The sequence below is a fragment of the Silene latifolia genome, chromosome 5, assembly GCF_048544455.1.
Source record: "Silene latifolia isolate original U9 population chromosome 5, ASM4854445v1, whole genome shotgun sequence".
NCBI classification, from domain to species: domain Eukaryota; kingdom Viridiplantae; phylum Streptophyta; class Magnoliopsida; order Caryophyllales; family Caryophyllaceae; genus Silene; species Silene latifolia.
Window position 1 is genome coordinate 86,200,274 of NC_133530.1, and position 72,089 is coordinate 86,272,362.

A 72,089-nucleotide genomic window follows, 5' to 3' on the forward strand; every position below is an offset into this window, starting at 1 on the left:
ATGACACAATTTGTGCCTTCATCTGCAATCCAAAAGCTAAATGGGCATGAAATACATAACATGACTACGATAAACTTCCATTTTTATTCATCTCGTTCGTTTTCTTTTTTGAGTTTTCGGTTATAAACACATTATGAGATTCAGAAGGGAGGAAAATCACAGGGAGTTCAAAATTTCTTGTTCTGTTAGCAAATTAGTTCGAAAAAGAGAAGGGAACGGAAATTCTCTCTCTCGTCCCAATTATTGTTAACCCATTGACGAAAATATTTCTCACAAAGAAAATAAAAAAAAAGTAAACAAATGATATAGACGGAGTGAGTATATGTTACTCCCTCTCTTTAGAGCTAGGTTACATATTCAGAGTATGCATCAGGCATCAGCTAATCTTCACGTCCCCTACAGAATTTGCGTAGAAGATTAGTTTCAGATTTTTAAGAATAATCTGAAAGTTAATCGCAGTTGCTCCGTTTCCTATCAATTAAAACACCAATGAAACTTGAAACGAATATGTTTTGTGATGAGGGTATGACATTCCTCAGGAAAAGCCGCTAAGTTCTTCTTTGTAACCGGAACATTTAACGGGCACTCAACATGGAAATATGCTTGGTTGTTCTGATGTTGTCTCTAAATTTATGATGATGAATTGATTGCTACGACCATCGCAAAGCAATTTCCCAATTTCGTAGAGCATTCAACATAAAAGAGCTACAGTTTTATCATTTCATGGTCAATGTGTCATCCCTCTGCAGTTGGCAAATTTTTAGTGTATACCTTTCGTTCTATCAGCTGTCATTAAATTGTTTACTATGAAGTGTAGAAAGTCGCAGACCGTCTCGTCGAGTCCCTTCCCCCAACAATAAAACAATAGCAAGAAAGCAGAACAAATCAGGAATCAAAACTTAATGAACTAATTTGAATCATGAAAATTACAAAAATTGAGGAAAAAGAAATAAAAGGGGGAAATTGAGAAATCTACGGAACTTGGTTCAGCATCCAAATAACCCAAAATGAAATTGCTAGTTGTGCAAGCAGTACTACTAGAAAAAAAAGAAACAAACGACGGAGCGAAAGAAAAGCTTGAAAATGAAGTAAACCTGAAAAGCAGAAGCCTTAGTAGTACTCCCCATACGAAACTCATCCAAATTAGTCTTCCCAACCACAATTAATTACCTTAAATAGAAAAACTACTAGAAATTAGGGTTAATAGCAAAGACACAAATTGATGAATATGAGGAAAAATTACATGTATGAACAAATTAGGGAAAATATGGAGTAGAATTGCAATTAATTAGAGCAGCATAGTACCTTAATTTGAAGTAATGAACCTCGTTGATGGCGGTTGAAACGGATTAGAGGTCAGAAAATCCTGGTGATGAATAAGTTGAAGCTAATTTGAGAAGTTTGATGATCAGAGATGATGATCGAAAAGAATGATTGTCGAAAAGAGAAGAAAAAAGATGAGTGAGAATAAGGATTTGTGTAAATCAATTGCAGTGAAGAATTTGGGAGGGGGATGTCGGTTGTTTTTAATTTTGTTAATCAGCACTGTTTATCTCACCGTCAAACTTTAGGTTGATCTAAGGGCTCTAAGTGGTTCTCATGGTTCTCATTATCTCCATGGTTCTCATAGGATCCCAAATCTATATATATATATATATATATATATATATATATATATATGGGATCATGTAAGTCCAACCTTTTAGGTTGAGTCCATAAGTCCTATTTTAAGCCCTTAGATCAAAATGATGAATGACTGAGATTTAAACAAAATAAAAGGCTGAGATATAAAAGGCAAACAAACCCTAATCACACACTACCTCCCATTTTCATCTCTCTATCTCTCTCCCTCTCTCTCTAAATACTCTTCATCCCTCTCTCTACATTTATTTTCCTCCGACCACCACCATGGTTCGCCGGCAACGACCCACCAACAGCCACCACCAGCAGCGCACATCCCTCCTGTCTTTACTCCGTCCACCCGTCAATACCACCGCGACAACTCCCTCCACCCGACAACACCCAGATTCGCCTCTTCCTCTCCACCACTCGTCGCCCTCAGCCCACACACCACGCTGCCCACCGTCGCCACCTGCTGCCCACACGCCGCCGCCATCCCACTCACTTCTTTTCAGATCTCGTTTTTTGGTGTGTGTTTTTTCAGTTCTCGATTTTTTTCCCGGTGGTGTCGTGATGGGTTTTACGGTGGCTAGTGTTGTTTTCGATCCACGTACATACCGCCGTTAGATCTACTTCCTCTCTCGTTTCTTTTTTCATTTATTTTTTGGTTAGCTGATGGTGGCTGGCGTAGGTAGGCACTGATGTCGTTGGCGGCGTTGGTGTTGGTGATGGTTGGTGTTAATGTCGATTGTGTTGGTGGTGGCGCAGATCTAAGCTTTTTTGTTTTTGTTTTTTCAATTGAATTTTTTGTGACGACTCAATTGAAATTGTTGTGGTTGGCGATCTGAAGGCGACAAGGGTGGTGGTGGTGGTCATGGTTGTATTGCACTCTTGTCGGACTAAAGTTACACACTTAACGAACTAAAGTTACAAGCTTATCGCACTAAAGTTACAGCCTTATCATACTAAAGTTACAGTCGTATCGGACTACAATTACACTCGTATTAGACTAAGTTACACTCTTGAAGGACAAAAGTTACACTTGAAATGACTAAAGTTACAATAGAAAAGTATATTAATTCAAATTTTTACATCAAACTACTATACGACTAAAGTTACGACTTCGACGACTAAAGTTACCCTTGAAAGGGGTAAAGTATACTCGTAAAAGTATATAAATTCAAATTTATACATAAAAACCACCACATGACTAAAGTTACATTTTCCACGGCTAAAATTACACCTTCAATGACTAAAATTACACTCATAAAAGTATATAAATTCAAATTTATACATAAAAACCACCACATGACTAAAGTTACATTTTCCACGGTTAAAATTACACCTCCAATGACTAAAATTACACTCATAAAAGTATATAAACTCAAAATTTTACATACAAACCACCATATTACTAAAGTTATAACTCCGACGACTAAAATTACACCCCCAACGACTAAAGTTACATTCGTAAGACACTAAAGTTACATAGATTTTTGTTAAAATTACATAAATTTTAATTTATAAATTCAAATTTGTATATATAAGTTGACCTTAAAAGGTAAGATACACGTATAAATCATTAAATAGCTAAAGTTACACTCATAAATCAGTAAAGTTACACTGAAAAATGATTTGTAACACCCCCATACTCCGAGTGCCTTACCAGGACCACTCAGGTATGAAGACGCCACCATCTCGGTCGCCCGAGGTATGATAATCAAATAGACAAAACAGAAACAACGTTTATTATAAATAGTTTAATGAATAAATACAATCCTCGAAACCAAATTGAAAGTACGATACATTATTCCAAACTGTCTATTCTAACTGAAATGTAAATAACTAAGGCTACAGCGGAAGACTCTATCATCATGTCGTGGCTCCCCAGCTATCCCAGTACTCATCTCAATACCTGCTCAATATCTGCTCACCATCCCCGAATGGATCACCGCAGGTTTACAAAACAACACCGGGGTCAGTACTAATCACACAATCAATATAGATAACAATAATAAGGTAAACAGACAATGAATCGCCACACACACACACACACACACACACACACACCACCAACTCCTATCATCTCAATCGACGCCCACTGGACCAGCCACGCGCGGGGGGACCGCAGCCGTTCCCACCTAAGCCCCGCTCATCGTACGAGCGATAACCCTGTCCATTAATGTGCACATCCCCTCCCGTGGCGGGTTCCACGGAGGGCGAAACTAGGGCGTGAAGTCACTCCCGCAAGTGACCCCACTCAGCCAAGAACGCATCTCGAGAACCATAGACAACCAATCACAATCACAATCACAATCACAATCATCATATCAACAACTAACTACAAAGACATCACCAATATCCCATTATGGGACTAATACCGAGTAGAAAATCCTACCTGGAAAGCACAACAAGCAGACGGTATCTACAGCTGTCTCAAAACGCCTCTTCTACGAATCCTCCTCCTATCATATAGCACATAAAGACTACACATCACAAACTACTCATAAAAACCCCCAAACCCTAAATTAGGCTTTAACCAATCTTAGCAAAACATTATAAAAATTATGTTAAAAGCTTACCCTTGACGCAAGGAACTCAACGATACGAACTATGACCCAAACTGACCGTCTGAACTCCGGGAATTGCTAAGGATGCGATTAGGAAGATGGACTGACTGCTTTCTCTCTTAAACAGGTTTTAGGTTTTGGTAAAAGTGAATTAAAACAACGACGATTATGTTTAAATACCCTAATCGCATAATTAACAAAACCCGAGAAAAACCCCCCGTAAAACCGGACACTCGATCGAGTACCCAAGGCACTCGATCGAGTACCCCCTTACTCGATCGAGTACCCCAGCTACTCGATCGAGTACCCAACAGGTCAGAAACTATTTTATTTCGCCACTTGCCCTTGTAAGGGCTACCCGATAGAGTACCCCAAGACATATAAATACGGAGTATTACATGATTGGCTAAGAATAGGACTTAGGGACTCAACCAAAATTAGGGACTCAATTTGATTAGACATATTAATAGAATACTAATTTAGATCTTGTGTAATACATGCACGGTACTTAAAATTTAATATTTTTATAAAGTTACTTATATAATATTGGTACCTTTTAGAGTCGTTTGGTTCGAAGTATTGGAATGGTATGGAATGGATTGTGATACCATAGTGGTATAGAGTTAGAATCCCATACTTGCCCATGAGTGTTTGGTTCGACCCTGCAATGGATGTAGAGATAGTAATAATATGGAATGTAGTTAGAAACTTGAGTGGAAACATGGGTATGATATTCCAAGGGGTTCGAATGGAGTTAGAATCCATTGGATATCTAACTCCATTCCAAAACCTCCAACCAAACACTAGAATGGATTGAATCTATTCCAATCCATTTCAAAAACTCCAACCAAAGAGAATGGATTGTTTATATTTATCATCAATGTATTTTGTTTTGATAAATAAAATCTGGAACTGAAAATTAGTTATAAGAGAATAATTAAGTTATGAGTCGAAATATATTTTTAACGAAAAAATGTTTATAGCATAAAGCTAATGAGTTTCCATTTATATATATATATATTTTTAATTTTTCTTTGTTCACAAAACTAATAACAACGATTTACAATTTTGTTTTTATACGGAGTATGAGTCAACTCATCATCTAATAATAACGTCAGTAAAAGATTTAACATTTTATAGTTTTGTTGATAAAGCTAATCTTTCGATGTGGGAGAATTTTATTATTTATATATGTTCAATGTAGAACATATAAAATACTAAGAAGTATATCATCTTTAATATGTGCAAATAATATGAAATATGTAATCTTATGATAGCATTTTTTACCGCGAATCTAATAATACTATTTTCATAATTTTTTAACGATACTTTTTTCTTCAAATGAAATGTAAAAAAGTTTTTATATAAAATTTAGAAAAATCACTTGAATATAATTTAGGAAATATATATTATAATAATTAAAAGATTTTTTATAAAAAAGTGGAGTATTATTTATGATACTTTCCTAAATTAATTTTTGATGATGTGAACAGCTTAGAATCGCTCGAAAAAAGCCGCTTTTATAAATATATATAGATAGATATAGATTTGTGTTAACCAAAATAATACGAGTATGATTATAGTTTATGATTAAAATCAACTCATTGGCGTGCTTTATCCTATTCACATAATTAGAGAGTTTGAATACTGCACCTCCTTAGATATTAAGGGTCTAATTTTCTTATGACTATAAAAAAATACGAGATAATCATCAAACGAGCCTCCGAATAATATTTGAAACAGGGCCTCAACATTCAATTGGCCGCCCCTGGTTGAGTCATGAATAAAGGCGTATCATTGGTGACAAAAGAGAGTGTTGTGAAGATAATGATGAGAAGAAATCATAATTAGCTATAAAGCTTTTAACTAAGTTATGAGTCTACGTGTAGATACCTCATTTCTGCACCTCAAGCAAATCACTCGGTGATGATTGGGTCGCATGCTTGGTACGCGGAACGATTTGTGATATTTCGTAAGTTTATCGTCAAGTGATCGCTCAAACACTTATGTCTACCTCTTAATTGTCATCTACACGCCGATACGATTGTTTTGGCAGTAATTAGAGTACATTTGGAGTTCGGGTCAAAAAACCGTCTTCATTTTCTAAAACCGAGTCAGAATGTTCATAAATATTCCGGATATTTCTATTCTATATTTTCGCAATCTTTTAATCGTTGGCAAATAATTTCCCGTAATATTCACACAAAATATTAAGGAAAACAAGATTAATCCGTTATTCCATAACCAAAACACGGAAATCTTTCTTCCGCAGGAGGAAACCACTTGGGAAAGGACGCAGCAAGTGTTGCGCCTCTTCCAAGAGACGCAGTGCCTGCTGCGCCTCTTCCCAAGTCCTTTTCTGCGTATTTTTTCGTATCTTTTCATATCTTTTCGAGATTCACTTCCAAAGTTTCTCCGAAAACCCTAATTTCCTCCGTGTGATTAGTATAAATAGAGACCTTCGGTCTCACATATTTCTCACGCGAGTGTCCGCCGTTTTCTTCTCCCTTTGCATTCTAGACCACGTTCTTACTTTTTGGCGTCTACGTGCTTGAACTTTCGACCACGTAAGCTCGGATCTTTCTGAGTACCAGTCTCGTTTTGCATGACCGACCAATTTGACCAACTCCACATTAATCAACTTTAATCAATCTATTTAATTTTCTCTTACGAGGGCACTTTCGTCTACATTCGAGTCGAGCATCACTAAACGTATACTTAGTTCATCTCTTTTCGTCAAACATGTAGCTCTGAGGGTGTATAATCCCTATTTTATTTATAGTTCTTTATTATTGTAATCATATTGTAAGGTTTATGTCGAAAGTATTCTTAAAACCGATTTCTAAAACCGTGTTTAAAACCCTTTTTACGGATTTATCAGAGGACAACCGTCGAGAAAGGACGCAGCAACTGCTGCGCCTCTTCGAAGGGACGCAGTACCTGCTGCCCCACTTCGTGAGGCTGCCGCAGTTCCTGCTTCCTTTCTTCTTCCTTCGTCTTTTGTCAATTCGTCTCTTTTATTTCGTTTGTTCTTTGATTCTTTAAGCATAATAATCTGACATATCATTAATCATCATTAATATTTAATTCATCTTTTAAATCCCGACTTAAATCCCAAGTAATTCATATTTGCGGGTTTTCGTCATTAAAATCAAATTCGGGTTTTAGAGGTTTGATTCATCAATATTGGGTCTCTGAGATTCGTCGATGATATATTTTTCACCTTTTGTTTATTGTTGCCATCATTAATTCATCATTAATAACCTGTTTAGTCTAATTAATTTGTTTTGTTTGTTAATTTGTTAATTAACCTTATTAATCTCGTATATAATTCGTTCTAATTAGTTCCTTCCATGTTTTATTGCTTTTTTGACCCTTGATCATATGTAAATAACCTGCTAATCACTTCCATCCGAGTCAATTATTCATAATCAACCATTAAAATCAGCAACGAATTTTAACAATTTGCAATTCTGGCTTCACAGCCAGAACTGAGCCAAGGAACAGACGCAGCAAGTGCTGCGCCTTTTCCAAGGGACGCAGCTCTGCTGCGCCTGTTCCTGGTTGATTTCTGTCTCTGAACTCCCGTGTTGTCTTGACCTAGTTTAGTTTACGTATTTAGTTTAACTATTAATCGTATTATCACCCTAATTTCTGTTCGTTTACTTATTTATTTATTCTTTCTCAAACCATCTGTTTTAAATGTATTTTCGACATAAATCAGTAAATCCGATGTAATTATTGTAATTTTCTTTATTGTATTTATTATTGTATTCCTTTTTGTATCACTTGTATGCCTTCACATTTAATCAACCTAATTCCTACTTCGACCCAATTGCATGTTAAATTATGTGATAACCGACTTAGTCTAATTCTTCACATGTTAGGATTAAAACGTTGGATGTTGCATTGCATGCATATAACCGTCAATATATCGAGTATAGATAATTTCCCTAATCATTAGTAGAGGCCGCTATCGAGGCGGGCGGGATTAGGTGTTCGATCAAAAGAGCTTCCTAATATGTACCCTCACCCCTTACTTCAGATCTCTGTGAACATCCGTTTTCATTGGCATCCACGAGAGTCATTCTAGACATAGAATGCTAAGGGTAACGAGTTCTTGGTGTTCATGTCACTACTTTGTGTCTTTACATGGCACGAGGTATTTGAACGGTTTCCAATTTTCCACAATAAATTGGTGGCGACTCCACAAATGCAAAAGCTTGTTTCCCAAGCGCCCCCGTGGGCCCGCGTCCACATTACGACAGTAATTTTTGATATTTAATCGTTAAATAATGGACAATTTTAACACATGTTCCATATATCCGATGTCTATCTTGACCACTTGAATTTATACGACAATGACAGATTTCAGTATTAAGTTTCATTTCCAAGTTTTTTATTTCGATATGCTGATAAGCTTAATAAGTTATCGATAAAATATAGTCGTTTAAATGCCATTATAGCTATTAAAATTTGTTCATCTGACTAGTATCATAAAGTAAGAGTGGTTAAGTAACACAATAAGAAGTTTACTTAAAACTAAGCCATTAACTGGTTAAAACTCACTAATATACAGTTATATGGGACAAAGATACTATAATATAAGAATGGTTTATAATAATAAACGATCAAAAGTTTACTCAAGATACTATAATCCGCTAATATATAGTTGTTTGGCCTTTTTTAGGTAGAAAGTTTAATAGAGTTGCTCATGGACTCGCTCATGTTCGTCCATGGCGCTTAGATTATCGTAAATGGGGATACAAGGATCCCGGAATACATCTTGAAATTTGTCGATTCCGATTTTATTAATAGTATGTAACCCCTTTGGGTTTTCCTTCAAAAAAAAAAAGTTTACTCTAGACCGATCCACCAACCCGTTCAAAACCAATCAATATACTTATACGATTGGAAGTTTACTGAAAACAGATCCATTAACCCGTTTCAAACCCGCTAAAGTACTTGTGTGGGCCAAAATTAAAATGTTGATCTAGGGTTTTTCATCACCCATCAACGCCAACCTCACACAACTACAAATACTTTTCATCCGCCGGAAAAATAGAGGCTAGTGAATCTGCAAAACTAGAAGGGTAAATCTCTCTACTGAAGAAAAATGGTAAAGTTATTTCCTTTTTAATTCAAACCCTAATAATATTGTACTAATTTTTCCTAAGTTATCAGTTAATTTATTGCTTACATACAAAATTGATGATGGGTATTGCTTAAAATTCGAAGGAAGTTTCATGGGGTTTTGATATCGATTTTTGAATTTGCATTAGAAAGCGAAAAGTTTAAATCTTGCTGTGTTTTATGATGTGTAAAATATGAAATTAAAGTTAGATTTTAGGGGTTGAATTGTTGTATAATCAAATCAATGATTTATGTGTACATTTGGATTTTGGTTTGGTGGATTTTAGTTGTTTTGGCTTATTATTTTACTCATTGTTAAGCTGTAATTTCAGGAAATGTGTGTGATTTAGCTGGGTTTTGAATGCTTAATTAGATGGAGATTAGTTTGAGTGTTGGGTAATGATTATTAGGGGTTATTGTTAAGCCTGGGGTTGTAGCAAATGATACTTTCTTTATACGGAACAGTTCGCATTTGATTTGTGCGGGAAGAAAGGTGTTATAGGATGTGTTTGGCAATTAGCGGATTATTGAAAGTAGAGGCATATCATTGAAGATGATTCAAATTAACAAATTTGTTGAAGCAAATGAATTATCTATAGTAGACGTAGATTGCGAGCATTACGTTCTTAATGCTTCACATTTTTGCGATGGAAAAGTGTTGTTGGCGATTAGCTGCCACTGTAATTTTTACACTTACTCGAGGGGATAGCTTTGTTATTTAACGTCTCTTTTTAGTCGTGTCTGCTTGGTACATTATAATTTTGGATTAGGTAGTACCGGAGTAGCCTTTGATTGTTGATGCTGTAGAGATATTTTGCCTTTGTGTGCAGTTTTTAACAGAGAATTTCTTTTGATTAATATTTTGGTTTGTTCTTGGCTATTACACAAGTTACATACTTGAATGAAAAGGTGACCAGATTTTATGCTTTACACTCATTTCGCTAACAAAACAAAGGAAATTACATACCTCATTCTCCCTTCCCTCAGTTTCTCTCCAGAGTCCTCTATCCAAACACACCCATGATGTATATTGATGATGTTTTTAGCTTGCTAATCGGTTCTTGTCTGCCAAAATATTAGTCCTGTAAAGGAGCGCTAGCTTATTTAGAATCGAGATTTGTTTGGGTTGAGGCTGAATGTGACTAATTTTCATATGTCAGACTTACTGGGTCACAGCAGTGAACACTAATGGTCAGTGTGTATGACCTGTGCAGTATTAGAATCTGAATTTTAGTTTGTTTGGGGAGACTCTTTGGTCTTTACTCGTCAGATAGATTGGTCTTATATATGTGATATGAGGCAAGTCTTGCATACGAGCCCTAGTCACAAATATTTGTGCATTTGTGCTTCCACTTGCGTAGCTGTCACTAAGTTTCATGAATTTTGATTTTAATTTTTTCTAAGCCTTTGTTTTCTCTATCACAGTTTTGATTGGTTGGCATTATGTCAGGCTATCTGTTCCTAATGTTTACTGAGTAAGTTATTGTCATGATATTGCAGCCGAAGCAGATTCATGAAATTAAGGACTTCCTTCTGACTGCAAGAAGGAAGGATGCACGATCAGTCAAGATTAAGAGAAGCAAGAATGTGGTCAAGTTCAAGGTTCGCTGCTCAAAGTACCTCTACACGCTTTGTGTCCTTGACACTGAGAAGGCTGACAAGTTGAAGCAATCCCTTCCTCCTGGTACTTTCTCATCTTTTATTAAATGCTTGCTAATTCATTATTTTGCCCTATCTTTGCCTTGCTATCCTCTTATATATATTAGCCAACAAGGCCAAATACTCACTATTTTTGAGCTCATTAAATATGATAGAATAAACCCGAGTGGCTTTCTAACAACATAAGCTTCTTGTATTGTCAAGAAGTGAGTATGTGAAAATATTCTTTGTGTGTATTGAACACTTTTGACCACCTTATCCGGCTGGCAATGGCGGGATGAGAAAATAAAATGCAAAAAAAAAGGATTGTTCTACAGTGTTCTTGTATAGTTGTACCCCATGTTCTGACTTCCGACTTCCGACTTCCGACACATGAATCCGCCTCTGCTAGCCATTAGCGAACACTTTGAGACACTAGGCTAATGTGGTCGTTTTGCCCATGTTGCCTTAGAAGTTGCCTATCCAATCAGGTCTTCTGTTTTATGTTGTTCCGGTAACCCCTTGCTCTGACAAATGAACCCACCTCTGCTTGCCACTGGCGAAGCCTTTGAGAGTTTGAGGCACTAGGCTAAGGCGCTAATGTCGTTCGCCCTGTTTTGCCTTGGAAGTTGCGTATCTAATCAGGTTCTCCTGTCTTCTTTTTCAGGTTTGACTGTGGAGGATGTGTAGAGGCCATGAGTGGATCTTCATTTTTTTGATTTTGATTTGGTAAAACTTGCCTTGTAAGTTTAGAAGATTATGTGTTGGATTCCTGTAGCGTCGTAGACATCGTAGAGAAGTTTTCTATCAGTGTGCTTTGAAATTGTGACGAATGACCTTTCCGAAAGAAGGATGACATTTTGGCCTTACATTGCCCCTCTCTTCATAGCATGCTTTTCATTAGCTAGTGAGTCTTTTATGAGATGCTGATATGCTTACACGCCCATCTCTCCATGGCGTGCTTTTCATTGATTATTGAGTCTTGTCTGAGACGATAATTGTGTATAATAACCATGTCCTTAGCGGTACACACATAATCGTATGATACAGTTTCATGCATATAATAACCATGTCCATAGCGGTACACGCATAATCGTCTCATACAAGTTTCTTTATACAAATATGGGTAGACGTTAATTGTCGACACTTTATGAATGTTGTTTGTATTGTGTTATACGATCAGCTCCTTGGGAGGTGAGGTAGCAAGGTGAGATTCATCTCTCGCTGTATTGATTGCGCTTCATATTATGTGTTAACAGAGAATAAACCCGCGCTTCATATTATGTGTTAAACAGAGGATAAATGATCTTGTAACAGAAGGTGTAAAACTGCATTAGATTTTGAAAAATGTGAGAATATGGAGTATAAAAACGAAAGCGCCTGCATTAATGTTTGATCGTAGTAATAGGATGCATCCAGATTCTGTTAGTTATAGTTAACGAAGCTCTGTTATAATGCCTTGGATTTAAAATCTCAACACTTGAGTAATTATATCCTCATTAAATTACCGCGCAATAAGTTCATACCAGAAGATTGTTGTAGCATGCAAGTCTGTGATGAGATCGACTGCAGCTGAAGAATTGCATTTGGAGTAGTCGAGCCTTGTCTTAGGAAGTCACACCCGCAATCTACGAAGTATTTGGTTAATTACAAATCACATCCATGTCGATCTTATTACTTCCAACACGAAGGGAAGCCCGTGGGCTCTAGAATGCGTTTTGTACAAATTCTCCTGTGAATGCTCCGGTAACCAATTTTTTTTTTTTTGTGAAATTCGACCCCATATTTGCTATGCCAATAATTGTCAGCAAACTCAAATTGATGAATTTTAATGTGGCTAGAGATGAGATAGATGTCCTATAGATAGACAATAAGGCTCTCTTCTTTTCGGCTGATAGAAGCTTAACTGAACTCAACTGAATTGAATGAAGCGGAGTTGAACTAAGCTGAACTGAACTGAGATGAAATTAAGCCAGAAAGAACAAGGCAGTCGCAGATTTGAATAATCCGACCATTACTTTCAAATTTGTACTCGTACTAGTTTTTACTCCTCGCACCTTAAGTTAAATGACCTACTTATCCTTCCTCAGTATGAGTAGGGACTGTCTCACAGTATACACAATAACTATTGTGACTAGAAACTATTTAGGTTGGTCCAATGTCAAAAACTAGGGAAGTTTGAATCCCAAAAACAGGTTTCCCCATTGAACTGCGGAGTATGTCGAGGTAGATAACATTATTAGACGAGTAATTAATTTGTAGGGCTAATTAATGTTAAAGCTACTTACAGAAGAATTCTACTAGTATTGAGACAATTGAGACAAGCATGAGATAAAGTGCATTTAATTGATTTTACCAATGAATTTGTTAAATTAATAAAAGCTCTAATCCCATCCTATAAGCTCTCCAAAGAGACACAAGACCTATTATCTAACTAGCTAATCAGATAGGCACTTGAAGATGACAGACTCGAAATTTAGAAGACATAGTCGTCTCTAAGACAATAACCACCACAAGATTGCTTTTGTAAAAGACATAGCCGCCTAATTGTGCCAAACGAACGAGCGTACACGTCCTATTTGGATGTGTCTTTAATTTCCTTGCCTTGTACATGCAACTTCCTTTATCGATTTTTATTAAGATCTGAGAACATAAGAAACAAAGCAAATATAAATCAGGTTATAATGTCTCAAGCATTATACGATCTTTTATAATTATAAATACGCCCCCCCCCCCCCTCCTAAAAAAAAAAAAAAAAAAGTAAATCCTAGTTCCGCCACTGCACACAAGTGATGAATGAAATTCAAGAGTTTAACCGTATTTTTCTTCGTTTGTATGGCATTGTCTGCATCCGTCAATGCAAATGAATTAACGTATGGTACAACCGTACAATTAGGAAGATAGGAAGTTCGGGTTCGAGGGGGAGCCGGCGGTATGTTGGTAAGCATATTCACATGGCACAATGCGTGGAATCAGAGTAAACTGGAGCCCTCAATTTTGTATTGTGCATAACACAGTTTTCTTGTTCCGAGTACCTTCACAGTTCACATTTGATTTGACATTCCTTATCCAATATATATGCAATATGGGCTGCATGCTACGGAGTATATTGCAATTCATTTATCGCACGTTATTTTCCGGAAAATAAAGTATGAAATATAAAAATGGGACATATATAGGAGCTTAACTCCCGTAACACCATGTGTACAAAATGACACAAGGTCGAAAAATACATGTGTAATTCTTAAGTTTTGGTATTATTTTGTACTATACTAAAATTTGAGAGAGCCGGTTTTTCAATAAGTTATTGAGAGACCAGTCTTCCGTACCCTTTTATTTGTATTTCGTGACCCTTTTATTGTTGATCGTGACATAGTAATTTCGTACCTATTTACATAATAAATGTACCCATTTTATCTTTAATCATGATTTTTACTTGTTTTATTTACTTTAGTACCAGTTTTTCTTAAAATTTTAAAATAGTCTCTTAATAAGCTTATTGAGAGACCGTCTCTCAGGAGACCTACTCGTTGTACTATGTATAATATATTACGGAGTAGTACTCAGATTAACTTGGTACTAAATAAATATTTCGTATATGATTTTTAAGTTGGCACTAGTAAAGACTCGACTTGAGTAAAAATATAGAATGAAGTTGATTATCTTGAAACAAGTAATTGTACAAATTTATGTAGAAAAGTTTTACTATCCTCATGGTCTTATATGATCGAATTTCAATCAAACCAATTAAAACTAGAAAATTAGAAATAAACAAAAAAAAATGTATGTATTTAGTGGTAATAAAGGTAAGGACAATGATAGAGCGTTATTGAATTGAATAACAACTTAACAAATATATACAAATTAGACCCACACAATTGGATAACAAATCCTCATGGTCTTCCGATTATTGGTCATCTTGCAGGGATTGAACAAGCTCACCACTCGGCTTCCGGAACCCTTGATGATATTCGCTCTCTTTGCTCTTTTTTCCATTGTTTATCATTTAGTTTTATTCCTAAATCTTTTAATTTGCTTGCTCATGGCCTTGCTTATAAGGCTATGATTAGATAGGGTACCTTTCTTTACAGTTGTCAAAAAAAAAAAAAAAAATTGGATATATGAAGTATAGGGTTCATAATTCATATGTAAGACTGTAAATGGGTGTTATTGAAGTTTAGTATCACCTAATAACGATATTTCATTTTCAGATAATAAAGGGAGTTAAAAGCTATGTTACTCTGACTCTTTTAATTCCCTTGCGTACCCGTGTCCGACACTCGACCTTCGGATATGGGTATTACACTTGGACACCTCATTTTCAACCAAAATATGCATATTTTTCATAAAATAGCCGAGTCAGATACTTCTAAACGAATCTGAGTAACATAGGTTAAAAGGGGTAAAAGATGAGGAAACTACCTAAACACATGCCGTCAAAAAGATAAAAAAACTACTAGTGAAGGTGGGAAAACCCTAGAAAGTTGGTCAAAAGTGGATGTAACTCATTGTAAGTTGTAACTATTCTTTTGCCTTATAATAGCCACAGCTGCATCCCCCCTTTGTCCCTCCCCAATAGCTAGGCTTGTATTTTGGACATTTTGAGGGCATGGTTACCATGAATATACACTTTTTTCTTCTTATTTTGGTAGACACGAAATAAATTAAAGAAGAATATTAATATTACATTTTTCTATATAGTGTAAAGAAAATTATAAAGCGATTTTGATGTTGATAGAATTTAAACTTTAAACCAAGGTTTTGGATATCACCTCTCATGACTTTAACTAGCCATTGACTATTGCTACTTTTGACATTTGCAGAAAAATTAGTACATTACGGACAAGATTTCAAGAAAAGGGTTTAGGTGACACTTCGACAAATATAGCCAAGTCAATAATACAACGATTAGAAACAAAAGTAAAAACATCCCAATAAAATCAAATTGAGTTTTTTTTTTCTAGAATAACTAGCAAGAGCATCCTCAATAGTATTAGAATAATTGGCTTAAATGATTTTTAAACATGGTGAACCTCTTGATAGTTTCCTACATTCACATAAATTTCCTTTAAATTATCGACCTAATATGACAAAACTTAATAACAACCAATAATATACACATTTTCCATAATTTAAGTAAATTACTCATAAATACCTCCCCACGTTAAAAATAAATTAAATAATTAAAACTTCAAAAGTATAATAAATAAAACTTCAAAATAAATAAATAAATAAATAAGACCTTATTTGGCTGTCTCTTTAAATTGTGGGAGTTGCAAAATCCCATCAATTACAAAATTGGGACTTGTTTGGTTGCCTACTTTTTGCTATAATGTAGGAATTAATTTTTTCAAGGAATTTCCAACTCCTCCACAATGGAGGAGTTGAATTACCTAGCTAGGTCCTCCTAGTTAATTGCAAACTTCGGTATAATTGAACTCCTACATCGGCAACCAAGCGAATTTAGCTAATTCACATGAATTTCATGTGGAAGATTAATTCCCATAAATTCAATATTCCGATTGAGTTGCATCCTAACGGGCAACCAAACAAGACCAAAAACTTCAAAAATTTGAGTATAGGAAGTCTAGTAATAATCCCCCAAAGAAGTAATAATTAGTGAAACCCGAAAAACAAGGGTTTAGTGTCCCAATATAATGATGCAACTCCCTTATTGTACTCCATGTTTTATTACGAAATTTTTAGATAATAGGGGTTATTTAGCAAATTTATTGGAGATTTAGGGTCCGTTTCAAACAATTTTGCTTCAATGGGTTCATGTCATCGCTTATATTTTAACCATTGTAATTACTCGCCTTCAAATTTTCGTTTGTCTATTTTCTTCATCAATTCAATTGCGTTTCTGCTCAAAATGAACCTTATATGATCAAATCATCAAAACTATATGTAGACAATAGTTATTTTCTTCATACGAATTTATCTGTTGAAAAATGATTAAACAGTCGTTAAAGAATACTCCCTTAATCCCCCAATCACTATGAAAATATTCTTTTATGGTTAAGTTAATCAGTAGTTATTATTTGCGATTGCGACCGTTGAATAGTGAGACTACGAAAATGATCATTTTATTTTATACTCCCTCCACACACCTAATTTCAACTCATTTGCTCCAAGACAGCACTTTGACCGTATTTTTCGACCTCTATATGTTACTTTTTTTTCTTGGAATTTTTGTCGTGAAAGATGTCGTGAAAATAAGTATAAATGTTTTTGTTTTATACGAGTAATCTAATAATTTTTATTCTCCAACTTATTTACGGTCAAAGTTCGAAAACTTTGACCTCCTAAAAGCGAATGAGGTTGAAAATAGGTGTGTGAAAGGAGTATTAAAAAAGCGGGTCACTTTGACACTTTTTAACATAAAATGATCATTACCAATGACAGTCGCATGGTATAATTTGTGTAAATATAATTGATATAGAAATCTTTGTAATTATTACGTGAGACAGTGTTACGCGGTGAAACAGTCTAGTTGTATAAAAAGACAATTATTTATAAGTAATAAATGAATGATTTTTTTTTACTGAAATTACCCTTATCACAAATAAAACGGTCTTATTCAATAATTTATGTACCAAAACTAGAATGGACGGAGGAAGAGATAAAACAAAAGAAAAGGAGAAAAAAGTGGAAGTCATGCATGCAATATAGAAATGTGTGCAAGTGCAACACATGAAAGAGGAAAGAGAGCAACCCCCGTTAGAAGCGGGGGAGTCCTGCAGAGTGCAGCAGGTTGGTTGATGATTAGAAGAGAGGGATATATGGTAGTCAAATTTATACAAATTATATTAAAGAAAACACAAAATCTCATTTGTGACGGCACGTATTCGTGTCTTTGGAGTGACGGATACCATTTTCCCTCACAAATGACCCAAATAAAGGAGAGAGGGAAGCGCATGGGGGTGCCCCACCTTGTTCCCCCTATTCGTTTTGTGAGTGGCATTATCCGTCACTTACTCCGACCCGTCTTCAGCAAGACTAATTCTAAAGAAAAATGGTAATTCATGTATTCATATCATCATCATTTTGTTCATATGGCAGAGAATAATGTGATAAAGTTATGGGGGTTTTTTCTAGGGCAGTTTCTATCATTTTTTTTTTAGAATTGAAGACTTCAAATAATATAGTGAAGGAAATAAATGTACTTGGGTCAAGGCAGGGTTGGTGAATGTGAAGTATAATGATTAATTTGCCTTACGACTATTCGTAAAACCGTCTAATAGCAAGTTTCAAATGTTGTGAAAACTGAAACCTTAAACTTTTTGGAGTCTAATATACTGGCTAAATGTCAATATTCGAATACCATTTACAGAGTACTAAAAAAATTAGTTTTTATTTATTACATGAGGCTGTAAACCATAAAAATTGAACCTGTAATTATGGGGACGTTTTGTGACTTATTCTATCCTACCTACAAATTGGTAGTAAGAAGACGGGATCTTTTATTTGAGTTAATCCATCTACTCTCCTTCTAAAATATCTAAGATATTATAACAATATTTATTGATAATTATCTCTAAACACTAAAGATTTTATTAAATTAAATAGATACCAAAATATAAAATTTTGGTGTTTATAAAGGCCTCAAACAATCTTTTACTTATTTGACACTAGTAAAGATTTTCGAGTCAAAACATCTTCATCGTTTAATTTGTGACTACGTTCTGCTTGGGAGGTGAAAACGGGTCAAGGTTAATAAGGTGAGATTAAGAGTAAAATCGGGTCGCGATCTAATTAGCGCGACCACTGCTTGGGGATGGTCTAAGGTTATCGTTCATGGTTAGTCAAGTAGATCAGGTCGTGTTTAACCCTTCTTCAATTTGTTTTGTAGTCTAAATCGGATATCAAATCAAGTTATTCAGATTATAATTGGTCGGGTCATTGACAGGAAACGGTGTATAAGTGCATCAAATCATCAATGCATGCCATGCAATTTTTCAGAGGATGTGTCATGTGTGTAGTTGTCTTGTCCTATGGTTTATGTACTGACTGTTTAAGAGAATTTGGTACTATTAAGTTTGGATCCTTTAGTTTTGATACGTGCATGAAAATTGATTGGGTGTATGACAATGGATGTTTTAGATTTAATTTTAACCAAATCCATAGGGTTTAGAGTTGATTAAGGTAGAAATATTATTAAACTTGAGTAAAAAATCGTATCAATAAGAGGTAGTTCAAGGACTAAGAGCAACTATATATAATGATGGTTTTTATTTGAAATACGGAGTATATTTTCTGTATTACGTCTTTAAGTTGTGTACTTGTACGATAATATTTATTTACCTATCAATAATTTAACAAATAATCAATTTTTGTCGACATTGATCGATCTTCAAATTTTTCAAAATGTCGAATAAGCAACTTCGTAACTTCTTGCAACTGAAATCGCCAAAAAATTAGTTGTGCAAATAAATTAACTATGATCTTATGCATAACTTTCTACCTTTTTGTCAGATTTATATAAAAATAAAATGTCTCTTTACTTGGTTAATGATAGATGAACCATCTCAACCAAAACCTTAAGGTGATGATTGAGGCCCAACTATTATAAATATTTATATTAACACCCTCACTCAAATGCCCGTTGGGCTTGAAGAATGGTTAGTTGTGCATCGGCTCTCCCGTACCGTGTGCTGGGTTTCCACTTCGAGTTTTGAGGAGTTTTGAGGTTGCCAAGATTTGAACCCGGATTTGAACCCGTGACCTCCGGTCACACTGGCTCTGATATCATGATAGATGAACCATCTCAACCAAAACCTTAAGGTGATGGTTGAGGCCCAACTATTATAAATATTCCTATTAGTTAAGAATTCTTGGCACGAGATATGCTCAGCTTGTCCATTTTTAATCGGAATAAATTTTTTGTTGAAAATAAAGTGTCATTGTGTGTATATATACAATAAAGATAGTCAGTATATTTGTGTGCTATAACAGAAGTTATAAAAGATAAACAGAAATGACTTAACAGTGTGTTAGTTACATCTATATGTTATAAGGGATGAGAGTTTTATTGAGATTGAGGTGTTTATAGATTCCATATATTGAAATTCAGAAAGTATTTTTTTTTTTGGGATAACAAGGGAACCCCCAGCCGCTACTTTGATGTGCACTCGGTAAAACCCCCGACATAAATGATAATCTGCAAACCACGTACACAGGTCAACCACCCTTTTTGGGGGGCAACAGACTCAAAATTTAGAAACTAAGACATAGCATCAGCCATTTTACCCCCATAAGATTGCTCTTGATGAGCCTTGAACCTAAAACCCTTGAGAGTTTCACCCAACTTTATTTTAACCATTAGACTCCACTTTTGCTAGCAAATTCAGAAAGTTATAATATGCATAACTGTTTAAAGTGTTTAAAGAGTTTATTATATACAGTACTAAAGACTTAATACAAAAAGATCTACATGACCAAAAACAAAATAACCCTTGCCCATATATACAATATTAGATACGGTCAGGGAGACCCGTTATAGTCGTTCGAAACGCCGCTTAACAGATTTAAAGCACAAATCCAATAATTTGAACGCACATATAAGTATATAACTACTCGTAATTTTTATCAAATTTTCTAGGGTTAATTACTCCACACTTGGTAACTGATAGTACTGTGTTAGCACAATAATACAGAAATATTAAATTAAATTTATTTAATTAGTACTCATAGTACTTCAATCTTCTACTATACCTTTAATTTTTCATCTAATATTAATTACTTGAGTTATTATCTTTTTCTGAGGGGACAGAAAGTCTTGATTGTGCTTCCCTGTACCAACATGGTACTTCAACATCATTCGCCTTTCCTTTATTAATTCGGATTCGTTGATCCCATTTTGTGTTTATCTTAAGTAACAATTCTTGTTCATTTGCTTTTTCACAAATCTTCTCAAATATAATTGGAGTACAATTATTTATTATTAGTTAGGATTAATATGCTATTAACACGGAAATATCCGTCATTCTTATTCATCTCAATATCATGTTTATACATAAGTCATTAGGGTTTGGAACGACTTCAAGCCCAATACAAGACATAACAAATATTAACGCGCCTAATCAAATCTGTTACATAATTGAAATTGATTTCATTTTCACACTAAAACACATTTAAATGACGACGAAGTAACAAAATTATGTTCATTTTATGGTTATTAACAATATTCAATAATGTTAATGATTTTGATTAACTACTCCTTATTCATCTTAGTGTGGTACTAGTGTACTACCCTAATAACCAAGTAACCATCATCGATCACCCTACTAATATTATCATTAACATGTATCCAAAACTTCTGTAAGCAATCTTACACAGGTACTTGCTATAGGATATTTATTTTAATAATTACTTTTTTTTTTTGAAAATTACGCATATTCTTCTTGCAAAAGTACTTATATTATATTTCTTCCGTCTAAATAGTTTATTTACCTTTTTTATTATTTATAAGAAGTATTTTAATAAAAGGTAAACAAATAATAAAAACAGAGTTAATATCGTCTTACAAAAGATTAATAGTATCACTAGAGGGCAACTAGGAACACCATTAATTATTCAACTTCTGCATTAGGCTAAATACCCTTCACTTGTACGGTTTCCACATACATCTTTTTCATACTCGTAAGATATTTCTCGTATAATATACTTCTATTCTATGATAAAGATAGAGAGGTTATATTAATTTAATGTTAGAAATGCTTTGGAAGAAACAAAATTGTCTACATAGTTTTGACCGTTCCTACCATTCTTTTCCTCACAATTTACCTCTTCAAATTTTATATTTTCTTCCTCAAAATGCTTTCTTCTTCCTCTCCATTATTTACTCAATTTTTCTTCTTCTTATTCATCTCTAAATCTTCACTATTTCATGCATGAACTATTATACCCTTTACCCTTATTTTTAACCCTATTTTCCTTCACACAAATAGTATTTAATCATTCAAATTAGAAACCCTCATCATAGTCATCAAACATATTATTTTCATTTTTATTTTTTTTGCTTCATATAATTAAAATGGCATCAATGAATTGGTTAGGGTTTTCACTTTCACCTCAAGAAATCCCTTCTCAAGGTTCTAATCATGGTGGACTTTCCGGTACCGGAGAATGTTATGATCTTGGTTCTGACTCAACGGCTCCTTCTTCCTTTGACATCCTTGAAGCTTTCCATAGATCAAGTGATAATCAATCTCAAGGTAATTATTATTCTATTTGTTTTGTATCTTTTTTAATAATATCATTTCATGTATGTAATATATAATGATAAACCCTACTTACCATTTCTTCAAAATAAAGTATAGGAAAGTCTATTTACCAAATTTAATAAACTAGTGACTTAAAGCATGATTAACCTAATTATTAATATATTATTATTATTTTAAGTTTTCTAATTGTTAATGACACTATGAAAACCCTAACCCACAAAAAGTAACTAATTAATTGAAGTATTTTGTTATAACAAATAAAAAATACTTGTGTAAGGCGGTTTTACTCAAATTTATGGTATAACAGGATCTTTTAGTATCCATTTTTCTCCACTAGATGTTTGAATCTGTTTTACAATCATATTAATGTAAAACCGCTTTACCCAAAACTTACTCATATAAAATTATGTTATTGTAAGAAAGTAGGGTGATATGATTAATTATGGTTTTAACTAAGGAAGTGTTGTTGTGTGTGAATATATGCAGATTGGAATAATATGAAGGGATGTTCAGAAATGAGCATGCTAATGGGAAACCAAGAAGATGAGCAACCAAAGTTAGAGAATTTCTTAGGAAATAGTCACTCTTTTAGAGATAATAATAATAATCATCAAAACAATGGAAATTACATGTTTGATATCAACACTATGACAAACCCTAATAACCCTAATAATAATTATAATAATAATAATGAAAATAGTAGCACTACAAATAATAATGGCCTAAATGTTTCAATGATCAAGTCATGGTTAAGATCAAACCACCCAAGTCAACAAGAAGTGGTGATGATGAGCAAGAATAACATCAATAATGGTGGTAATGTCGGCGGCACGGGAGCCCAATCCCTATCACTTTCAATGGGGACTGGGCTCCACTCAGGTGTCGCCGCGTTACCATTATTGGCAACGGGTGGCGGTTGTGGTGGTGGTGATAGTGGTGGTGATGTTGAGAGTAGTTTGTCTGAAAATAGTAGTAGTAAACAACAAAGTGATAGTGTTTCTAATAACAATACTATTGTTGCTACTAACAATAATAATAATGTTGATGTTCAAAGTGGTGCACTTGAAGCTGTCCCTAGGAAATCTATTGAAACTTTTGGACAACGTACTTCCATTTATCGTGGTGTTACAAGGTACATATACTTGTTTCTTTTATTTTATTTTACATACAATCTTGTTTATAAACGTTGTAATATGAATATTTACAACAAGAATGAAAAACTATCTAAACCAACCTTTTTTTCGGGGTGGAATGCCCATTTGTTGTAACTTACAACGATTATAAGTAAGACTAATTGTTATTTAATATTAATATTACTTAGTAATCTTATAAAGTACGAAAACAATTTGCTTAAATATATTCGTATGGATTTTAATAATGTGATTATAGTAGTACTAATTTTAAGTTTGTTTTCTTGAAATTTGAATTATTTGGTTTATTGTACTGTCCAATGCACTCGATAATCGTATTATTTCAAATTTCTATACATTTTAATTTGGACTATGTTATTAAGAACTTTATATGTGGTGTGTTGGACTATTCATTGAACTTGCTCATAATAATCACCATTTGTGTTTGTGGTTCATTTGTTGATTATTATCAATTAGGTTTATAAATTTTTTTTAATAATTTATCGGTTTTTCTAACATGTGACCAATTTATTCTAGTATAATAATACGGAATATATAATATTTTTTTGTTTGCTGATAAAGCGTATGTTTATACGTCTTTTCAGACATAGATGGACTGGGAGATATGAAGCTCATCTATGGGATAATAGTTGTAGGAGAGAAGGGCAAACTCGAAAGGGCAGACAAGGTAATTATTATTTTGCACTATTTAGTGACATTTTTATCAACAAGAGTCGATTTTGTATGCTATAATATAATTAAATTATAGACTGTTTTTCTACCGTGTGCCCAAAGAGCACACATTTTTAACGTGTGCCATTAGGGCAAACATTAGAAAAACCGAATTAATTATAACGAACTAATCTATTTCTTTTTTGTTGTCTTATTATCATGCATTTGATGTTGATTATCTGGGATTGTTGCTGGATTACTTGCAGTTTATTTGGGTAAGTTGATTTAGTGGAGAACAAAAAGTTCCTTTTTAAGCCCTTTTAATTGTTAATTATGGTACTTAGATTCTATATAAAAATAAGATCAATAGAATCAAATGGATCTAATATAAACAAAAATTAATTGCTGATATTATTCCCTTATTTTGTATATATAATTTCAGGAGGTTATGATAAAGAAGAAAAAGCGGCTAGAGCTTATGATTTGGCTGCCTTAAAATATTGGGGTACCACTACCACCACTAATTTCCCTGTAAGTTTAATATAAAGATCATATCTCATTTATTTTCGATAAATTAATGATAGGGAATAACCTAGGTGTCGTAATATACTAGAATTAACTACCAAATTAACAATTTATAAAGCCAAACTCAACTCTACACTATGCAATTAAGAATAGTAGTAAAGGGAAGTAAGGGTCGAACCCAAGAGAAGGGATTTAAGACTAAAAACTTGAATTTGTAAACTATTGACAACTAAGTAGGTCTCTACTACTAATTAAGATCCTAATACCAACTTAAACTTAACAAAAGGCAATAATCACAAACAATGGCTATTAACAAGGATCAACTAGTGGGAAACATAGATGGAAAAGGATTGGTTTTGGGAAACAAACATGGGAAAATGAGTAAAGATTGGAGATCTTCCTATTGAGACAATTCAACAAACAACTAGTATGCAAGATTCAATATAAAGGGGAATACTTGATGTAATTCTCTCTTAGTAACCCAACAATGGTAAAGCTTGACTCTTTTTACTCTCTCACAATTATCTACCCAATACTATCACCTCAAGATGTTGATACATGTAAATTAAACCATCTACACATACCCTTCAAGCTTAAGCAACAAATCATTAAACCATGAAAGGAGACTAAGCATGAGCATTAAGAATTTACCAAAAGATGAAGCTAGGATCAATTCCTCATAAGATTAAACCATACAAATGAGCAAAAGACATGGACTTTTCTATTTGTTGTAAGAATCCTTTAAACCAATTCAACAAACAACAAACTTGCTTCAACAATCCCAACTAAATTAGACAATTTCCTTAGGATTTACACTAGTCAAGTGAATAACATGCAAGGATGACCAACCCAAACATTCAATTACTCAACAAAAGAAATTAAGCACAAGAAAAGAGCATTAGATAAATTAAGAGAGGTTTAAGAGTCTTACAATCACCAAAGTTGGATACTTTGATCAAATTACATCAAGCAATGGAAAGATTAGCCTTCCATCTTCTTAGAAAAACCCAAGAAATGAGGAAAGATTAACATCCAAAGCTAAAAGATTACAACTTTCTCCCAAAATAAATTGTTCTTGCTACTACAAATTTCTAGAGATTATTCAATACTTAGATGATTAGATGAGAGTGGGAGTCCCCTTTTAGATCTCAAAATTCTAGATATATATAGGGAGGCACGAGAATCTAGGTTAAGTCCCTTAAGAAAGCCCAAAACACGGAACTAGAATTGCGAAATCCAGAGCAGCGCGTAGAAGCGCAGGCTGCTCACAATTATGCGCAGGCTGCGCACTCAGACTGACAGCAGCATCTTGCGAAGCCCATATCTCTCTCGTTTCTTGGACAAACGAGGCGTGTGACCTACCGTTGGAAAGCTAAGATCACAAGCTTTCACCTCCAATTGGCCTTGCGTCGATACGAGCTCTAGAACTCGAGATATATCCATTTGAAGTTGACCCTTGTGAAACCGAGTTTTCAATTCTTCATTTGGCTCTTGTTTGTCTATGCCAAGGCATCAAATCTTCCATTAGCTTACTTTTCTTGACTTTTCACTTTCCATTGGCTTACCTTTGCGTCTCCTCTTTCACCTTGGTAAGTTATAAGCTAAGGCTCTAAAATTACAACCAAAAGTGCAAACCGGTATATTACAACAAGTCCAACTAAAACACGGTATCAAGCATGTTTATTGTGATAACATTAACCTATTGACTCGTCACAATTTGACACTATCAATTAATTATTAAAATTATTGTGTAATGGTGTATTATATAAGAATTTGTTTAAAACGACTTTTTAATAGTTTTTCCATTTATTTTTTTGTTTTTCATTTGCAAAATTATTTACAAATTTCACTACTCAAAGAGTTAGCATAGAGTTGTTTTTAGTGTTTTAAAATAGTCCTTAAGCATAAAAAAGCAGTGACAGAATCATGTAGGAGTTAATAGGGACGCTTAGATCATCCTCACTTGACAACTAATAAATTTCAGATGTAAAGTCATGAGAAGTGTTATTCGATCAATGACCTATGTCCAGATCGATCAGCATCAAAATCGCCCTTTTAATTCATTGTGGAAGCATATTTTAATGATAAGTGCATCATTATTGTGTATTTTGTCTCATCTCTTGTATTAGTAGTAGTGACATTATTTTATGCTTAATACAATTGTATAATGTTTATTAACTCTTTTTGTGTGTTGGAATTCTTAGATTAGTGAGTATGAGAAGGAAATTGAGGACATGAAGAATATGACTCGTCAAGAATATGTAGCCTCCCTTAGAAGGTAATTCATTTTACCTAAAGAGTAGGTCTCCTGAGAGACGGTCTCTTAATAAGTTTTATTGAGAGACCATTGTACAATTTTAAGAAAAAGTGGTACTAAAGGTAATAAAATAGGTACAAATTATGATTAATGATAAAATGGGTACATTTATTATATAAATAGGTACGAAATTATTATGTTACGATCAACAACAAAAGGGTACGAAATACAAATAAAAGGGTACGAAAGATTGGTCTCTCAATAATTTAGTGAGAGACCGTCTCTCCCAAGTTTTAGTGTTACCCTAAAATAGTTTAATTTATTTACTCTCTTTACTTTTGTACATTACATGAGTTGTTTTAAGGTGCCTATTTGATTATTATTCTAGTAAAAACGTAATATCATACATATAAGAAACTTATATTATAAAATATACGTAGTAATTTTACTTTTGTATTTTGAAAGAAAGATATTAAAGAATGAGCTTTATATGTTTTTGTTTTTATTTTTGAGAATGTCAAATATATAGATGATCACAAATCTTATGTAAAGTGGCTATACGAGTATTTATTAAACATGTTAACTTTTTGAACTTGAGACTAACGGTATAAAACGGTATGAAACTAGTTGTACTCATATTTGTTGATATTAATAAATGAATATTTGATCAACAAAATGATCAATTTATATTGTAAGATAATCGTATTCTATAATTTCAATGCTTAATGCACGCAAATACGCAATATACTAATTACTAACACATTTTAATGCAGGAAAAGTAGTGGCTTTTCCCGTGGAGCATCCATTTATCGAGGAGTAACAAGGTAATTACTTTCATATTTACGTAATATATCTGAAAAGACGGTGTCAAAACTCAATAGCATTAGATAAGGCTATTTCACCTTCCTTCTAGTACGAGTATTAGATTTCAATTTTGTTACCTTATTTATCGAAAGTCCAAATTTTAACAAGGAATCAGTAATTTTTACTTCTGATGTTAAACTTCTGTAGAAAGTTTTTAATCGATCATTCGTGATCCAAGTTAAAAGTAATATGATGATCGTATAAATTGAATTTAACGGAATTTTGACCAGATCCTGAAAAATGCAATCTTTACTTAGAGATAAAGTATTAAATGTATAAGAGAATGTTATACCACCATCCAAATCTTCTCAACTAATAATTTTTTATATGATTTTTCTACTATATGTCCAGGATTACACCGAATCTATACATCTTGCTATTCTCATCTATTTATATTTTTTAAAAACAAATTTAATAATGTTTTTTTTTTTTATTGCAAATTACTCTACACAAGATTACAACAATGCGTGTGCATTGGACATAATTTATTCACTTTGTCACATGCAAAACTTTATATTAAACCAATATAATTACTTATTAAAATAATTAATTAATTATATGATTATATGAAATGTGTTTGACTGTCAAAGAAGACCAAATTAAAAGGTACAGTGTCATGTGCCCATGTTAGCTGTGCCTGCAACTATTGCAGGAATTTTGTAGCTTCTTTTCCCCACTTTCTACCACCAAACACGTACATTTTGCTTAATTTCATGTTTAATAATAATTAAACTAAGATTATTAAATAATAAATTCTGTTTATAGTAATATAAAATTAGCGGTTTTTCTAACCTATGCCCACTAGGCATAGGATAAGAAATTAAAATAGGAAAGAATTATATGCTATTTTTATGGGAAATTGCAATATCCCAACACTTTTACTTCTCTTTACAAGAAACACATATAATTCTTTCCTATTTTGGTTTCTTATCCTATGTCTAGTGGGCATAGGTTAGAAAAACCCTAAAATTAGTTAATTATCCATAAATTTGCTAAAATAATTAATTTTAAATAGGCATCATCAGCATGGTCGTTGGCAAGCTAGGATTGGCAGAGTTGCAGGCAACAAAGACCTCTATTTGGGCACTTTCAGTAAGTAAAACATGCACATTCTTAAACCACAAATTCTGATTTAAGACGGATAAATCCGTAAATTTCGACATAAAAGAAAACATCTTTTGTGAATATTTTAGTATCGCTAAATTGTTACCTCAATTATTTCCTCGTACATAAAGCTAAGCGACTTATATTGGTAAATAGGCACACAAGAAGAAGCAGCCGAGGCATACGACATAGCAGCAATAAAATTTAGAGGACTAAATGCAGTGACGAATTTTGAGATAAACAGGTATACGACTCAAATTCATCCCCGAAATTTCAATCCATATTTAGCTACTCTAACTTCTAATCCTGGCCCCGTCACTACAGGTACGATGTCAAAGCTATTCTAGAAAGCACAAATCTTCCCATTGGAGGGGCAGCTAAGAGACTGAAAGAAGCAGAACAATTAAACTCCACCCTTGACAATGCCCACATCATCCGGGCCGCAACGATTGCGGCCCAAAATGAGTCCAACAACAGTTCTCAGCTAGCATTGGATCAAAATAATGGGCTACCCAATTACCAATCTTGGCCCAGTATTGCATTCCACTCGGCCCAACAAGCTCAACAAGCCCAACAATTTACAATGAGCTATCCATATGGAGGGAATACATGGTGTAAGCAAGAACAGGACACGAGCGGGTCGACCCATTACCAAGATCCGACCCACCAGGTCCAATTGAATAATGGGACTCTTGATTTCTTTCAAATGCATAATCTGATGTATGGGGGTGGGACTGGTGGGCCTTATGGGCCCACAGTTGTTGCCAATGATGAGAATGGGAGTGGCAATGTGAATGGGTATGAAAATTACTATTATAACCTTGGACAACAAGGTAATAATAATGGGAATGTTAGAGGAGCAGTAGGTACTTATGATCAAGGGTCAGCTTGTACCAATTGGGTCCCAACTGCTATCCCGGCGACGAGAGGCGGTGGCATTGCAACGGTTGTTGGTGGTCCTGATGGTGGAGGTGTTCCTATCTTTACCGTCTGGAATGACACCTAAGAATTGTATCAAATGTTTAGAGATTAGGGTGCAGGGTCTAGATGGTTGGTTGCTATAATTTTTATTTTTATATTTGTTATTAGAGTTGTATGTTAGGGAAAATGCACAGGGATCTAGCCTGGAGTTCGATAATAGCAAATGTTGAGAAGATCGATCTATCTCAAGTCTGCTATGATTTTGGGAACTCTGGGTTAATCAGATCCTCGGAAAGTTTTTATTTATTGCTTAAGCTTTTAAGTACACCGTGTTTTGTAATTTTGAATAACTTTCTCATTATTATGTTGATGATGATACAAACAATAGGTCTTCTTTTTTTTTGTAAATATATTTCGATTTGAGAAACACAAAGTGTTACCCAACCAAATATGAACACACATCTTTGTATGAGATTTTATTTTCACCATTGATTGAAAAACATATTAACTTGTTGAAAGGCCGCTTTCTTCCAAGTTGACATGGGCTCACACGTCTTTCTTCGAGCTAGACATCATTTCTAAATTATCTTTACTTTTCTTAATGAACAATGTTATCGTTATAGACAACCTCTTTCTTATCTTCTCTTATTCACTCTTTTAACAGAAACGAATATAGCCACCTTTATATTCTCCGTCGTCACTTTATTTAGTTAGCCAAGTTTTCATTATCCATGAAATGAACGGAACATATACGAGGTGTAGTTTCGTTACCTAATGACACAATAATGCCAAGATTCTGCAACATTTTGACGGAGTAAGTCTTCATCGATAACATCTACTAGATGAAAGCTCACAAGGACCATTAAGACAGCTGAGCTAATGAGCGACGAACACAATATGCACTTATGTGGTTAGCAATGAATAAAGTTTGTAGGAGGAAATTAATGAAGGAAAATAATTTACTACATCTTGGTTATCTAACCCACCACACAAAGGACCAACAAACCGAGTAGCCACGCCAATAAGCGAACAAGAGCCATGCAAACACCCCTCAACCAATCCGCCTGGTCATAACAACCCCTAAAAACAATTATGTGGTTGTTCCAACAAATACCAAACACAACATCAACTTAACCTTCCCATAGAAACCATTTAGTTGACATATCATATTACTATAATAGCGACTAACAACACAAGTTTGAATAACTCTCCCGTATAACAAGGAATTAATTTTATTATTTCCTTTAAACATATATTTTCAATAAATTTACCTATGGATCGGTCTTGGGTCAACAATGTGGTGATTATTATCGTGTCTAGTCGTTTTTCAAGTTCGGGTTAAAAAGACGGGTTATTTCCAATTTATTTTCGAGCGGGTTTGAGTCGATTTTTTTAGTCGGGTCATCATCTTTTAACAAGTCTACGTTTACTCCATTCCTCGTTGAAGCCAATGTTTGACAAGCGATCAACAGAGAAACGGAAGCTGATGCGTGGGAAAGACAAAAAATGGCAGACATCAAATTGACAGCATCTCTTCTCACCATTTTAATGGTGTTTGCTCAAATTACACAATCAACTACAACAGATGCTAATTCAAGTAGAGTGATACAAGTAAAAGGTGGTCCAGATTCAGTAATCTGGGTGGTGCAGCTCTCTGATCTTCATTTTAGTGTTCATCATCCTCAAAGAGCTCTCGATTTCATCAACATTGTGGGTCCCACTCTTTCTTTCATCAATCCATCACTTGTCCTCATCACTGGTGATCTTACAGGTTTTTTTTTTTTGATTAGTTTGATTGATTTGATTGGGTTTTGTAATACCCTTTTGGTTTAATTTTAATGGGTTTTGTTTGTTTTTGTTTGTTAATTGGTAGTTGTTGATCAGTTTGATTGTATAGGGTTTGCTCCGTTCCGATCATTTGTTTACCTGTTATATGTTGTGTGCCTTGTTGTTTGTTTACCTTTCTGTTTTGAGAATGATTTTAATGAGTAGTTTGGTCATTGCTTGTAATGCATTTTGTGGAATTGTCATTCAATAACGATAGTGATAATTGGTTCCCTCGTCACGCCTTAGTTCTTGCTTAAGATGGAGTATCCGTTTTATCTCTAAAACGGATCCAAATACTACCACATGGTGCTAATAGGGACAAAACTTTTGGCATTTCCTAGGTAAGTTGTCATGTGATTTGGTATGTATTTAGCCCGTCTTAAGGTTTAAGGTGGTGGATACCTCCGTCTTAAACAAGAATTTGTGCCTTAGTTTATGTGTCATAAGCAACTATAAACAAATGATTGGGAGAGAGGGAAGTTGTTGTTTGTGAAGTTTGGTGTTTGTTATTTTGTTCTCTCTTGCTTTTGGATGATGTCAATGGTTTCGCAGCGTTGGTACTTGGTATCACCCGAGCACCCGCTCTTTACATTCTTACTATTTTAACTGTCCATGTTTGCTAATCCCATATTCTGTTAGGATTGAAGCCGGGTATCGTCCTCCTTGTTTCCATTCTCACAATTCCTTAGAACGGTTGACCCAAATTCTGTAAGGAGTAGAGTCTTGTGTTGTTATCATCCCCCCTTTTATGAGTTTTTCAATTTATTCAAAGGTTCATGTTTGCCAACCGCAAATATCGTAAGGGTTTAAGCCGCATGTTGGTATCATACCCCTTGTTTTCCATTCTTAGAATTCCTTATGACTGTTCATGTTTACCCACCCCAAATTCTCTTCAGATTAAAGCCTAGAGTTGGCACCGCCCCCTATTGTTTTCCATTCTTATAATTTCTTTTAAGGGTTCATGTTCGCCTACCTGAACTCTGTTTGGATTAAAGTTACCATGCTGTTGATAAAATGTATTGAAGAACTTTGAGAGAAAGCTTCCTTTTCAATGTGATCGCCAAGATAATCACTTATCTGATACCTTTGTGGAATAGTCTGTTAGGCCCTGTTTTTTTTCTTGCTCAATTTTAGTTCCAATTCTACTCAATTCAATTCAGTTTAGTTCAAATAATTTCACTCCATAAGAACGGGGCCCAAGTGGAAGACTGAGAAAGCAGGTGTTTTGTTATATGCGTGGCGGCGTGGCTCTCCAGCTTGGGTGCTTGCTGAATGTTTCTTTTGCATTTGGTAGTGTTAGGGTCTCTATGTTTCCAGTGTTCAATTTGAAACAAAGAGGCTGTGTTATGTTGCTATGCAGCTCGAAACGGATATTTGTTGGCAGTGAAGTCTTTTACGAGTATAACATTTGCTTTTGGATGAGAATGCTAAAATCCCAAAACTTTTTCTCACTTCGGTTATTTTTGAAGCAATGACCAATAAGCAATTTAGAACAATGCTCATACATTTGATAGTAATCAACTACGGGATAATGGTTTATTATTGCCGTGTCTTTAGATGCGTTGCGTAATTATGCTCTGAGAATTTGATGGTGACTGCTGAACATGAATGAGGTATGAGTATTACCATATGGTACATAATTATGCTCTGAGAATTTGATGGTGACTGCTGAACATGAATGAGGTATGAGTATTACCATATGGTACACCCTTAGGGAGTATAAAGGAAGAAGTTGTTTTCAAGAGGAGTTTTGCTATAGATACCGAAAGCTAATTGTTTATAAGTGAATAACCCTTAGATTAATAGACTTGACTTAATACTGAAGGATATTCTCTCTTTTGACAGTGGCTTACATAGATTGAGAATCTATGCACAGCCGTGTAAATGAAGAGGTAGAATAAATTTCAGTGGGTAAACATATCGACATTTTCTGTTTTGTTGTGTGAATCTTCCATTTCCAATGAAGTCAAAAACTTGGTTTTTATGGTTCTGAAATATGATAGAATAAAGCAAAATGATTCACTTAACTGCCGATGTGATTCTCCAACCTCTTTGTGTTTCATCGCAGCATAGGGTTAGGATTGTGTACATTTGACCTCATCTTACCTTGCCTGAGGCGGCAGCCTTTTGACATACACACTAGGGTAATGTTGTTTCTATCATTGTTGATTTGTTGTTAGTAATGCATTTGCTGGAATAGTTTCGATAGGAGTTTACATGAATTGATAAGTTTTTCACAGCCAGCGGAATGAGGAGGTGGAACAATATAATTCGTTGCCTGAACAATAATCACTTTTAGTATATCATCAGTCATGCCTTAGTAACCATGTTGTTCTTTTCTGCTAGATGGAAAGAGCAAAGATTTGCTGACCATGAAACAAGATGAGCGTGAGTGGGTGGAATACCAGACTGTGATAGAAGACGTTGTCAAGAAAAGTGGACTGGACAAGGGCATCTTTTATGATCTTAGGGGGAATCATGATAATTTTGGTGTTCCACATGTTGGTGACTCGTATGATTTCTATTCAAAGTACAGTGTCAATGGCCAAGTTGGTAGAACTAGCAAAGTAAACGGTGTCACACTTCAGGTAAGCTCCTTAGTGTGTCTCATTGTGGGTAAAATCGATCATTTGGCATTGACTTTCAGGCATTAGTTGTTTTTTTACACATCTGTTTTGTTTGGATGGTGCACAACAAAGAACTACCTAAGGTCATTGAGGCTTTGGCAATATATTTATACCTTAATATGCCTCTCATTTGAAAGATTTTTCGGCTAGAAATGTAGCTAATTATACACTAAATCACTAGCTAACTGGGAAGCTCAAAAGTCACCCAGGCTCCGATACCATTCAAAAGTACCAAATCAATGTTGGTTGAGATCCAATCAAGAATATTCCAAAGAAAGACTTGGTACCATTCGAAAGTACCCAGGCCCCTTTTGTTTTTCACTTTTCCTTTTCTATTTTTTTCGCATTTTGAGGTGTGCGTTCACCCATGGATGGTTCCAAAGGATCATTCATGTCCGCCGATCCCAAATCATTTTGGGATTAAGGCCCTGATGATGTTGTATTACTCCGTATCATATAAAACACTGGCATAAGCATCCGACAAGTAGAAACTTGATTGCAAATATATACATCCAATTTATTATTATAGAGTCTATGTTCACTGCAATACTGCATCATGTAGACAGGAAAGAGAAGGCATCTTTTTGTTGGGATTGACAGCACGATGGCTGTTGGCCTCAGAGGGCCAACCAATCTTTTCGGCCATCCAACAGATATACTATTAGATGAGCTGGATTCCGAACTCTCACAATGGGACACTGAGCCAACAAAACCAGTGACGAAGATTTCATTTGGGCATTTTCCGCTTTCGTTCTCTGCAACATCAGAATCTGGAAAGACGCTGAAAGATGTATTTCTCAAGCATTCAATATCAGCTTATCTGTGTGGCCATCTCCATACAAGGTTTGGAAAAAACTTGAAACGGCATCATCAGCCTGGAAATAATTCTATACAACTAAATATATATCAGACTCCCTCCCGGAGTTCTCCAAGTCCATCATCAGAAAACCAGGAATTTTGGGAGTGGGAAATGGGCGATTGGAGGAAGAGTAGAGCCATGCGCATTGTGGCCATTGATAGAGGTCACACGTCATTTGTTGACATCAGTTTGAAATCTGATTTTAAAGAAACTTTCATTTTACCCACGTTTCCACTGGATTCACGGTTGATGTGGAGATCATCCTTATCAACTGAGTATGAGCGCCAAACTGTGGACCAATCTGATTACATGACAATAAGAGCTTTGGTTTTCTCTTCAATTCCGCTCATATCCGTAGTTGCTCAAGTTTATGATTCACAATTCGGAGCTTTTGCTTCTGTTCTGGAGGCATCTATGACGAAACTTGAGTTTGACAACTCTAGAGGAGATCTCTATGCTGCACCTTGGAATTTTAAAGCTTTTGAGGATCGGAATCCCGAGAGATACTGGTTGCAAATAGAAGCGACCGATATTTATGGCAAATCTACCTTAACTGATTTAAGGCCGTTTTCAATTAATGGTGTTCGCGGGCTCCTATCCTGGACATGGAAGGAGTTTGTGGTTATGGGCTGCCAATGGGATGCATTGTATTTTCCGATACTTTGGCTTTGCCTTGGGCTTTTCCTTTCTGTTCTACTTATGCCAGTAGCAATGACTAGTGTCTCCAATAAACAATATACATTGCAGAATTTCTTGGTCAACAAAAATTTCATAAACGGTGTCGGATGGGTTTCAACAGAACTATTCAGGCTCCGTTTGGTATGGTATGGAGTTCTGGGATACCTGTTCTACATTGTTCTATTTCCATGGCTATATGGTCTAGTGTTTACCGATGGCAACGAGAGAGGGTACATGAGCTACAAGGGATGGGTAATAGCACAGCCAGATGTCGCTAGAAAATTGGAGTACATTGCATTTCCCGATATTATGGTGATTGTTATCCCACATCTGGTTTTTGTTGTTTTCCCTTCTCTTATATTAGTAACCGGGTTGGCCATGGAAAGTGAAGTCTACAGGATACATCTCTTGGCATTTTCAGGGAAGAAAGAAGACGATCATTGTGATTTAACTTCCAAGTCTTGTACTGGTAGACGGTGGATCAGGAAGTTTCTTATGTTGGTTTGTTTGGGCATCTTGTACAGACATTACAAGGTAAACTTTCTGCACAAGACTGCATCTCTTTTTATGGAACATATTCAGTCATGTGGTATTGTCGTGTTTGCTGTGGATGGACAAACACATTTTGTGTTGAATTGACGGTTCATTTTTTTTTTTCACTTAAACTTCCATCTACAGTATTAATTCTCGGTTTGAGAATTGATCTTGGAATCGGTCATCTCGACCTGATCTAATAGTCGTGACCCCGTCCTTGTTTCATTTTAGTATTTTCACCCCTACATTGTTTCTATTGCAGAGTTGCAGAGCCCTGATGAAAGCCTACGAGATGAATCCAATTCTACATTTTCCAGTTTATAGTCTCTGGATTCCGCTGCTATTAGCATATGCTCTCTACAGAACCCACAGATTGAGACCAACCCATTTAATTTAAAAACTTCACCCATTTACCCATTACTAACCCTGTAACCCACAACAATTTGAAATAAAGTAACTCCCTCAGTATATGGGCTCGACTCGTGAAATCCAAACTTCACTCCGGCTACTTTAAGGCTTGAACATGCATCATGGTCCAGAAGTCAGCAGCTCGATATAAATCGTTGGCCACAGATTCACGCTCAATTTCTGAGCAAGTCTAGGCTAGACTTCCAAATATGATGGTTGCATTGGCAAGTTGCTGGAGTTTCATGTCGACATTCAATTTGACTTGCTTGGGAATATCAATCGCTTATCTTCCTTTGATTTAAGATCAGTAGATGGAAAATTTATGTAGAAACTATTGCTGCCCTTTTGCGAGGGAGCCAATCTTTGTATACTGGACTGTAATTCAACATGAGAAATGACTGCAATTGAGAAATTCTTCTGTTTATGTTGTCACTGTTGGCGCCTTTACTCGTTGAGGAACATACAGAAAGGTATTAAATTTAGCTACTCGGACTTCTTAGATGGATCTGAGTATCTAACACGGGGCAGGTTCAAGTCTATTTGTGAAAATGTCTATTTTTGGGTTAACATTGTAAGGTTTTGAAGAAGGTTAATTGTTATTGATGATTTTCAATGAGTACAAACATACACAAGAAAGCTACCTAAGAATATTTACCTTAAACCTATCAAAAATAAACTAAGGTAATTACATAAACTGGAAAGTACAATAATAGGAAAATAAAGATTACAATTAGATTAAGGAAAGACTATTTGACAGAAGTATTCCTAACACGCTCCCGCAAGACGGACGACCCAAAGGAAAGACCGATCTTGGACAACAAAGACTCAAATCGAAGGCGAGATAACGGTTTTGTAAGAGCATCAGCTAGTTGATCATTTCCAGAAATGTGTTGAACCCGAAGTCGACCTTGTTGAACTTGCTCACGAACAAAATGGAACGAAAGAGCCAAATGTTTCATTCGAGAATGAAAAACGGGATTAGCAGAATAATGAGTAGCGCTAAGGTTATCACAATAGATAACCGGTGGTGTAGAAAATGGAACACGAAGTTCAGTGAGTAGAGAATGTAACCAAATGAGTTCAGCGGAAGTAGTAGCAACGGCCCTGAATTCGGCCTCAGTAGAAGTGCAAGCTAAAGCACGCTGTTTCTTGGAGGCCCAAGAGAGTGCATTGCGACCCAGATAAGTGACAAACCCGTCGTAGAAACATAAGAATCGCGATCCCCAGCAAAATCAGCATCACAATAGGCATGGGGACGAGAGGGCGAGGAACGATAAAGTTGCAAGCCAACATGGGACGTGCCATTGAGATAACGAAGCAATCGCTTAAGAGCACTCCAATGAAGCTCGGTTGGATGTTGCATGAACTGAGCCAATTTGTTGACAGCAAAGGCAATGTCGGGCCGAGTAAATGAAATATGTTGAAGACAACCAAGTATAGCACGATAGTCGGTGGGATTTTTAATTTCAGGACTCCCATCGAGGTGTAGAGGAGGGTTCACAGCTAGGGGTGTGCTAGCCGGCTTGGACTCGAGCATGCGATGGTTGTGCAATAAGTCATGTATGTATTTAGACTGTGTCAAAAGTAGACCAGCGGGGTTTGGGGTGACTTCGACTCCTAAAAAATACGATAAGTTGCCTAAATCTTACAAAGAAAACCGTGTGGCAAGGGACTCGATAAAGGAAGACACATGAGATGAGGTGGAGCCAGTGACTATAATGTCGTCAACATAGACTAGTAAGTAAAGGGTGTGCGACGGTGTCGTGTATAAAAACTGATGGGGCATATTCTCCACCCGCTGACCGAGTCAACATATTGAGCAAGGTCAAAGACAAAAGACAGCAAGTCAACGTATTAGACAGCCTAACCGACGCAGCCTGTCGGCCTGTCACTCGGGTCTCGGCTGGGCAACTAGCCAGCCGGGAGACATATCCGCGTACTCACATCCAAGACCCCTCGGCATGGAGTCAACAGGGCCCGCCGGCCTGCCATGGGTCCCTCGGCCGAGGGTAGAACAGTCTTTCCACCTGCTCTGCCACTTGGCCACTACGTGACAAAAGGTGAAAGTCTATAAATACTCCTCAACCCTCATTGAGGAAAGGATCCGCAAATAATTAATTAAACATACTAATCTGGTATAAACTTCCTTATCTCTCTACAATATACTTTGTGCCAAGTAACACACAACTTAATCCCTTTTAAGTTTACTGACTTGAGCGTCGGAGTGAGTTCGCTCGGTACCAAGCCGAGCCCTCAGTTTGTTCATTGTTTCAGGAGAGGCCGAAAGGAAGAGTCAAGCAAAGTCATCATTCTACAAGCTTACGTGGTAACAAATCTGCTCTGGAACTACACCCGGAACAATTGGCGCCGTCTGTGGGGATACCATACTAAAAGCTAGTTAAATCCCTTACAAAAAAAAAAAAACACAAAACAAAACCCACCCAACAAGCTAAGAAGATGTCGAAACAACAAGAAGTAATTGTGACCGACGAAACTGCATTCTATCAGATGACACACCACCACAATCCCGAGATTGGCGATCCCCACCGGCCGGTTAATTCAACCGGCGTACGGGATGCCAATAATACCGTAAACACCGCGCCACCGCCATGTCACGGTCATGGGACATGTGGTCAATGCGGCCAAACTAAAGCTGCTCCTGGACCTGATGGGTAATACGTCGATCACCCCCGCCGCAACGACGGTGACGGCAGCACACCCGCAGGTGACCAGGGCCCATAAAGTGACTCCGATCAACTTGACCGGAGCAATACAAGGAGCTGAGCATGCAAAGATGCCGGCGGTGCCCGTGGTGTCAGTGGCAGACCAAAGTCCTTCCCCACCTCGGGGGAGGACAGCGTCGCCGCGGCAACAACGAGGCCACCCCCGAAGAAACGAAGAAAGGAGCCCGACTCACCAGAGTCGGATAACAAGAAGCCCTTCCCGCTACGGGGAGAGAAGCCGGACTAGGGATGCGAGGAGCCGATCGCCGCGTGTCATTCGGCACGTGGTCAGACAGCCCCTCCATGACTACGTCCTCGAAGTTCCGGTGCCGACCAAACTGAAGCTGCCGTCCCTATCATACAAAGGGGACAGTGACCCAACCGACCACGCCGAGGCTTTCGAGTCTTACATGTCGGTATGGGAGCAGCCTGATGAGATATGGTGCCGAGTCTTCCCAACAACCCTGCACGGGATGGCCCAGAGTTGGTACAAAGGGCTACCTAATGGCTCGGTGTACTGTTATGCCGACCTGAGGGATAATTTCATAGCCCAGTACGCTTGCAACAAGCGAAGGGTCGTGGAGACATCGGATCTCCTGAATATCCGTTAGGGGGAAGACGAATCCCTCCGGAGCTACGTCAAGAGGTTCGACGCTAAGGTTCAGCAAATTCGTGAACTAAACCCCGAACTGGCGACCTTCGCGCTGATGAAAGGCCTGCCGAAGGGCGATTTCAAAAATGAGCTCATCAAGTGCGAAGACCTCAATCTAGCCTCCGCCAGAAAGATGGCCGACCGAGCCATAAAGGTGGAGGACTACCACAAGACTGGGTAGGCCACAGCGAAGCTGGGCAACCAGAGAGGAGGAGCCGCCGGGAGAACACTGACGAAGGTCGCCGTGATAATAATCGGTCACGACCTGAAAGATATAACAGGAAACAGAACTCGGCGGGCGCCGGGGGGAGTTCGGGACCATACACCCAGAAACGGTACCACGGTCTCACCCCCCTGGTCAAATCACCGGCCGAGGTCTTTGCCCCGAGCAAGAATGAAGGGCAGAAGTGGTCAAGGCCCCCCAAGACAAAGGCGGAGGGCGACGCAAACCAATTTTGCGATTACCACGGCCAGCCCGGCCATAAGACCGACGACTGTCGGCATCTGAAGAACGCCATCGAGGAGCCGATCCGAAAGGGGCCCTCGGCAAGTATGTGGGCGGCCCCCGGAATCAAGCTCCGACGGGGCGAATATGAAATCGGTGTTCCAGAGGATAGGAGTGATCCAGGTGGTTATCGGAGGTAACGAGAACGGAGGGTCAGCTAATGGGCACAAACGGCACCTAAATGAGCTTTACCAAGCCATCAACTTTGTGCCCACCACAAATGATCCCCGCTTCCACCGTCCCCGATATAACCATCGGAAAGGAAGACTACGAAGGAGTCGTAGCCCCACACAAACGACCCGCCGGTGGTCCACCTTGACATAGCCAACCACTTGGTTAAGAGGTGCCTAGTTGATACGGCGCCTACACAAACATCATGTTCGAAAATGCTTCCTCAATCTCGGATCAAGATTGAGGACTGAGCCCCTGTACCAACCCACTATACAAACTTCTTGGGGCCGGCCTGGTACCCCAGGGATCAATCAAGTTGCCGGTGATGTTTGGCCGAAGGATACGGCCAAAAATGTTTGGTCCGAGTTCGTGGTCATTGATGGTTCGTCCGCCTACAATGTTCTTATAGGCGATTCACTTTGAGCGAGGCCGATCTTTGTAATGTCCATCCGGGCCCTGACATTGATGTATGTCTCGGACCGAGGGGAGGCACAAAAGCTCGTCTCAAAGGACGAGAAAGACGAAATTGTCAATGTCCAAATATCTGCCAGAGGGTGTAAGATGCAGTCCCTCAAAGTGGCGAAGAAATCAGAGAAGGGGAAGAGCCCATCCTTACGACAGGAGAGTGATCCGATGAGCACCAACAACGTCGGCATGGTCGAGGGGGCGAGATCGAGCAAGTGGAAATTGACCCGGGACGCACCGTAATCGTCGGTGTCGGCACAGAGCCAAAGTTCGCAGCCGATCTCCGGGACCTCGCGAGGAAGAACAAAAACGTCTTCGCGTACTCGGCGCCGAGATGCCGGGAGTGAGCCGAGAGGTGATCGTTCACAAGTGAACGTGCTCTCCAACGCCGCCCGTCAAGCGTAAGATGAGGAACTCCTCGGCCGAGAAAGATGAGGCCATCAAGGCCGAGGTGGACAAACTATTAGAGCGCAGCTTTATCATGCCTTGTACTTACCCCGAGTGGCTAGCAAATGTTGTAATGGTGAGGAAGTCATCGGGGGGGGGGGGGGTGGAGGATGTGTGTGGATTTTACAAATCTTAATAAAGCATGTCCTAAAGATTGCTATACCTTGCCTCGAATAGATAGCCTAATAGACGCAACGGCAGGCTACACTATCCGAGCCCGCGCTCGACGCCTTTTCGGGTACCATCGGTATTCATGGCCGAAGAAGACATGCCTAAGTGCGCATTCATCACCATACACGGCACATACATGTATAAAATGATGCCGTTCGGTTTTTGAAAAAACGCCGCGCAACTTACACTAGGCTGGTGGACAAAGTGTTTCAAGATCAAAAAGGGCGAAACATCGAGGCTTATGTCAACGATGCTATTGTAAAAAGCAAGTCTGACAGCGAGCACTTGGCCGACTTGAGCGAAATATTTTGTTCACTTAGAAAATACAAGATGAACTTAACCCAATGAAATGCAACTTCGGTGTCCGGGCAGGTAAGTTCCTCGGCGTGCTTGTCAGTGCCAGGGGAATTGATGCCAATCCAGAGAAAATCCAAGCAATACTGGACCTACCGGAGCCAAGGAATCGAAAAGAGGTTATGATGTTGACTGGGAGGATGGCGGCTCTTGCCCATTTCAACTCTCGGTCAGCCGACAAGAGCACCCCATTCTTCAAAGTGTTGAAGGGGAATAAAGACTTCAGCTGGGGGGAGGAACAGAGCACAGCTTTCGAGCAATCGAAAGCTCATCTTCAAACTCTCCCAACCCCGTCCAGCCGATCTTTGGGGAGACGCTATATCTATACATAGCGATTACCTCGGCCACGGTCGATCCGTTATCATCGAGAGAAGAAGACAAACAAAGAACAACCAATCTACTTTGTCAGCCATACACTGTTGCCCGCCGAAAGAAATTACCCACTGATTGAAAAAGCAGCCTTTTCTGTCGTCGTTGCCGCAAGGAAACTGAAACCTTACTTCGACGCACATCCCGTGACGGTCTTAACCGACCAACCATTGGAGAAAGCATTGGAAAAATTTGAACAATCCGGTAGGCTCATCAAATGGGCAGTAGAGCTATCTGGTTTCGACATTCAATACAAGCCGAGGCCCTCGATAAAGGGGTAGGCACTTGCAGACTTCCTGGCCGAGTGCACATATCAAGAAGAACCAAACCCCGGAGTTTGGGAAGTATACACCGACGGGTCCTCCACGGCGAACAGCTTAGGAGCCGGCATCCTTATCATCAGCCCAAACGGGGACGAGTTTGAGTATGCCTTGAAGTTTACCTTCTCGGCCTCAAACAATGAATCCGAATACGAGGCGGTGATAACTGGAGTCGAGCTAATTAGAGCTGCCGGAGCAGAGCACATTGTGTTGAAGACAGACTCACTATTGGTTACTAACCAAATCAGAGGAGAGTTTGAGGCTCGGGACGACGGGATGGTAAAATACCTGGAAAGGGTAAAAGCTGACAAAGCAAAATTGAAATCTTTCCAAATCCAATGCATTCCCAGGTCTGAGAACAACCGAGCCGACGCTCTCTCAAAACTTGCCAGTTCAAGCATCAAGAATGTCAGTCGAACCGTGCTGGTAGATATCAGGAATGCTAAAAGCATCACTGAGACCGTCGGCATGGTGGGCGACATCGAAGCCGAGACGACGTGGTTGACTCCGATAATGAAATTCAAACTTACAAATGAGTTACCGGAGGACCGCAGTCTCTCCCAGAAGATAAGAAGGATAGCCGCAAGGTACTTGATGTTCGAAGGAGAACTATACAGAAGGTCCGTGATAAGACCACTTTTGAAATGTGTCAGCCCAGTCGACGCGGAGCTCATACTGACAGAGATTCACGAAGGCATCTGTGGACATCACATGGGGGCAAGAACACTAGCCCACAAAGCTCTCCGAGCCGGCTACTTCTGGCCTACCATGCTTGAGGATTCCAGAGCTAAGACCAAGAAGTGTAAAAATTGTCAGATGCATGCTCCAGTGATACATGCACCTTCCCGAGACCTGCAACCGGTGCTTAGTCCCCTTCCTTTTGCACAGTGGGAGATGGATTTATTGGGGCCATTTTCAACGGCCTCCGGATGAAGAAAGTACCTAATTGTCGCCGTCGACTACTTCACCAAATGGGTCGAAGCCGTCGCGGTACCTGCCAAAACCACGGCGGCCGTAAGAAAGGTAATCTGGGAAAATATCATAACTCGTTTTGGATTACCCCAAGTCATGGTATTTGACCTCGGCTGAGTGTTTTGGAGTGACATGGTGATGAACTGGCTAGAAGAGCTCGGTATCAAGTTTGCATACTCCTCCGTCTGCCACCCTCAGAGCAACGGGCAGGCGGAAGCAGCTAATAAAACAATCCTAAACGGGCTGAAAAATAAGGTTGAAGATCTAAAGGGAAGGTGGGCTGATGAACTACCCGGCGTCCTGTGTTCCCTTAGAACCACGGAGAAAGAAGCAACGGGGTACAGTCCATTCCACCTAGTCTATGGGTCTGAAGCCGTCCTGCCAATTGAAGCATCGGTGCCAACATTCAGAAGGCAAACCTTTGACCCAGTCGAGAATGAGGAAGGCCTGAGAGTCTCCCTAGACCTGGTCGAAGAAAGCCGAGACACGACACGGCTTAACTTGGCAGTATATCAAAATCGAATGAGAAGAACATACAACCGTAGGGTCCACAAAAGAGACTTAAGAGTAGGAGATCTAGTCCTAAGAAAGTCAGCCGCCACCAACAAAGGAAACATCCATGACAAAATGACGGCCAACTGGGAAGGACCCTACAAAGTGGTTGAAGAAATGAGGTCGGGTACATACCGGCTGACAGACATGGGGGGAGTGCCTCTAATGAGCCACTGGAACACCGACAATATTAGAAAATACTTTGTATAGCGGCGGAGGTGTCCGAGACCGTTGTAGGCACCCCAACGCTTGATTATATCTAATGAAGAATGTTCCAAGTTTTCTATCAAAGTGAAATGTCCCTCCCATAGTCATACCAAAATATTTACAACAGCAGTCAAAACATAAACTCGTTCATCTCGGCCAAAGACGGGAGTGACGAGGGAAACGCGACTTGCCCCACAGCAGTTGTTACTCGCCACAACGACCAACATGCTTAGGAACGTATAAGTACGGTTGAGAAACGCAAATCGGATGCCTCGGCTAGACCGAGAGTGAAAGAGGAAGCGATCAACACGTATACAGATACGAACGCTGTCGCGCCGTAACCCCGATTGCCTCGGCCAGACAGAGAGTGACGGGGACACAACGACCGATACGCTAACATGTTCACAACGGCGGTTGGGAAACGCAAATCTGACCGCCTCGGGCGGTGGAGGAAGCGACCGACACGCCAACATGTTTAAAAACGTTAAGTACAGTTGAGATACGCATTCTAACTGCCTCGGCCAAAGCCGAAGGTAGAAACGAAAGAAAAAGCGCTCAATTAATAACGAAGGAAGACAACTCAGACAAAAATGAGAAAAAGACCCCGGTCAAGCCAGAGGCAAAATAAACAAACTCTTATTAAAAATGTTTACAGGTAATACAAGGAAGAAGTCGACGGCCGTCCCCATAGGGATAGCCTAAACACTACCTACCAAAGTTTACAAAAAAGAAGGAACAACAAAAGGGTACAGACATAAGACATGAAGTGCCAAAAAATGGCAAAGAGGAAAGGCTTAATAATTGGCCCCCGAACAGCTGAAGCTATCCGAGATGCGGGTGAACCCGGTGACGACCGCCCGTCTCCCTATGCTGTTCTTTGCTCGCCACGCCACCGGCGACATCAGCATCATCATCTTTGGTGGGCGACCCGAGCCGACTTGCGCAGCTTCAGCCTTCCGCCTTTGCCATCTCGGCTTCCTCCTGGCCGCCTTCGCCTTTTCGATGGGCCTCCTTCTCCGCACCTCCTCTTTCTCCTTCTTCACCTCCTCGCCTCCTCCGCACCTTCGCCTTAGCATCAAGCTTATCATCAAACAGCTCGTCAAATTTTTGCCACGGGAAGGAGCCTTCGGAAAGAGCTCTCCGATCACTTCCCCGGCGGCTTCTTGGCCAGTCCCGTATTGGGCGCACATGTTAGGGAGGACGACGCTTTGGAGCGTCTCAATGTCCTCCTCCCTGCGGGTGAGGATTGCCTTTGTGTTCCCGTGACTTCACCCGGGCCGTATACGGGGACTTCCATTCTTCCCTCTTCTTAACGGTGAAGTCGAAGGCGGCCTAAAGGCGGTCACGCTCCTCCAAGAAATTAGCGGCATCGCCTCCGCGGCCTCAACCTTGGCTTTCTCAGCAAGGACCGCCTTTTCGGCGTCCTCCCTAAGTTTTCGCTCAAAGAAGGACCGCCTTTTCGGCCTCGACCTTGGCCCTCTCGGCTTCCTTCTTCGCGGCCGAGCTCAAGCTTGAGCCGCTCAAGCTGTGGGGCAGCTTCGGCCATGACCTTTTCTTGCTCCATAATATGAGCACCGGCCATATCAGCCCACTTCGCCAGCATCTTTCTAATCTGGGCGGGGGAAGGCTTCTGGGAGGAGGAGACGACGGCGGCATCTTTATCACCCGTCTGCGCAGGTCGCTTCTCAATACGCCGTTCAGTAGGACCGGTAGACGGCGGCGGTTGATCTACAAAAAATTCGGACAAAGCATCCATGTCAACGTTTCATTGACATGCCGAAAGCTGTCATCGAGGAACGCCTAATGAACCAGCTAAATCGAGCCACGGTTAGATCTGTACCCGAGCTTGGCCTTCTTGGTTGGAGGACCCATTTCTTTGCCGGCCTCGGTAGCGATGCGGCAAAGGCAGCAGACAGACGCCTCTTTCCTCTTACGTAAAAGAGGAGATTCCTCGGCAACGGTGACCTCCTCATCGGTAATGTCGACGACCACCACCTTCTCCTTTCGGACCACAGGGATCGAAGATGGAGCCGGAGTTGACGCCGTCGCCGCCATAGATATTGCCTTTGGTTTACGGCGCGGCACTTTACTGGCAACCTTCGCCTGGGCCGCCGTCACATCTAGGGCCTTCAACTGCTGATCCATGAGGTCGTTTGGCGTCGGTCTGCGATCACGTGTCTCGGCCTTCGGATGCAACTCAACAACTTTCTTGTCCTTGTCAAGTCCCATCCTCTTGAGGATATCCGCAGACATATCCGGGCCAAAACGGTCTGTAAAAGAAACGAGGCAAAAGTTAAACGAAAGAAATAAATCAAAGTTCAAAAACAGAAACATTAAAAGCAGAGATGGGCCTCACACCGACCCCACTCACCCTGTTCGAGGGCCGGTATGAGGCCGACGTGGCAGAGCAGCTCATCCTGAAGAATGATCTGCGTCGGGGGCATCCATCCCTTCGGCGTCCCATCCTTCTCAGCCTCAAACAGCTTCATCTCCCACCTTTCGTCCTCATTGAGATGGACCCTAAAGGCGTCCATCTTAAGCTTACTCCGGGAGACATATTTCTCACGCTCCCCCCGACTCTCACACCGCAAATTGACGCGGCTTTGGAAGGACCGGGGCAGTGGATAATCCCCTGGAACCTCAACATATACCCACCGTGCCTTCCAGTCCTTGCAGGAAGTAAGCTTAGAGACGGTGATATAACCTGGCTCGATGCCCGTATGCTATACCACCCTTGCCACCTTGGACATTCAACGAAGGTGATGAAGCCCGCGGAATAGGTTCACCGTTGGGCCTCCCCTTAAACGGCATAGCCACACAAAGCCAACAATCGTCCTAATGGCCAACGGATGCGGTGTGCCCACGGCGACGTTCATTGCTTTAATTATGGCGAAGAACGTATGCGTTCGGGAGGAAACCGGAGCCCATACTCCAGGTGTCTCATATATACGCCGATACAACCCGGGGGAGGGCAACAGACGGCCCGACCCTCTTTAGGAATAACAATCCTATACTCCCCGTCGAAGGAGAAATGATGTTCGAAAAATTCAACCGAACAACTGGCGAACTTGTTGGTCCAAGCACGATCAGGGCCGATCTTACAGGCGTCGCCGTGATCTAGGAGATGCGGCCTCTCCTCATCGGAATGAGTCCTTTCCTCATCATCACCATCATCATCAACATCATCACCGTCATCATCACCATCATCATCATCCGAGAAATCCTCCAAATACCGATCGTCAAGCTCGGAGAAGGAGACCTAGGGCCCCTGACCTTATCGGGATGGCGGCGCTGCCTCCTCTTCATCAAGGCGCGACGTGGAACCCCCGGCGCAGATTAATAGGTCCGCATCGCAGAAGACATGACAACGAATATTTAACAAGGAAAAGATTGAAGAATTTGTTTGATTACCTTGGAAGGAAATGTTACACCGAGTAACGCTTCGAGAAATTAGGAAGAGAAAGGAACTCTGCGAAAGAAAAACTAAACGAGAGGAAATTTTTTGAGAAAATGAAAATTGGAAGGCCAAAATGAGGGGGTAACTGCCCTATTTATAGAGCAAAGCCCACTCAATCCGACCAATCAGAGCAAAGCCCATGAGGCGTCAACCAATCAACGCCGAGCCACGTGTCAAGCATGCGGCCATGGAATGTCAATCGACAAACGATTACAAAACTTCTTCAAGACGCTCCTTGACAGAATGCCAATCGACGTATCTTCTTCAAACACGATCCTTGGTATCTACTTGCCAAACGGCCCTTGTCAACCAAGCTTGGCGCAAAGACCGGGGGGGCAATCAAAAGCACACTGCACTCACAACCTCGGTCTCGGCCAGCGCCATTTTCTTTTCCACATTTGATGCCCTTTACACATCCATCCGGAGGGGGATACGGTGCGGCCTAAGCGAGAACCAAGCCGAGGAAGAAGAAGCCGTGGCGAGGTAAATTTTTACTTGCGCAGAATACGCTCAACACTCATCGAAGGTCCATACCACGACATAGACTACGTTGGGGCAAATTGATGGGGCATATTCTCGCACCCGCCGACCGAATCAACATATTGAGCAAGGTCAAAGACAAAAGACAAGAAGTCAACGTATTAGACAAATTTTAACCGACGCAGCCGGCCTGTCGGCTTCACTCGGGTCTCGGCCGGGCAACTAGCCGGTAGGGAGACATATCCGCGTACTCACATCCAAGACCCTCGACATGGAGTCAACGGGGCCCGCCGGCCTGCCATGGGTCCCTCACCCGAGGGTAGAACAGTCTTTTCCACCGCTCGCCACTTGGCCACTACGTGACAAAAGGTGAAAGTCTATAAATACTCCTCAACCCTCATTGAGGAAAGGATCCGCAAATAATTAATTAAACATACTAATCTGGTATAAACTCCCTTATCTCTCTACAATATACTTTGTGCCAAGTAACACACAACTTAATCCCTTTTAAGTTTACTGACTTGAGCGTCGGAATGAGTTCGCTCGGTACCAAGCCGAGCCCTCGGTTTGTTCATTGTTTCAGGAGAGGCCGAAAGGAAGAGTCAAGCAAAGTCATCATTCTACAAGCTTGCGTGGTAACAAATCTGCTCTGGAACTACACCCGGAACAAAAACAATGAAGGATCAGCCAGAGAGGCCACAAAACCGAGACCAAGAAGATGTTGTTTAAGTGTCGTGTATCAGGCACGTGGGGCCTGTTTAAGACCGTATATAGCTTTGGTGAGCTTACATACATAAGTGGGGTGTTAAGGATCAATGAATCCTGGTGCTTGTGCCATGTAAACTTCACCAGAGAGAGCGCCATTCAAGAAGGCGTTGTTAATGTCGAGTTGGCGAAGACACCAACCCTTAGTAAGAGCAATAGATAATAGTGTATGTACCGTGGCAGGTTTAACAACCGGACTGAAAGTATCGGAATAATCAATGCCAAGGCGTTGAAGAAATCTTTTTGCAACGAGCCGAGCTTTATATTTGACAATGGTGTTATCGGGTTTATATTTGATGCGGTATATCCACTTACAACCAATTACATTGTAGGTTGGGTTAAAGGGAACGAGTCTCCATGTATCGTTCTTTTGCAAGGCATTGAACTCAGAAATCATTGCATCACGCCATAACGGGTCAACCAAAGCTTGTTTCGTGGTGTTTGGAAGACGAGAAGGAGGGAGCAGTGTAGCGGTTTTAGCGTATTTGGGGTTGGGTTTGCGAATGTTGTTGGACAGGCGAGTGGTAGCGCGTGATGGAGGTGGCGGTGGGGGGGTGGTGGTGGGGGTGTCGTGGCAGGGCTGACAGTAGTAGGAGTGGGTGTCGGGTCAGGCTGCGCAGCAGGGAAGGATGGAGAAACAGGGGAGTTGGGTGAGCTCGGGGTCCGTCGAGGAGTGGTAGGGGGAGTGGAAACAGGTGGTGGTGAGGCATGGGTCGGGGTAGGAGCAGCGGAGAGGTGAAGGAGAGGTTCATAGAACCAAGGAGAGGTGGAGACAGGAGGTGTGGTGGTGGTCGATTGGCCACGAACTAGGTCAGGAAATGGGAAGCAAGATTCGACAAATTTCACATGACGAGAGATAAATATTTTATGGGATTTTGGGTCAAGACAGTAACAGGCACTTTGCGTGGGTGAGTATCCTACAAAGACACAAGGTTTGAACCGTGGTTCTAGTTTGTGAGACGTGTACGGTCGAAGCCACGGGTAACAAAGACACCCGAAACTTCGAAGTTTAGCATAGTTAGGTTGGGTGCCGAAAAGAGTGGAATATGGAGAGGAGTTTGTTAATGTGGGGGTGGGTAGTCTGTTTATGAGGTAAACAGCGGTGGAAAAGGCATGCGTCCAAAACGATTCGGGTAGGCGAGCATGAGTCAAGAGAGACATACAAGTTTCAACAATGTGACGATGTCGGCGTTCAGCATACCCGTTTAATTCGGGGGTGTGAGGAGGGGTGGTAAGATGCGTGATGCCATCGTTATTGAGCGTATGAGCCAGTTTAATGTATTCTCCTCCATTATCAGAAAAAATTTGCAATATTGGTCGTTTAAAAAAATTTTCAACTAGTTTTTAAAAGCGAACAAAAACGGTGGTAGCATCGGATTTTAATTTGAGCGGATATAGCCAAATATACTTGGTAAAGTGATCAACAAAGATAATATAATATTTGAAATTATCATAAGAAACGATAGGAGATGACCATACATCGGTAAAAATCAAATCCAACGGTGCTTTAAATTGTATCGTAGAAGTAGAAAATTCTATCTTATGGCTCTTGTGTATATGACAAGAGTTACAAAAATCCACTAATGAATTAGGAATTGAAATACAAAACTTTGAAATTAAATAACGTAATATTTTTGCCGAAGGATGTCCAAGACGATGATGCCAACCATAATCTTTGAAGAGACGGCTAGTGTAAGCGATTGGTTGAGGAGGGTGCCATTCATAGACTCCACCATTAGACGGTCCGCTTATTAGAATCCGATGAGTTTGAGAGTCCTTTATAGAAAAAGAATTGTGTGAAAATTCAAAATAAGCTTGGTTGTCAATACTAAATTGAGAAACAGACAAAATATTATGAGAAATCGATGGAACAAATAAAACGTTTTTAAAAGATAAATTAGAAGTGGAGGAGAGTGAGACATGAAACGAACAAGTTCATCACTGCCATCATACAGGGTGTGTAGGGCAAGGTTTTCAAGATCCTTTGTGATGTGATGAGTAGCACCACTGTCAAAAAGCCAGGGACGAGAGGTAGTGGGAGAGGTAGGATGGGTGGTGGCGGTGTGAGCTTGTGGTGATTGGCGATTTTGACGGGCAGGCGGGAAGGCAGATGAGGGTGGAAAAACTACATCGGGATAGTCTCGTTTGAATTTGAAACAGCTAGATATGACATGGCCTATGGCGCGACAGTATTGGCATTTGCCTTTGAACGGGGCAGGAGTGTAGTTATCCATGTTTGGAGGTGGGGCAGTTGAGGTTGAGGCACGGTTAGAGTTGGGAGTGTATGGACGGTGCTGAGCGCGGTTAGCTTGGGCGGGATGAGCAGAAGCGGGAAAAGGGGTGGGTTTGGTGAGGTTCTTTTGAATGAGGTCAAAATTTATGAGTTTTTCATGAAGAGTATCGAAGGAAATCGGGTCATCACGCGCGTTAATGGCATCAATGATGGGTTTGTAGGTTTCGTAGTCTAGGCCACGAATAATTTCAGCAATGATATCCTCGTTATCCATTGGTTTTCCTAAGATGACAAGTTTGTCGGTGCAAGATTTTATGGAGTGCATATAGTCGGTGATTGTGATACCCCGGATAAAATTATATTATTTAATAAAATTAAGTAAGTTATTCGTTGAAAGAGGAAAGAATTTTTATCAATGTGGAGTCGAGAGAGTACATAAAATGAAATGAATCCATCCTAGAGGGAGATATTGACCTAATAAAATTCGAAAGACGTAGTAACCTAGTACAAGTAAGACCCAAGAATAAGAATAAAATAATTCGGTTGGAATCCGACTCCATAATAACTTCACCCGTAGAATTTTTTCTAGACCTATCAAAAAGAAAATAACCCGTAAGATAAAATATCTAAGATATTTTAAGAATTAAGGATATTTTAATGAATTGTGACATGTGTTAATATGGAAATAAACAAAAAATAATAATGTTATGGTTGACAACCTACCACGTGCATTTCTCTACCTAGGATAGGTATGGTAGACTTAATACATTTGGTGAAAACCATCACCACGTAGAATTATAGGCTACACGATTAACCGACATACACAACTATAAATAGTCGTGGTTGCATGTACATAGAACTCACACACAAAAATGACCAACAACACTAACTACTCCTTAATGCTTCTTGGGTATATAACATATAGATAGTAATGGATACATGATGTAATATTAATAAGGTATATTTCCTACCCCTTCAACTTAAGTTAATGTAATGAGTAAGTAAGTTATCGTCATAATTACTTAACTGATATTATAATGTACGTGAATGATTGTTTATCTGATAAAGTTGGTTTACACTTGTATAATTTACTTAATGTGGTTTACGTGAGATATGACGGTGGTACTGTTTGTGTTAATAATTGACGTTATAATGCTCACATGATAATGTTAATGTTAAAATATCAGTGCTAAAATATACATTTGGCCAATGTATCATCCGGGGACATTATTATAGAAAAGGGACCGGACCACATTATTATTTTATCCCGTGTACATGGACGTGAGCTTTGAAGAGGGCTCGGCAATTAGCTCCGCCCCGTTATATCCGGATAAAAAGAAAAAGAGAAAAAGAAAAAAAAAAAAAAAAAAAAGAGAAAAAGAGGAAAAGAGAAAAAGATGGTTATCCTTTGTACACGGAGGAGGGCATAGCCTAAGGGAGTCTCGACTCCGTAATGTGGCCATGTTCAATAATAATGACTCGAATTATATTAATTTGAGTTGGAGGTTATGGGAAATATACTCAACCTGTGGTTGGTTGACCCTTTATTTTATTAATCTTTTTCAGATACAGGAAACGGGGAAGGGCATGAGTGAGGTTGACGCAAGAAAATGGAATAAGAATAACGTATCATAATATTAAAATATAATCAATAAGACCCGTTACTAGTTATTTGGTTGTACTAAAGAATAATGTAAGCCTTGTATTTTCTCTGTATGGGGAAATACGGCGGTAACGCTCTGTAATTTCCGCTGCTATTAATAAAATATACCATTTTGTACTCCTGTTGTTTACGGGGCGTTACAAAAGTGGTATCAGAGCTTAGGCTAAAGAATGAAAAAAAATCTGGTCAATAAAACATAAAATTGAGAGAGAGATGGGTAGACGTCCTAGGATTAACGGGTAGCTTATAAGGTTTTATCTTGTTTAATTGCTTATTAACTTATGTGATTGCCTTATTGACTTAATGATATTGTTATGTGTCCTTTTAGTATTTATCATTAGTACACTATTTTATGGTCCTTGAGGACATATCTTTCTATATATGTGCACACTTTTAAGATCATAGCTTACAAAAGAAAAAAAAAAGCATAAAGAACTACTAGGTTCAGTCTTACTGTCATGTCAGAAGGTTAAAGACATTAGAGGATGCGTGAGAAACATAGTCTAATTCTATAAATGCGGAGTGAAATAGAGATACTATACTTTAGTCATTTAAACTCCCGAACCATGAAAAAATACAATATTATAGAGGTATAATAAATTTATTTTAGTGCCCAAAATTGATGGATATAATCCAAACTAGAGTGTAATAGATTCACTTAACGACAGCGACGTAGAAAATGTCAATGTTTTTCAATAAAGGAATGGTGAAATATTATGTCCGAGGGAGTTCGAGAAGATGATGGTTTTTGTAGTTTATATTAACTAAGAAGGTGTCATATATGTAGGATAGATAAACTGAGTTAAGTGACTGTCACGATTTTCGAAATCCTGACTTGTAAAGGAAAAGAAAAGAGTTTGTCGTATTTGTTATGGAAGAAGAAGGATGTGCCTAACTTTGTGGAGGAATGAGAGGCAGAAGTTAGGAGTGTAGAAAGGAAGTTAATAATGCGATTTTTATTTGATTAGACAAGCTTACCGTTGAAGGCATATAGGAAAAGAGGGGGAAAAAATCGAGTATAAGGGAGTCAATGTAAGTACATTTATGGAGTTCGAATTTTAGAAGCATTTATATGGTAGACACAAGGAGGAAGAATTTTAAAGTTTGGATCAGAAATATTGTGGTTTCATTCCTATATATTGAGGATGTTAAAAAAGAATTTGTGGTTTGAAGGTATAAAGTTTTAGGGGCTTGTAATGTTGTAGTGAATAATTATTTCGGTTATGGAGAATGTTGGATTAATGACTTTGGGGGTCATTAGTGAGCGTCACAAAGTCTTATTAGAGTTTTGAAGATATTGTGGATTGAGAATTTGGATGATACTATAAAGGGATTTATGGCTAATAGAGTTGTACTTAAGTCGTTTGGATTATGCTAATGAGATTGACATGAATTGGGATACTTAGAGGTAAAAAAAAAGGATGATTTTTTTTTTTCATGTTTTAATTTGTATTTTGAGAATGACTGTGATTTTGGGGATTGAAATTTGGAAGTTGTTGGTTGTTGACAGTAATTAGGTAGTAATTAGGTAATATGCTGGTGATGGTGAAATTTGGATTATAGAGCTTTGCTTCAAAGAAAGTACTAGATTAGTGAATGCACTTTTTGTAAGTTACTTGTGATTAAGATGATAAAATCGTGATATCATGTGATTACATTAATTATTTCATGGATCTATAGATCGTATAGTAGACATGAGTGAAGGTATCTTGTGGGATTAATTAGTGGTTTACTGGTTTATTAGGGATTATTAATGTGGGTTACTAAGGAATTGTGGATTAATGGAATATTAAGGATTAAAGTTATGATGTTTTAATTGAGGAACATTTGGATATTTCATGAAGCCCAAATTGAAAGAGCCCAGTTAAGATGAGATGGCCATTTACTATTTTGAAGGATCGGTATTGAAACAATATTAACATACACAAATTCTCATTGAAGAGATGACATATCCGTCACAAGCTGAAGACGGATACCATTTTACCTCACAATGTACCCACTTTTTCTCTCTCTGCAACACTATTCATGTGGTCTCCTTTCTCCACTAACCCATTTTATTACCATTTTATCTCACAAAATATTCGTCACAAATGGTAACCCGTCACAAGGGAGACCAGTTGATTAACATAAGACAATATCGTAATATTTTGTAGTTGAAATGTCAACTTGGGAAGGGAGCCTAAGTGGTCCCCGAGAATCTCAGATCGTTTAAGAAATTTGAGGTTCGATTTCTAATAAAAGCAAAAAAAGAAAAAAAAATCCATTTTTTATCTTTTTAAACATGATTCACATGTGTAGTTTATTTATTAACAAGTTATTAAGGCGATAATAAAACTTCTAAGAATATATAAATCACTAGATTAGTAACATGATTAATAATAACAAAGAGAGGATTACAAGCAATAGTTATTTATTTCGTAAGATAAACTATAATTATTGCAAATACCGCTACTAATACACATATTAATATCATTAGCAAGCTAATGAGTGTCTTCACTTCATTAAGAGACTTTGTAACGGAATTATAAAGCTCATCGGAGGAGATATCGGGTGATTTATTGGATGAATTACCGGATGATTTATCCATAATTTAGAGAGAAGATTTTTATAAGATTATGGATAAGAAGTAAATGAAGTTGGTAGATAAAATGGTTAATTTTTGTGGTGTTTATAGAAAAAAAATATATTTAAAAAAAAAAAAAATAAGTGTCGGTGGGTACTATACTACTGTAGCGTCAGTGGGTACTGTTGCGTCAGTGAACAGTAAGTGTCGGTGGAACCGTAAATAAGTAGACAGTCTATTTATACAGTCAATAAAATAATTTATAGAGAGTGATAATGTATAAAGGAAAAGGGAGAGGAAATAGGTTTGAACATAATATCAGTGTTCTTATTCCTAAGCATAGAAGTTAAGCTATACAGTGACGATTCTACACAGAAGTACATTGTATCTTAGACAAATTAGGAAATGCTATTGGATATTCATCTAGATAAAAGAGAAATGGAGGTTTGCATGAGATGAGGTAAAATAGTCAAAGTTTCTCATGGATTGTAATATAGGTATTCAATAGCCCCTTCATAAGACTTATGTGGTAGTCAAGACACTTAGTGGTAATTGTTTTATTGTTTACCTACCCCTAATTAGACAATTCGGGATTAAATATGATGATAAAGGAAATTAGATTTAGTTAACTAGTATTGTATGTTTAGAAGATTTAAAAAGATACGGGATTAGAAAAAAAATAGTTTGACTTATTATGTATGATGACGGGTTTTATGATTGTGAGAGCAGTGAGTGTACCTAATAGTGGAAATTTTGAAAAAGTTTCTAGAATGCCCTAGGAACTCGTTAGCATTGCTTTTCACCCACAAAACCGATGGACAAACAGAGATGTTGAGACCCAATTTAATTATTTAAGTGTTGATGATGCCTTAAGTCAAATTAATCTCATTGTTTATTTAATTGTGTACCTTTTAAGTTTTAATCTTATAGCTCAAGAGCTCTAATTGTCAAAGAAGATTGCAAAAGGATGATCAAAGATGAAAAATGTCGTAGATTGAGTCATGGTGTTATAAGAGATCATTAAATTTGGGTTATTGTCTAAGTACAAAAAATCAACTGTGTAATCCACTGTGACTTAAGAAGACTCGTCTTTGAAAGAAACATTTCGAAAATATTTTGACTCTCTTGAAAATGGCTTTCCAAACTTTCAACAAATCTTATACACTTCAGAAAAAAAAAATGGTTTGCTCATTTAAATTGAGAAGGAAGCTTTTGATTTCTTTGGAAAAGAATTTTCTTACACAAAAAGACACTTATAAAAAATGGGTTGATTACTTTTACAAATTTTGGCAATGTTTATGGTTCCCATGAATACCACCAAATAAGCTCTTTCTAGAACAAAAACTTAACCCATATTTGTTAGTGTGTAAGCAACAAGATTACTTGGAAAAGTAACTTATATTTGTTAGGAGTATGTGTTCTGAAAGTCCAGGAGTTTTGAGAACAACATTTTCCCTTGACCGAGTTTCATATAATAGTTATCATGCTAGTGTTGGTGTTGGGGCTGGTGTCCTTTACAGTTAGTGCAAGGACTTATAAATCTCTAAAAGGATCAAAGGGTATACTTTTGTATCATAATCAGTTGGTCCACGTTTATCAATAACGGTTGGCTTGCTAGATAAGTTTGACGTTATTGTCATACAGATGGCGGTGATCAACTGGTCCCTAAAAGTCACACCTATAGGATACGTTTGAGAGATGTGACAGTATGAAAATACAGTCATGTTGATGCCAATTTTGACTAACCAGTTAGTCCGAGCTATTTGACTAGTAATTAGTCAAAATGTGATGTTGAGATATTATATTTAATACGGATTAAATAAAATGAGCTAAGGCGAATTAAATAGTTAATTAAATAAATTACATATAAACGATTATATTTAATTAATGTATGTTGAATAAATTATACAATATCGTCTTTGTCGGACATGTATTAATACTTCAACTAACCCGTATTATTAGTTGATGTTTTAATAGCCGATAACCGATGACGATTTATAAAAACCTCGTCGTATACATTTTAGCGAAATTTATCGGACCACGAGTTTAATAAGGAGGAAGTGGATAAGCCCACTCCCCCTCATGAAACCCACGGCCGAATGAAGGAACAAAAGGGGAGTTTCTTCTCCTTTTGAAACCTAATCATTCATTCTCGAAAATATTAGGGTTTCGGAACATTTTTTCTGAAATTCCTAGATCTCACATCGGTAAAACCTCACAATAGCTCTCTCGATATTGCAAGTCAATTAGAGAGCATTTCTAGCACAAGGGCATAGTCTCAGACGGTCTTGGGTGCAACGATTAGGAGGAAATCTCTGTTGATTTCTGTTCTTTACGCCGCACTACAAAGGACCCGAGGTTGATTCTTAATCTTTATCGTTTCATTGTTGTATTTCGTTTATGACCATATTTCACATGTTAAATTTACGTTATAGTCCTATATTTAAAGGGTCTTATACGGATATTACCCTACAAGTGGTATCAGAGAGAGGCCACGTAAATTTTCATTGTGATTTTTCATCAAACGATCTTGAAACGTTTTTTTTTGTCTTGAAATTCGTGCGGCAGCAGCGTTTTTTTTCCTCTCGGCAGGATTTTTTTTCGGCTGTTGCAAATTTTGAAACCGTGACATGTATTTACACGGATGTTTGATATTGTTTTCGTTTTGATATTATGCATATTGTTATTTTACACGATCATTATAGCAATATGTTAATGTTTTGCAAATTTGTAGAATTGATTTTAATCAGTTTTGATCAAAATTGCGTTTGTTTTGTTTCGTCAAAACAGTTTTCACGAGGGTTTTGCATTTCCAGAAACTTTTGTACTCGATCGAGCAAGTTTTTAATCGATCGAGTGGTTTTTCTGTCTTGTTTTTACTCGATCGAGTCCTTGCTGCACTCGATCGACCACTTTAAAACCACTGATGCTCGATCGAGATGTCCTCGTACTCGATCGAGCAGATTTCGATAAAAGTACTCGATCGACCACCAGTTTAGTCGATCGAGCACTTTCTGTTTGGCAATCCTCTCGATCGACTTGCGATTGATCGATCGAGCCCTTTTTGTTCCTCGATCGAACACTTTTGTCCACTTTGGATCGAGGATTTTTGTTCGCACTTTGAAAATTTATTCTTTTGTTTTAATTTTCTTTTGGCCATAATATGTACTTTATACGGATATTGTACACTCGCTATGATTGTGAAACGGTTCACACACGTACCATTGAGTTATTTTAAAGCGTATTTAAAGTAACGGATTGTAATAGATTGAAATTAAATTGATAGAAGCGGTTTTATCACATAATTTTTAATCGTTAAAAGGTGGTTTGGATAAATTTAACATAATTACGGAATTATGTCACGAATAAATTTGTTTTAGTTGATGCATTTTATTTATCGTTAATTATTAATGCCCGTGAATGCTTTTTATTACGTATTTATTTATTTTACAAACGGTTGTAACTTAGTGTGGCCTTAGTAGAACGTGTTACCGAAATGATGGAACACGGTCTTGGTTGTATTTTGAGATCTCGAATCTCTGTTTTGGATTTTTCACTTGTAATTACAGTTTTTAATTAGAATGTAAATAGGTTTATATTTTGTAATTTTTAATTGTAATTTTTGAGAAGACCAAAGATGGAGAACCGGATGCTCACTCCCGCTGCATGGACTAAGATGGAACATCAAGACAAGCTTCTCGGGTCCAACGGTGGATTCCAAAGTTGTTTTATGTTCATTTTATTAGGATAGGCCACACTAGGAATTTTTATTTACGTATTGCATTCTTTTATTTTTTTTTCGCAACGATAATATGCATCATATTCCGCCTAAAAACCAAACCACCTAATTATTGCATGAAAACTGACACATATAGAGGTCACGAGTTAGTTTTCTTTGACATTCTCGTGTCACACGTTTTATGCTAAGCCATCACCTAAATTGATTCATTCACGCAGACGCTAGTTATTCGTTCACTTAAAATGAATTATAATTTTGTTGATGGGATCTTCCTCGTATAAACCAAAATTGAGAACGGTCTTTATAGGTCAAACTCCAATGAGTCCCTTCTTCGTCGGTAGGCATAATATGACCCCTTCTACGTCGGGTAAGTTGGAACTGATTGACCTATTTTATCTCAACACTATGGTCACTCGTACGATCATGTGACTATGGTGGACTATAGATAGGATTTACGGAAATCTATCGACCAAGAGTTCTTACGGAAGAATTAGCTAAACAGTTGGCTTATCAATTTACAGAAATTGAGTCTTGGGATCACTTGTATCATTCTTGAGGGAGATCAATTATGCAAGTGCGAGAGTCTACACGTTAAAATGAATTTTTAAATAGACTTAAATCACCTCGATGAGTTGCTTATTTCGTTTTTGTTTTTCTTTCTTTTTCAGTGTAGAACACGAATTTTTAAACTGCTATAACGAAATGGCTGGTCCTACTAACGACCCAATGCCAAGTGCCACATTGGACCGTGAGTCCTGGCTTCGGATCTTCATGAATCGGATGAATCGGTCTACTCGATCAAGAATGATGGATCAAACTTCGCGGACCGGGAGGCGGCATTACGGAATGCTTTGCCGCTGGCGACGGAAGCTCAAATATCTATTAGAGCCCATCCCGGCAAACCCAGGTCCCACGGCTAGAGCTAATGAGATCGCCAAGTTTAACGATTTCTGCATGGAAGCGGGTGCGATTAAAAACGTACTCATTTTTGCAATGGAACCCAATTTGCAGAAACGCTTCATAGCCCATGGTGCAAACAAGATTTTCACCACGCTCACTAAGGAATTCTCGAAAGCACCGAGAATCGTGACCTATGAGCATACCACTCGCTTCTTTGATGCGAGACTCCAGAAGGGCCAACTAGTTAGCCCACACATTCTCAGCATGATTGAGAATGTCGAGAAGCTGGAGACGCTTGATTGTAAGATCAGCGAGAACATTGTTATTGACCGCATGCTTCATTCACTCCACGATGGTTTTGCGCTCTTTAGAGCGAATTACTATATGAATGATTTGAAGAAAAGTCCCCATGAACTGCACTCTCTTCTCGTACAGACCGAGAAGGACATGAAGTTCAGTGGGAGCTTGAAACAGGATGTTCTCGTTGTGTCAAACAAGGGCAAGGGTAAGGGCAAAGCTAAAGCAGACCTATCAGTAGGTAAACCGAAGTTCAAGAAGTCGGGTTCAGATAAGAGTGGTCCTGGTGAGTCGAGCACCTCATCAGGCACGACAAAGAGCAAGGATGGTAACATGGAGTGTCACCATTGCCACAAGACTGGGCATTGGAGGCGTACATGTCCCGTATACCATGAGGACATAAAGGCAGGTCGCGTTAAACCTGTTGGTATGTTTTCTTCCTCTTCTACTTTTATTCATATGATTGAGATTAACCACGCAAGTTACGGAACTTGGGTACTTGATACTGGTTGTGGTTCTCATCTGTGTAATCATGTGCAGGGGATCCGAAATATCGAACCCCTCGTAAAGGGTGAGGTGGACCTGCGTGTTGGGAATGGAGCACGAGTGGCTGCCGTCTCAAGGGGAACATACGTGATCCAGCTTCCTAGCGGATTTGAGTTATTTTTATATAACTTGCTATTATGTACCAGTCTTTGAAAAACATTATTTCGGTTTACGCACTTGACAAACTTGGTTTTTCATTTGTAATAGAGAATAATACTTGCATTTTCTCTTTACACGATATGATTTATGGCAAGGCAGTCTCCATGAACGGAATTTATGTTTTAGATCAGACCACCGAAATATTACACGTAATGAATAAAAAGTTAAAAGTTGGTGACAAAGATCAAACGTATCTATGGCACTGCCGTATGGGACACATTAATGAGAAACGCGTAAAACAAATTTCATAAAGAATGGAGCTATCTCGGCCTTTGATTTTCAATCATTTGGCACGTGTGAATCATGTCTCATCGGTAAGATGACTCGGATTTCCTTCAAAGGTGTTGGAATGCGCGTTGCTGACCTATTAGGACTCATACACACGGATGTATGTGGTCCTATGTCAATCACCGCACGAGAAGGCTATAGGTATTTCATCACTTTCACGGACGATTTAAGTAGATATGGCTATGTCTACTTAATGAAGCACAAAAGTGAATCCTTTGTGAAATTCAAAGAATACCAGAATAGGGTGCAGAACCTATTAGGTAGAAAGATTAAAACACTGCGTTCAGATCGTGGTGGCGAGTATCTTTCTCACGAGTTTGATCAACACCTTAAAGACTGTGGAATTGCCTTACAGTTAACTCCACCTGGAACACCCCAGCTGAATGGTGTGTCCGAACGGAGAAATCGAACACTACTTGATATGGTTCGATCCATGATGAGTCACACCGTGTTGCCTGACTCATTATGGGGTTATGCTCTTCTGTCGGCTGCTCTAATACTTAACCGAAGTCCGTCTAAAGGTGTTGACAAGACTCCATATGAACTATGGAAGGGAACGGTCCCTAACTTGTCCTTTATACGGGTTTGGGGCTGCGAGGCTTATGTCAAGTGGAGACACGAGGATAAGCTCGGCTCGCGATCGGTCAAGACATACTTTATAGGTTATCCTAAAGGAACGCTTGGTCATTACTTTTATTCGCCAACCGAACAACGTGTTTTTGTTGCGGCTAGTGCGACATTCTTAGAGAAGGAATTTCTCGAGAATGCAAAGAGTGATAGGACTTTCGAACTGTCGGAGATTCCAGAACCAAGTACCGAGCAACTATTGGAGGAACCTATTCCTTCAATCCCGGCTGCGGTTAATATTCCTGAGGAACCAAGGAGGTCGGGAAGAGTCTCTATTCCTCCGGACAGATACATTGGTATGGTCGAGGAACATGACATAGATGACATTCTACTCTTAACGAGTAGTGAACCCGCAACCTATAAAGGTGCCATGACTAGTTCTGACTCAACGCTATGGCTTGAGGCCATGCAATCCGAGATGGACTCCATGTATGAGAACAACGTGTGGGATCTTGTTGACTTACCTGCTAAGGTTCGTCCCCTTCAATGCAAATGGCTTTACAAGATAAAGCATTCTGTGGAAGGTCAACAAGATATCTACAAAGCACGAATAGTTGCTAAAGGTTTCACCCAAGTGCCAGGTTTGCACTACGATGAGATTTTTGCACCAGTAGTCATGCTGCGTTCCATTCGGATTATCTTAGCGATTGCTGTTTTTCATGACTATGAAATTTGGCAAATGGACGTGAAAACCGCCTTCTTAAACGGCTTTTTGGAGGAAGAGTTGTACATGGTACAACCCGAAGGTTTCATCGATCCATAACATCCTAAGAAAGTGTGCAAGCTTAAGCGTTCCATTTATGGACTTAAGCAAGCATCAAGGAGTTGGAATCATCGCTTCGACCAAGTGATAAAAGAAAATGGATTTACTCGATCGGTCGAGGAACCATGTTTATATATCAAGTCGAGTGGGAGCAAGATTGTCTTCCTAATATTGTATGTTGATGACATACTCCTGATTGGGAATGACATACCTCTCTTAACTTCGGTGAAAGTATGGTTGAAAAACCATTTCCAGATGAAAGATCTGGGTGAGGCACAAAGAATTCTCGGCATCCGTATCTATCGAGATAGATCACGACGGATGTTATCTCTCAGTCAGGAGTCTCACATAGACAAAATCCTAGAGAGATTCAGCATGACTAACTCCAAAAAGGGGTTTCTTCCTATGGCTCCGGGGTGCACACAGAGCAAGTCTCGAGCACCAGAGACACCGGAAGAGAAAGAGCGCATGACACGGATTCCTTATGCTTCGGCTATAGGATCAATCATGTATGCCATGATATGCACACGTCCGGACGTGGCATATGCATTGAGTATGACAAGTCGATTCCAACAGCATCCAGGTGAATCACATTGGTTGGCTGTCAAGAACATTATTAAGTACCTTCGGAGGACTAAAGATTGGGCATTGACTTATGGAGGCCCTCAAAAGCTATGCGCAACCGGTTACGCAGATGCTAGCTTCCAAACAGATCGAGATGACTCGAAATCTCAGTCTGGATTCGTTTTTACTCTTAATGGCGCTGCAGATCACCGGAAGAGTTCCAAACAAACTGTTACAAAGAGATTCTACGACTGAGTCCGAGTACTATGCCGCGTCTGAAGCTACAAAGGAAGCGATATGGATGCGTCAATTCTTACATGGACTATATGTAGTGCCTAGTTCGAATGACCCGATTACCATCTATTGCGACAATAGTGGTGCCATCTTCCAAGCTAAGGAGCCAAAGTCTAGCAACAAGTCTAGACATGTACAACGGAAAGCTCATCTAATCCGAGATTACGTGGAGCAAAAGGAAGTAGTGATAGAAAAGATTGCTACAGATGATAACATAGCAGATCCTCTCACTAAACCATTACGACAAGATAAGCATGAAGGGCACGTTAATTCCATGGGAATTAAACGTGTTCCTAAGTTATAGTACTCTGTTATGGATTAGATTCATTCCCTTATGTACTCTATACGACATCATCGTTTTGATATTTATATATTTTGTTTTTCATGTGGAATTGTACGACAATTTTGAACACCACAAAGTGAACTGAACAAACATTATATCTTTTCAGTCCTTGATTGCCCACATGAGCTGATAACTCGGCAATTATTTTGTGACGTTGGTTGATGGTGGGTTCAACGAGCCATAAGTCAACCGGTTGACTGACCAATCACAGAGGCGATTTATACGGATATTTCGTAGGACACAATTGTGACATCGACGTGGAGTCCTAAATGTTTTATAACATTCGGTGCCCGGTCGTGGATAGGACCTCCATGGTGATCCTAAGAGTCGATTTTTTGACCATCGACCGTCTCTTGAGACTAAGGCATTTTGGGTGACTTTGGTTTCTTTCTCACGGTCATCCGTAACAGGGGGCCAAGTAGATTTTTTCTGGTCATTTCATGTCGTGCTTAGATCGGAAGGAGTCGAGTTGAAGGAAATATTCAGCCTTTATCGTACTCGATATTTCTCGGGGCCACTCGAGGAGTCAGAATCGAAATGCATGGCCATGCTCGGATACGGATTCGTTTTATCGGTTAAGTTACTCTCTAGTCGGAAACCACTCTTGATCCGGATCGATTGTAAAATACGACCTTTGTGGATCCGATCGCAAATTGTTTTACATTGAGTGGGAGAAATTTTAAATGAATATGAGAATCGGTTATCGCACATACACTTGTACGGACAAGTGGGAGTTTGTTGAGCCGTGTCCTCCGATTAGTGCGGATAACGTCATTGCACATACACTTGTACGGACAAGTGGGAGCTTGTTAGGGCTGTGTCTTTACGATTAGTGCAAGGACTTATAAATCTCTAAAAGGATCAAAGGGTATACTTTTGTATCATAATCAGTTGGTCCACGTTTATCAATAACGGTTGGCTTGCTAGATAAGTTTGACGTTATTGTCATACAGATGGCGGTGATCAACTGGTCCCTAAAAGTCACACCTATAGGATACGTTTGAGAGATGTGACAATATGAAAATACAGTCATGTTGATGCCAATTTTGACTAACCAGTTAGTCCGAGCTATTTGACTAGTAATTAGTCAAAATGTGATGTTGAGATATTATATTTAATACGGATTAAATAAAATGAGCTAAGGCGAATTAAACAGTTAATTCGTAAATTACATATAAACGATTATATTTAATTAATGTATGTTGAATAAATTATACAATATCGTCTTTGTCGGACATGTATTAATACTTCAACTAACCCGTATTATTAGTTGATGTTTTAATAGCCGATAACCGATGACGATTTATAAAAACCTCGTCGTATACATTTTAGCGAAATTTATCGGACCACGAGTTTAATAAGGAGGAAGTGGATAAGCCCACTCCCCCTCATGAAACCCACGGCCGAATGAAGGAACAAAAGGGGAGTTTCTTCTCCTTTTGAAACCTAATCATTCATTCTCGAAAATATTAGGGTTTCGGAACATTTTTTCTGAAATTCCTAGATCTCACATCGGTAAAACCTCACAATAGCTCTCTCGATATTGCAAGTCAATTAGAGAGCATTTCTAGCACAAGGGCATAGTCTCAGACGGTCTTGGGTGCAACGATTAGGAGGAAATCTCTGTTGATTTCTGTTCTTTACGCCGCACTACAAAGGACCCGAGGTTGATTCTTAATCTTTATCGTTTCATTGTTGTATTTCGTTTATGACCATATTTCACATGTTAAATTTACGTTATAGTCCTATATTTAAAGGGTCTTATACGGATATTACCCTACAGTTGGAATGACTCATTTTGAGGCTTTGTATGCGAGAAAATGTGGATCCCCAATTTGCTTTAGTGTTAGTGACGAATCAAGGGTCATTGCACCATATTTGATTCAATAACCCATGGATAAAGTGAAAACCATACCATAGAAAATGAGAGTTGCTCAAAGTTGTCAAAAGAGTTATGTTGGACTTAAGAGATGACCGGTGGAATTTCAAGTAGGTGATTAAAATTTCCTAAGGTATCACCAACGAAAGGGGTTATTAGATTTAGGAAACAGAGAAGACTGAGTCCAAGGAACATGTCACCATTTGAGATAGTTGAGAGAGTTAGAAATGTTGCATATAGACTACCCCTTCTAATAGAACTTTCTAGAATCCATGAGGTTTTTCATGTGTCACTCTTAAAAAAGTATATCTCCGACCCTAGCCATATCATTAACATATCCTTGGTGCAAGTTAGAGAGGATCTAACATACGAAAAGAAACCGATTCAAATTTCAATTCAGATCATAAGGAAAAGGCTCTCCGTAACAAAGTTATCCACTTATCCCACTAGTAAAGGTTGGTAAAGAAACCTTCGAGCATGATCGTGGTTAGCAAATGGAATGGCTCCGCAGCTTACACTTAATAAAAATGACATGTCAAGCTCACAGTGAGTGTACTTCTCAAGACTTTTTCCTTTATCGCCCATAAAGAGATACTTGATCTCCCATGCAGTGTGACAATCCTCTTCTTCCTCAACCCCAATTACTTCAAGTATTCCCTTGCCCCGAAGGGTTTGGAAAGAAAATTCATCCCCTCTAATAACTTAAACTTCCTTAGATTTTCAACAACTAAAAGGGGTCAAAGAATTCTTCCAGCATCACAAAATATGCGCACTTCTGTATTTTGTTCGTCTTGTTTGATTTCAACCTGGTTTAAGAATTGCTAAAAGTTTTGTGATCATATAACGATGACACAGAGGCGACTTGGAAAGCAGAACAGGAAATGCGAAGTTGATACCCTTATTTGTTCCAATAAGGTAATAATCCAAGTTTCGAGGACGAAAGTTATTTTAAGGGGGGTTGAATGTGATACCCCGGATAAAATTATATTATTTAATAAAATTAAGTAAGTTATTCGTTGAAAGAGGAAATAATTTTATCAATGTGGAGTAGAGAGAGTACATAAAATGAAATGAATCCATCCTAGAGGGAGATATTGACCTAATAAAATTCGAAAGACGTAGTAACCTAGTACAAGTAAGACCCAAGAATAAGAATAAAATAATTCGGTTGGAATCCGACTCAATAATAACTTCACCCGTAGAATTGTTTCTAGACCTATCAAAAAGAAAATAACCCGTAAGATTGGCCTCGTTTGGTTGCCATACGGGAATTAATATCCCATGATTTTACAAAACACGTGAATTGGCCAATTCATGTGAATTGCCCAAAACTCGTTTGGTTGACATCCTGGAATTAAATTGACACGTGAGTTTCCAATTACCTAGGGAGGGCTAGGTAATTAAACTCCTCCATTATGGAGGAGTTGGGAATTCATGGGAAAAAGAAAATCCCATGATTTGGGGTAACCAAACATCCCTCATTTTTCCAATTCATGGGATTTTCCAATTCACCCATTTTTGAGAGGGCAACCAAACGACGTCAAAATATCTAAGATATTTTAAGAATTAAGGATATTTTAATGAATTGTGACATGTGTTAATATGGAAATAAACAAAAAATAATAATGTTATGGTAGACAACCTACCACGTGCATTTCTCTACCTAGGATAGGTATGGTAGACTTAATACATTTGGTGAAAACCATCATCACGTAGAATTATAGGCTACACGATTAACCGACATACACAACTATAAATAGTCGTGGTTGCATGCTAGGTAGCACCAAAACGGACACGGACACGGGACACGGACACGACACGGACACGTGACACGGCATCCCTTGAAATTTAGGACACGGGACACGTTATTTAAATTTAATAAAATATATATTTTATAATTATAAACGTTCGATTTTATTTTTATAAAAGTATTTGATATTAAATTTAAATAAGTGAAGCTAAAACTTGCCCTTGATTATAACTCGTTTTCATTTACCATCCAAACGAATATTTTAATCAATCTCTTTCGACAGCTCATTTCACGCTTAAAGAACATCATTCACCCCAAATGATGTCCAAATGTCATGGACACGCGTCGGACACGGCCGAAATACCATGGACACGCGTCGGACACGTGCCCGAATAAATGTAGAAAGTTAGACACGGCTTTGTAGGTGTCCGACACGTTTCGAGGTGTGTCCGAGGAGTGTCGGTGTCCGACACGGTGTCGGACACGGGACGGCTGATTAGGAGAAGTGTCCGTGCTACCTAGGTTGCATGTACATCGAACTCACACACAAAAATGACGAACAACACTAACTACTCCTTACTGCTTCTTGGGTATATAACATATAGATAGTAATGGATACATGATGTAATATTAATAAGGTATATTTCCTACCCCTTCATCTTAAGTTAATGTAATGAGTAAGTAAGTTATCGTCATAATTACTTAACTGATATTATAATGTACGTGAATGATTGTTTATCTGATAAAGTTGGGTTACACTTGTATAATTTACTTAATGTGGTTTACGTGAGATATGACTGTGGTACTGTTTGTGTTAATAATTGACGTTATAATGCTCACATGATAATGTTAATGTTAAAATATCAGTGCTAAAATATACATTTGGCCAATATATCATCCGGGGACATTATTATAGAAAAAGGACCGGACCACATTATTATTTTATCCCGTGTACATGGACGTGAGCTCTGAAGAGGGCTCGACAGGGGGCTCGGCAATTGGCTCCGCCCCGTTATATCCGGATAAAAAGAAAAAGAGAAAAAAAAAATAAAAAAAGAGAAAAAGAGGAAAAGATGGTTATCCTGTGTACACGGAGGAGGGCATAGCCTAAGGGAGTCTCGACTCCGTAATGTGGCCCTGTTCAATAATAATGACCCGAATTATATTAATTTGAGTTGGAGGTTATGGGAAATATACTCAATCTGTGGTTGGTTGACCCTTTATTTTATTAATTTTTTTCAGGTACAGGAAACGGGGAAGGGCATGAGTGAGGTTGACGCAAGAAAATGGAATAAGAATAATGTATCATAACATTAAAATATAATCAATAAGACCCGTTATTAGTTATTTGGTTGTACTAAAAAATAATGTAAGCCTTGTAATTCTCTGTATGGGGAAATACGGCGGTAATGCTCTGTAATTTCCGCTGCTATTAATAAAATATACCATTTTGTACTCCTGTTGTTTACGGGGCGTTACAGTGATGGATTGGGTTGATTCTTTGGTGATTGATTTGAGACGATCTTTGACTTGGAGAATGTGGCCACGGGTAGATTTAGCATAGGTATTGGTGAGGACAGTCCATACGTCATGCGAGGTTGAAGCACGCATAACAAGAGCATGAGTTTCGGGTGTTAGGGTACCGAGTAAGGCACCTTTGATAAGTTGGTCTTGACGTTTCCAAGTGTGAAACGCAGGGTTGGTGGTGACGGTGGATTTGTCTGTGTCCGTGGGAGCGGCTATGGTGTCAGGTGGGCATGGGTGGGTACCGTCTAGGTATTTGAGTAGGTCGTAACCGGTGAGGAACGATGCAACTTGATCTTGCCATTGCATGAACGTTAATGAAGTGAGTTTGTCAACCATGGATAGATTGACAAGTTAGAGTGGAACACTTGGTTCGTGGATGTTTTTGATGGTGTTGCTCGACATAGCTAGGGTTGGGAAAGAACGGTTGTAATAAGTTATGTGGATCGTAGGGCGATTTATACCATGTAAGGTTTTGAAGAAGGTTAATTGTTATTGATGATTTTCAATGAGTACAAGCATATCCTTATATACTATTACAATGTATTGAGACACAAAAAAGCTGCCTAAGAATATTTACCTTAAACCTATCAAAAATAAACTAAGGTAATTACATAAATTGGAAAGTACAATAATAGGAAAATAAAGATTACAATTAGATTAAGGAAAGACTATTTGACAGAAGTATTCCTAACAAACATAAAGTTGCCCAAGTGTCGTACCAATTGTCGAGGTTGAAACATGGTATGCGATATAATAAGGAGAGTGTACGAAGTACAGAGTATGTTTAAGTAGATGTGAGCATGAAACGGATATTTGTTGTAATCCGACTATGGAACTATTGTATTGTATGTCCATGCGTAATTTCTATAATGTTTTTGTATAATGGTTAAGGTTGAGGAATTATGGACAAAAAGTCTCTTGTTTGAATCCTCCGATTATATAATGCTCTTGTGGTTCCTTTTACGCCAAAAAGATAAAAAACAATGAATTTTCCTAAGAAAACAATGAATTTTCCTTATCCAAATTGTAAGGCTTTATAAGATCTTCTATTTGGAAAAAAAAAAAAAATCTCAGTTTTTAAATTTTGTAGCGGAATCAATTAATACTATATATAATCCATAAATCAAGTGTTTTCAACATAATTAAATAAATATATATAAATTAATTATACAATATAATTTAAATCGATAGCGCTATGTGATAGACCTAAACCTGTTAAATGGGTCGGACGGGTTGGGTCATACGGGCCGGGACAGAATACGGGTCGGGTCGAATACGGGTCAAGTCAGATACGGGTCGGGTTAGGGTCAGAATACGGGTCAATAAATAATTTCTAACGCCTTTTTTAACGATTTTTTTATCAAAAAATATATTTTTTAAAAAATGTAAAACATATTAATTGAGTCATTGACTTAATTATTAAAATATAGTTTTTTTAATAATTATTTTATTATTAAATATTATAAAAGTTATATAAAATTGACTTTTTAATTGTGTTTGTTTTTTTAATTAATAAAAAAATAATTTTTTAACTATTTTTTTAAATATAATATATAAATATTAATGTTTTAATAAAATTCTTGATTTATCTTTGAACCAACGGGTCAACCCGTTCTGGTCGGGTCTCGACCCTAAAATAACGGTTCATTTTGGGTTTGGGTCAAACGAGTCGTAATTTTCAGGTCTTGACCCTGAAAAATGGGTCGGGTCAGAATTTGACAGGTTTGGATAGACTTGACCAAGGGACTTCTAAATAGGGTGGTGCTCATTCATGTACAAGTTTTACTCTTTTATGTACGTAAATGACCATAATACCCCATTTATTTTAATAATTTTCGTTTTAATACCCTTCTTCCATTCTCTCTCTATCTTCTTCATTTTCTCTTCTCACTTTTAACTACCATCATTTAACCACCACTATCTCGGCCACCACCCTTACTGCCGCCTCCCTTGCGCCACCGGCCGTCTTATCAATTTAAAAATATATATATATAAAACATTTAACCAAAAAAAAAGGAAAATCAAAAATCAAAAAAGCAGAAGAAGTAACGTAATGTTGTGTTCATGTAGCCGACGGGATTAGTACGAGAGGCTTTAATGGTTTTTAAAGGTATCACTGGGACTCTCAGACATTGCACAACAACATTACTAGTATACCGTATACTCTTTTATGGTCGTCCGGTTGTCCCTCATCTCTAACGCCGGTGACGGTTTAAACAAACCCTAATTTAATTATTGTAAATCAATTCTTTAATTTGATACTTCTATAATATAATTGATATAATTAAGAATTAGAATTATAACTTGATCGATACGAGAATTAGCATCCATAATTGGGTAATTTGACGGATTTGACTAATTTTGTGGATTTGATTAATTTTGTGAGGGAGAGAATTAGAGAGATTTTTTGTTTGTTTCTAGGTAAAGGGCATGCCATGGAAAAATAATGAAAAAAAGTCCATGAAAGAGTAAAACTCGTCCATGAATGAGCAACTACGTCTAAATATTACTCTCTCCCATCCAAATCAAAGGTAACAGTTGCCTTATTACATTTGCCGACTCACGTTTTGCAACGTGAATATCTTTAGTTACACATTATTAAAAATTATAAAAAATTGATATATACTTATAACATTCATTGATAGAGGCAAGATCCGGTGAGTTTGCCACTTTTCGTGAGTTACCCCCGCATATATATACAATTGATTAACAAATTAAAATTAGTTGCACACAAACAATTCATCGCGCGCAG

General features: G+C 38.3%; 3 protein-coding genes across 3 annotated transcripts; all 3 read left to right on the top strand.

Moving 5' to 3' along the window:
• Nucleotides 1-9,059: 9,059 nt before the first annotated feature.
• On the top strand, nt 9,060-11,830 carry LOC141657741 (large ribosomal subunit protein eL38z/eL38y-like). The gene is made up of 3 exons (XM_074465075.1): nt 9,060-9,309; nt 10,824-11,007; nt 11,629-11,830. The coding sequence occupies exons 1-3, from the start codon at nt 9,307-9,309 to the stop codon at nt 11,649-11,651; spliced, it is 210 nt and encodes a 69-aa protein (XP_074321176.1). The 5' UTR covers nt 9,060-9,306; the 3' UTR covers nt 11,652-11,830.
• A 10,166-nt stretch (nt 11,831-21,996) lies between these two features.
• Nucleotides 21,997-29,744, top strand: LOC141655701 (AP2-like ethylene-responsive transcription factor BBM). Its single transcript, XM_074462767.1, has 9 exons — nt 21,997-22,177; nt 22,673-23,318; nt 23,922-24,004; nt 24,431-24,519; nt 26,718-26,791; nt 27,544-27,594; nt 28,650-28,726; nt 28,895-28,982; nt 29,063-29,744. Exons 1-9 carry the CDS (start codon nt 21,997-21,999, stop codon nt 29,742-29,744), a joined length of 1,971 nt encoding a protein of 656 aa, XP_074318868.1.
• Nucleotides 29,745-31,013: 1,269 nt separating this feature from the next.
• On the top strand, nt 31,014-37,016 carry LOC141657742 (putative metallophosphoesterase At3g03305). The gene is made up of 4 exons (XM_074465076.1): nt 31,014-31,430; nt 33,833-34,074; nt 34,676-36,184; nt 36,447-37,016. The coding sequence occupies exons 1-4, from the start codon at nt 31,166-31,168 to the stop codon at nt 36,579-36,581; spliced, it is 2,151 nt and encodes a 716-aa protein (XP_074321177.1). The 5' UTR covers nt 31,014-31,165; the 3' UTR covers nt 36,582-37,016.
• The last annotated feature ends 35,073 nt before the right edge of the window (nt 37,017-72,089 follow it).

Excerpts from the sequence above, each read along its gene's own strand:
- LOC141657741 (XM_074465075.1), top strand. Across the intron at positions 11,008-11,628 it reads GAAGCAATCCCTTCCTCCTG|GTTTGACTGTGGAGGATGTG; the intron begins GTACTTTCTCAT and ends CTTCTTTTTCAG.
- LOC141657742 (XM_074465076.1), top strand. The coding sequence starts at position 31,166 with ATGGCAGACATCAAATTGACAGCATCTCTTCTCACCATTTTAATGGTG. Across the intron at positions 34,075-34,675 it reads TAAACGGTGTCACACTTCAG|ACAGGAAAGAGAAGGCATCT; the intron begins GTAAGCTCCTTA and ends TGCATCATGTAG. Across the intron at positions 36,185-36,446 it reads TCTTGTACAGACATTACAAG|AGTTGCAGAGCCCTGATGAA; the intron begins GTAAACTTTCTG and ends TTTCTATTGCAG.
- LOC141655701 (XM_074462767.1), top strand. The coding sequence starts at position 21,997 with ATGGCATCAATGAATTGGTTAGGGTTTTCACTTTCACCTCAAGAAATC. Across the intron at positions 22,178-22,672 it reads AAGTGATAATCAATCTCAAG|ATTGGAATAATATGAAGGGA; the intron begins GTAATTATTATT and ends GAATATATGCAG. Across the intron at positions 28,727-28,894 it reads CCTCTATTTGGGCACTTTCA|GCACACAAGAAGAAGCAGCC; the intron begins GTAAGTAAAACA and ends ATTGGTAAATAG.